The 58,575-nt window shown below is 34.6% G+C and overlaps 4 protein-coding genes across 4 annotated transcripts; 3 read left to right on the top strand and 1 right to left on the bottom strand.

Moving 5' to 3' along the window:
• The first annotated feature begins 284 nt into the window (after positions 1–284).
• LOC142625688 (autophagy-related protein 3-like) lies at positions 285–20,085 on the top strand. Its single transcript, XM_075799375.1, has 10 exons — positions 285–539; positions 631–701; positions 2,071–2,184; positions 2,259–2,425; positions 3,866–3,951; positions 6,131–6,182; positions 7,384–7,449; positions 8,394–8,521; positions 12,652–12,754; positions 19,800–20,085. Exons 1-9 carry the CDS (start codon positions 379–381, stop codon positions 12,746–12,748), a joined length of 942 nt encoding a protein of 313 aa, XP_075655490.1. The 5' UTR covers positions 285–378; the 3' UTR covers positions 12,749–12,754; positions 19,800–20,085.
• A 2,858-nt stretch (positions 20,086–22,943) lies between these two features.
• LOC142640580 (PLAT domain-containing protein 3-like) lies at positions 22,944–24,081 on the top strand. Its single transcript, XM_075814745.1, has 2 exons — positions 22,944–23,029; positions 23,541–24,081. Exons 1-2 carry the CDS (start codon positions 22,961–22,963, stop codon positions 24,039–24,041), a joined length of 570 nt encoding a protein of 189 aa, XP_075670860.1. The 5' UTR covers positions 22,944–22,960; the 3' UTR covers positions 24,042–24,081.
• A 2,963-nt stretch (positions 24,082–27,044) lies between these two features.
• LOC142605890 (uncharacterized) lies at positions 27,045–34,255 on the top strand. The gene is made up of 9 exons (XM_075777318.1): positions 27,045–27,174; positions 27,259–27,320; positions 27,394–27,457; positions 29,580–29,619; positions 31,313–31,551; positions 31,652–31,715; positions 32,730–32,821; positions 32,923–33,159; positions 33,904–34,255. The coding sequence occupies exons 1-9, from the start codon at positions 27,124–27,126 to the stop codon at positions 34,054–34,056; spliced, it is 1,002 nt and encodes a 333-aa protein (XP_075633433.1). The 5' UTR covers positions 27,045–27,123; the 3' UTR covers positions 34,057–34,255.
• An 8,494-nt stretch (positions 34,256–42,749) lies between these two features.
• On the bottom strand, positions 42,750–48,101 carry LOC142622335 (uncharacterized). Its single transcript, XM_075795786.1, has 4 exons — positions 47,529–48,101; positions 45,801–46,017; positions 45,129–45,222; positions 42,750–43,365 (listed from the first exon to the last, which is right to left on the bottom strand). The coding sequence occupies exons 1-4, from the start codon at positions 47,990–47,992 to the stop codon at positions 43,091–43,093; spliced, it is 1,050 nt and encodes a 349-aa protein (XP_075651901.1). The 5' UTR covers positions 47,993–48,101; the 3' UTR covers positions 42,750–43,090.
• Between the last annotated feature and the right edge of the window lie 10,474 nt (positions 48,102–58,575).

Consider the following 58,575-nt stretch of genomic DNA (forward strand, 5'->3'; position numbering starts at 1 on the left):
AAGACACAAATTACTAAAACTCTAGATAATATATATATATTTTTTTGGTTGCCCACCGTGTATCTTCAAACGAGAAATCTGTTCGCGATGGGTGACATAACGTAAATCAGAGATTTTGTTTCAAAGTACTATTATCGGGACTTGAACTAAGAAGCTCCTAGTCAAACTCCAGACAGTCACTTTGAGGCGAGGTGCTCAACCACTTGGCCAGAGTCAAACCCGGGACTTGATAGTTGATACGACTTACCAGAGTTAAAACTCTATTTATCTCCAATTTCTCAAATGATATTTTTATATGTATATATATATCCGGATCAAATGATTTATTAGTGTCACAGTATCTGATTTTTGGCTGGCTAAGAAGAGTGAGTGGGAGAGATGGTGCTATCTCAGAAACTTCACGAAGCCTTCAAAGGAACCGTAGAGAGAATCACAGCTCCCCGCACCGTCTCTGCCCTGAAGGAAAAAGGCGTTCTCAGCATCACCGAATTCATCGTCGCCGGCGATAATCTCGTCTCCAAATGCCCCACCTGGTCCTGGTCAGTCCCTATTTCTATTTTCAATCAAATCAAATCAAATCAAATCAATGCCAGCACTCTTCATCTGCTTTTTCTTATTTTTGGTTGGCAGGGAATCAGGCGAGCAAAGCAAGATGAAGTCATATTTACCTCCGGAAAAGCAGTTCCTCATCACCAGAAATGGTAAAAACTAACAACAACAACAACAACAACAAAAAAAACCTCCAATTAAGTAAAGTTAAAGCTGTGAGTGCTGTTAATTCTAATTCTGGGATTATCTTTGAAGTTGTGCAATATCAACTTTTTATTTTTTTATTTTTTATAATTATAGTATTAAGTAAGTTATTTGACTAAAAATAGACAAGTTTTTCAATGATTCATCACATGCCCTATTAAATTTTAAACAAGTCACGTGACTATTAAATAGTTCGCGTTCTAAACCAGTTTGGAGGAAAATTTTCTCCGTTATTGCAATTTGAATGTGCTTATAATTTTGTTATTTTTTCTCAACAATTTATGTGCATTAGGTAAAGCACTCTTCACTCACCATGATAGGTTCTTGTCAGTGAAATTTTTTTTATAGGAATTGTCACTACAGCTGTCACTAAAATCTCGGAACAATACGAAAACAAGTGAAGTTTAAAATAAATTAATGTCGGTTGCTCCTTTTTTGTATTAGTGGAAGGGGGGATTCCAAAAAACAGGGACCGATTTACACTCTTAGCTTAGGTCTCGTAATCATCAATTGGTTATACTTTGTGATTACTAGAGGATTGGAATACATTTATTTTCTCTGTTCTATGAAACAATGAGCATTGAGCTATTCATGAACTGTGGGATTTAGAAGCATTAATTTACTATCTTACATATAGCAGCAAGTGCTAATGTACGCATAAAGTAAATTATCTAAGTTATTATTCTTGTAGTGTTGAATTATTATTCAGATGACGTTACAAACAGCTGACAATTTGGTAGAGCAATGAGTGTTGGCACCCACTTGAAACACGAAGGACTCACAGAGTTTCCATGCCTTATTATACTGTTTAGACCCATAGCCCCTTCGAATATGCTTGCGGAGCACCTATATTTAAGATTATTGGCATTGCAATTGTAACTTACTTGAGGATGACGTATCGAAAATAAGTTATTGGTGTATCTGGACCTTTTTCTTTAGTTTGGGGCGAATTGCAATGATTGTGACTTGTGGCACAATTAGATTTAGTAAAAAAAAAGAAGACCTTGTTTGTTATCTGAAATGCCCTTATTGATCTCATTAAGGAACACAGCGAGATGCAGTATTATTACAGAGAAATACAGAGGAGTGTTCTGTACACTTTGATTAATATTGTGTACATTAGATATTGTTGGCAGAACCTGAATATTTTACGTATTTCACAAGTGGAGAATGAGCAACTTTTCTACATTTCATATGCAAACATTCCTTGTCAAATTACTTCATTTGTTCAGATGCCCTTTTTTCTCTCTTCCTTCCCCACCCTCCTTCCAAATATTAGTGTCAAAATTTATTAAGAATTAAAAACTTCATTTTCAGTTCCTTGTCTACGAAGGGTTGCGTCTTTAGAAGAAGAATATGAAGTTGGAGGTGAAGTGCTAATTGATAATGAAGATAATGACGGTTGGCTGGCAACACATGGTAACCCAAAAGGTGTGTTTCTAATTGGAGCATGAAATTTTCTGACTTACGTGTACACTTTTGATCTTTGCCTTGTATTTTCTTAGAAAATAATTGTGATGAGGATGATAACTTGCCTTCCATGGAGACCCTTGAAATCAGCAATAAGAATCCTATTCAGTCAATTCCTTCATACTTTGGGGGTGAGGAGGAAGAAGATATTCCAGACATGGCCGAATACGATGAGCCTGACAACCTTATTGAAATGGATCCTGTATGTTGTTACTATTCTAACTATTTTCAAAGGCCTGTTAGAATTGCTTGAAATTTTACAGCTTTTTATTGTAGAAGTTTATTTCTCTTGGATAAATTAGAATCTATTTATGTAGAATTTTTTTAAATCTTTTTGGATAAATCAACACACACACACACACACACACACACACACATATATATATGTTATATATATGTATGTATGTATATTACCACATGAATATCTCACGAAATCAACACTGCAACTTGGTATGTCTACTCACTAATGTTTATTGGTTTTCTATACATCGTGCTATAGCTCAAGGGTCTCAATGCTGCTTTCTGGTAATATCTCATATTTGGGGATGTAAATTGTTGTTGGCATGAGGACCTAAGCAGTACAGAAGAGCAATTCATATTGTCGGGTGGATAGTGTAACTTAACAATGAAGAAGAATCTTAAGTTTTTCCTCTTTTTGATGGAGGAAAATACTAATAAATACTGTATGTACAACTTGTGAGATCAAGACAGTGACTCAATTTCATTACGTCTACTAACTAATGTTTTTTGGTTTTCTATACATTGGACTATAGGTCAAGGGTCTAACTGTTTCTTTTTGGTAATATATCCATAGTTAGAAATGTAAATCGTTGTCAGCATCAGGGTATGCGCTGACAGATAAGAATAATTAACTGTGAAGAGAAATCTGAACTTTGTTTTTCTGTAATGAGTTAGAATATACATAATAAGCACAGATAGAAATCCTATATATCAGTTTGTTATAAAAAATCCCATCTATCAAGTTTGAAACAACTTTATGGAGAGAAATTGATTATGTTAGATTTTGTGATATGGACATGTTTATGAAGGACGGCCTTTTAAATATAATTCAGAAATTAGTATTTCTACGATAAATGTAGTGGTCTGAATGGCTACAGATTCTGAGGTTTGTTGACCAAAATACTATTTTAAGGATTGTCAAGAATTTGGAATTGAAATATACAAGACAGTCAAGCTTATTAATAAGTCATAGAATTGCCTTCTGCATCAAGTTTGTGTTTGTTTTTGTTTCATGTTATGTGCTGTGTTGAACACATTTTTTGTTGCTTGGAAACTTCACTTTTCCCAGACATTGAAGAAGAACCTTTTGGCAACATGTATTTTTGTCTGATCATGGACTTAGACAATGCATCTGTAATTTATGTGTACATCATGTCCTAGTAACAACGTAGGTGGATGAGGGGATAACTTGCTTCTGAAATAGGGGAAAAATGTGTGATTTCTTTATGCTGATGGCCGTAAATGATGTATAACGCATGAATACTAATGATGATTTCATGTGGTAATTGCACTAGGTTGATGGCTGTAAATAATGTTACTGTTATTGCCATTGAATTGAACATCCATTAGGAGTGTTCTAGTTGTTGTGGTTTTATCATTTATGTCTATATACTCAATGCAGGCAACACTTCGGTCTACATATCTTGTGGCTCAAGAACCTGATGATGATAATATTCTTCGAACCCGAACATATGACATCAGCATCACGTAAGATTAAAATTTTAAAGTAAAGTTACTCCTTATCACATTTTGGACTTTGAAGTAGAATGTTTTCTAGGAAATCAGTTATATAACCTTAAAGAATCAGTATGGTGGATTTTTTATTTTTTTAAAGTTTAGTTTTTAATTAATTAATTTTTATACTGAGGCCAAAATAGTTTCTGTAGGTTTCAAAGATTTACTTCTAATTACTTCGCAAATTTCTGATTTCTTATGGGAACTTCTTTAAAGTCAGGACACATGCTTTTCTTGAATGATTCAAGAATCCTTGCTGGAACAGGCAGTAGTAGTTTTGTATCATTTAATTCAATCATGCTGAGGCTTGAAGCTAACTTCTTAGAGCATTCTTATCAAACATCTCAAAAAATATAGCATTTAGCATCTTAAAACCTAATTTTATAACATATAACACATCACTTTACAATACCACCTATATCAAAACTTCTATTTTTTTTACCATTTCATTTAAATAATGTTTCTTTATTATTTTTCAATAATTTTTTATTTTTCCTCTCTCTCCTCTGTCTCTGTCTCTCTCTCCTCTGTTTCTCACAGCACCGGCGGCACCACACTACCAACCACCCACCAAAAACCCACCCCCCACCAAAAACCCACCACCCATACCATAACCACCACCAAAAAATCACAGCAGAAAGACACATCCACATTCACATCCACATCCACCCACAACCACCACATCCACTCACCACCACCAACCACATCAGAAAAAAAGAAAGAAAGAAAAGAAACCTCCACCATCGCCGCCACCAGCAAACCCACTAGCAGACCCATCACGCCGAACCAAAACCCATAGGCACGGACACCACTTCCCTCCTTGTCATCATCTTCTTCCACAGCGCGACTTGATGTCCTCCTTTGGACCTGTAAATCAAATCAAGACCCACTCCAACCAAATCAAGACCCAAAATCCCAAAACCAAATCAAGACCCAAAATCAATCCCACAACCACCACGTCCTCCTTCGCATGATCGGAGCCCAATCGGACCCAAGAAGAACCACGTAGAACAAAAAAAAAAAAAAAAAAAAAAAAAAAAAAAAAAAAAAAAAAAAAAAAAGAGAGAAAAAGAAGAAACCTCCATCGCCGCCACCGGACCACAACCATCGGACCCATGATCCATGACCACAATCACCGGACCACAACCATTGGCATCCCACAATCGCCGGAGCAAAATCATCGGCGGAGCCCACTCATCGGCGAAGCACAAAGAGAGAAGAGAGAAGAGAGAAGAAAGAAGTGGGGGAGAAAGAGAAAGACAGCAGAGAGAGAGCGTTGAGTGAATAAAAAAAAAGAAATCGGCTTGGCTTGATGCTCTGGCCTGGGTTTCGTCGGAGAGGGAGGCAGAGACGTCGAGCAGAGGGAGAGAGAGAGCGAGCAGAGAAATGGTGAAAAGAAACGGAATGAGAAAGAAGAAGAAAAGAAAGTGGGCCCAGTGAATAAAAAAATAATATAAAGTTTTACAATTGGTGAACAATGCGGTGTCATATATAAGATTGCACTGTTCACCAATTGCAAAAATTATACAATTTAGTAGGTTTGCTGGAGCAAGCTTTTGGGTTAAAAATGCTAAAAAAAAAAGATTTTTAGCATTTGAAAGGTTTGATAAGAATGCTCTTAGGAAATGTCTTTAAAGATTTCTTTTCCTTTCCAGATAATTCTGTTTGTGGGCTTCACTGGGTCCATTAAGCTGCTGGAAACATCCCAGCAATGGTTTTGGAACCAGGCCCTTTTGTTGCATGACCAGCCCACTCTAAAGGCCTACTGCCTGGGTATATTATAGAGCTATAGGTCGATACACTTTGCATTAAGTCATATTTGGACCACAGCCCTTTTTTATATTTTAGCGCTTGTTTGGACTTTAATTTTCTTAATCCAGCTTACTAATTCAGCTGCCAAAATGGATACTTTATGATTTTAAAAGCTTTTGTTTCCTGTTGTTATTGTTGACACATGACTCTGGTCTGATTACTAAGAGGTATTACTTGGATGTATCTGTTACTTGCATTTGGACACCAAGTTATCACAATTAATGTGGAGATTTTTGGTGGATTTTTTTTTCACTGAATTATCTTTGTATTTTAACTAAAATCCTTTGTGCTTTTTATATCATCATGATTTGGACCTGACGTTTTGTCTCTTTTTTCCCAGGTATGATAAATATTATCAAACACCTCGAGTATGGCTTACTGGATATGATGAGGTTTGTTACTCTAATTTTTCTTATCCTTGTAGCTTATGCATGTTGGATAACTGAAGTAGCAAAGATTTGGTCCATTGATATTCATTTTGCATTGTGACTGGATACCAATCACCTCTCCCAGACCCTGCAAAAGTTGGAGCCTTATATACTAGGTATGACCTTTATCATGACTACTTGTGCTGAGATTTAACCATGGTATTGGAAGAGCATTAAGCCATTAACATGGCTTTCACAAATGACGAAGGCATGTTATGTGGCATGAAAGATGGTTTCTCTTGATCTTTTGGCCTAATTTACTTAAGCAATGATTGAAATGCACTCAGGCCTTCTAAGCTGCTGGAATTTAATAAAAGGAATGAGAAAATCAAACTGAAGTACAAAATTGAAATGAAATACAGTACTTTGCCATTTATTCATTACTAATCTTTGAATCTTCATTAAATATTTTTTCATATGGAATGCACTGTGCACAAGTTGAACATGCATGTCTTTTTATATATGGTTTAAATTCTGGTCAAGTGTCTGCCAATATGATACTGAAGTATAGTGGTGTTAGTCATAAATTTCTTTTACTTTAACATTATGCCAAGATGATATGATATATTAACATGTAATTGAACAATTTCCCAAATAATATTTGACTTTGACCAAAATACCAAATTTTTTGCACAATTTTCTTTTGTATATGAATTTTATTTAAAACAACTGGCATCTTTTTCATCACCTTCTGAAATCTCTCAGCATTCGGTCACATATGTTCCACTTTCGGATGATTTTCCAAAATATCTTGCCCTGCACCTGAGATGCACCCCCTTTTTTTTTTCCTTTTGAAACAAAAGAAATTTTATTACTATTTGTGTTCAAGTTTTTTTCCTGCATGGTTTCCGAACTTTTCTTGACCTTTTTTTTCCTGACTTCGAAGTTTTGTTATACTTGAAGTCTAAATCCCCTTTAGTGGTGTATTTTGTTCTTATCAAAATTGCAAATGAAAAATGACATTTCTTTTTTGGCACATACCACCAGAAGTTTATCATGATGGTAGTGATGAATGTACAGGAAAGTGTAAATGTGCTGATCATTTGAATCATATGCATCAGTATATTGAAAGCCGTGATAATGAACAAAAAAAAAAAAAAATCAACCATTTTTCCACATGATTATTTAACTTCATCATTGAGCACTTTCTGGTGTCTTGTGGCAGTCAAGGATGCTTTTGCAGCCAGAACTTGTACTTGAAGATGTTAGTCAAGACCATGCACACAAAACGGTGAGTTAAGTCAGTGGAATTGTTTATTTCCTTATAAATGTTTTGGAGTCCTTTTATGATGTCTACCAAATGATGTATATTGGAAGCCTATGTCTAAGTTTGACAAGAATTCCTAGAGCTGATAATGCATCCATTGTATGGTTGGAGAGAAAAATCCTCTTTAGAAGCTGAACACTAAAGTTATGGGTTCATGTTACCCTAGGGCTTTTGGTTTTGTAGGTGTACATTTAAAATTAAATATAACTTTAATGTCTTGAAGCATGTGAATAATCTGAAGAATAGATTTACTGGTCTGTATAGAATTATTATCTTTAACAAATATTTAGGAATGAAATGCCCAACTACATATTACATGGACCAAAGCATATATATTTGATATCAAGTCATTGTTGTAGACCTTTACTAGATATAAATTTAGTCACTCGAAACTTGGACCATATTGAGATGGCCTTCTTGCACAAGTAGGTAGCCCTTGAGTAATTATCAATTCATCAAGCCTGTCACCAACACAATATGTTTTTGGTGGCTCCCTAGCTTAAATTCAAAGTCTATTGATTTTTTTTTTTAATATTTAGAAATGAGGATATTAATGAGATTTCACTTGAGTTGTCAACTTAATGGGATCTTGCTTTATTGGGGTCTCTTACTGGCTGTATAGATGACTAAAGCTGTGAACATTACCAATCACAGCTGTGAAATGCAGTATTGATTTGGAACCTAAGATTTATATCGTATGCGCTCTCTTGGCTCTGTCAATAACTTCAGCTTTATGAGAAAAGTTGTGCTTTGCCTAATTTTTGTGCATTTATTTACCTTGCATGATCGCTTTCCTAAGTTTCTCGTCTGCTGAAGTATCCGTCTTTGTACACACATTTTGTTTGTGACTGTATTAAGTTTCAAATTTTTTGGCAATGTATTCTAATTCTAATTCAATAATGTAAAAGGTAACCATTGAAGACCATCACCACTTGCCTGGAAAGCATGCATCTGTTCATCCATGTCGACATGGAGCTGTGATGAAGAAGATTATTGATGTTCTAATGTCACATGGGGTTGAACCAGAAGTTGACAAGTAAATTTTCCTCCTTGTATCTGTTATTTTCATATTGAGAATTGATTTGTCCATACTTCTTTTTTTTTGATAAGTAAATACTTCTTAAAATTAGCATTGTGTCCGACTGGGCTGTCTTGTTGATTACCATCAAAACAGTCATGTAGACAAGTTGATTAATATTAATTGCCTTGTTGTTGACCTAATTGGTGACCTAATTGGTGACCTTATGGATGGACCTTGCTACTAGTTGAGCTAAGGCCTAGTCAATTAATTTCTAGGATTTCTTTATTTATATAAATTTGTAATTGGTTAAACATTATTTCCTTTTCCTACTATTAGGGCATTTAATTTCTTTTCTTACAGGTTAGTAGAATTAATATTATGGGCTAGAATTGTTTCCTTTTCTTTCCTTATTAAGATAAAAAATTTGGAACTCTATTTAAAGAATCTAAAGTGTGGTTTTACTTACAATTTACTTGATTAAAAATATTTTTAGTTGGAATTTTTTTCAATGGTATGGTGCTAAGTTCAGCTAACCTTAGGTGTTGATTCCTATTTTTGTTCTTTTCCTTATTTGGTGCTGATTCCACGCAAGCTTAGATGCTCATTCCTAGTTTTTAAATTTTCTATTCTTGTTGATTCTAAATCCCCTTGAGAATTTGTGCTGCATCATTTTTGGTATCAAAACAAAATTTGATTGTGGTATTCAAGTATTGTTGTGGGTCACAACAAAATTACAGCCACAACCCTATTTCTATCGGCCAAAATAATCATCGTCACCATCCTCAGACAAAACCCAAATCACCTAAGGTTATATACTTGATTGAAACCTATAAGCTGTACCTAAAAAAGAAGAGCAGAAAATATCCCAATGTTTTTGATAGTTACAATGGGAGAGGGGGGATTTGAACATGGACATTTTTGTTGGAAACACCAGGAGATGCTAATTGAGCTACAAGGTTCTTGGCAGAATACCCAAATTACCCAAACTGTTGATAGCCAGAAAAAAAGAAAAGAAATGAAAAACATTTGTTGTCACATTTCCCTCCCTACCCATTGGAAAGTCACCACCGACAAGCCCATTACCCCACCCATAGCAAATCACAAGCTGCAACTACAAAGACTGATTACCCAACACCACCACCAAAGCACACCCTACCAGCCCACATGATCAAATCAACAGGTGGATCTATCAGTCTCATGCTTGATCTTCATCTTAGAGTGGCATCACATAGGCTCGTTAGCTTTGCTGTGTGACTGTGCCACTTGCCTTGATTTCCAAATCATTGTCACAGATGATTCCAATCGCCATTCGCTAGCCTCCAAACACTAGTGAATCAACTTCAAGCTCTTTCGGTTACCACATGTCACTGCATTCTCATTTTTCTCCACTCATGTCACATTGCCATAGGATGTTCATGGAAATCAAGAAGCGATGTTGTCATGTGTTGTGCCGACTGAGGATTGATCATGAATGAACTCCGCTGTTGAGTGTAGAGAGTTTTTTAGATTTAGTAGCAAGGGTTTGGTTGAAATCAGGTGAAGCAAAAGACAAAGAAAAAAAAGTAAGCATTTGATAGATTGTGTTAGCCTGGGCACATGATGCTTCATCAACCCGATCCATTAAAGAAAAAAATTCTGGAAGCCCATCGGGATTGATTAGGCCACATGAGAACTGACCAATAAAAGGAGTTTCAGCCCATCAAGTTCCACATCCCAGTGTCCTGTACTCATGATTTAGTAGTCCCATATGGGCCTAGAGCTTGAAAAAGTCAGGTCAACATAGATTCTCATTAGAATTCTTTGTTGATATTATTCTAATGTACAATGGTGATATTGGAGGCACCTACATTGATGGTCATCAAGACCCAGGGAAATTCACCACTTTTCTATGTAGGATGTGCGATTCTTTGGTTTGGAATAATATGGAATAGGTGCATTCTTGACATTTTGTATTCCAATATCCCAAATAGCAAGAGATAAACTACCATTTGTCCAAAAAGTTCACACTGTTAGAAAATGGTAATTTAATTATTTAACTATTATTCTAACACTCTTCATGTGTGGGCCTAGACTCCCTCTCAATAAGTGGGTCTAGCACATAATTTTTTTTAATATTTTTAAATGGGTGGTAGAGTGGAGACAAGGTTTGAGCTCATGACTACTTGCTCTGATTCCATGATAAAGTACTGCTCATCCCAAAAGTTTAACGCTTTAGGAAAGGGAAAATTTGATCCTTTAACCATTCTTCTAACACTAAGGAACCAGATCATATGAGGTGGAATTTTACAGTAATGGAAGGTTTGATGCTAGGTCTTATTAGAGCCTTTGAGAGGTTCTGTGATGGTTATTTCTCCTGAAAAAGCATTTGAAGTGTTTTGGCTCCAAAAAGAGTTGCTTTCTTCATGTGGACAAGAGCATAGGGGGAAGGTATTAACTTGTGATAGTTTCATGAAGAGAGGAATTCCTATGGTAGAAAGGGTATTGCATGTGTAGGTGTAACAGTGGATCTAATACTGTTTGTTGTTGCATTAAAACACAACTTATGAATTATGAACCCTTTTTTTTTTTTTTTTTTTTTTTTTTTTTTTTTCTGTGTTTGGGGTTCTTTTGGTAATCCTAAAAGTGTGTTTGAGCAACTAAGTGGATGGAGGAATTGGTTTGTCAAACACTCCCCCATTGTTTGGAATTTGACTCTCTTATGTCTAATGTGGACAGTTTGGAGAGGGAGAAATCAGTGTAGTTTTGAAGATGTGGAGCTCTCATTTGTTCATTTAAAATCTTCTTTTATAATAACATTGTTCAAATGGTCTTGTGTATCAGGTCATAGAGAAATCCATTCTATTATTGATTCTATTCATTCTCTTTCCTTTTGATTCTAATTCTCAATTAGGACCATTCCTTGTTTAAGCATGGGATAGTTCATTTTCATCAATAAAATTTCATTACTTAACACCCCCCCCCCCCCCCCAAAAAAAAAGAGAAAATTTCAAAACAGTAACAGTACAGAGGCATTATGGGATAGACGGAGTATGTTACTAGTTTTGTTTTGTTTGTTTGTTTGTTTTTTTTTTTAACTATCAAAAGAAAATGATATTACCAAACCTTCAATGCCATTTGGTATAATTAATTCAATAATAATGGTTGTTTAAGGGGGGTTATTCTTTTTATGGGCAGTGGGCAGTTGCATAGGGTCGGATTCTTACTATCGGTAACCTTGTTAAGAGGGGACTCCCCCATGTTAATTGGTACTGCATGGGTCGCTGTGATGGGGAAATTGTGGATCATCTTTTGCTTCACTGTGAGTTTGCTCATATGTTGTGGAGTGAAGTTCTCCTAATATTTAGGATTGAATGGGTGATGCTGGAAAATGTAACATCCCTTTGTATGGGTGGAGGAACTGGTTGGGGAAGCATTCCTCTGATGTTTGAAATTTGCTACCAGCGTGTCTGAAGTGGTTAGTTTGGCAGGAACGTAACAGCTGCACTTTTGAGGATGTTGTGAAACCTATTGATCATTTGAAGTACTTGCTAATGCCGGACTTTGTTTGATTGGTCTTGGGCTTGGAGTTCTACAGGGTGTACTTCCATTTCTGATTTCTTACACTCTGTTAGAATTTTTATTTGATTTGCTTGTAATTTCTTTAAGTACTATGTGTTCATCATTGTGAACATAGAGTACTTTTCTTTATCAATAAAATTTCTATTACTTATGTATAAAAAAAAAAGAAAAAAGAATGGTTTCCAAGAGCCTTGTAGCTCAATGGACACCTTCTAGTATTTTCAATGGAGATATTAAGGGTTAAAATACCCCCCCCCCCTAACTATCGAATTATCAAAAAGAATGGTTAAATGGGATGTTCAGTATGCTTGCAATGGTTTTCTGTTGATCATTCTTGCTAGCGTATTTAATTTTTTGTAGAGAAAATAAAATGTGACATTAGGTAGTTTTCTAGCAGAAAAGCTATTCTGAAACATTTAGAGTTGTTATGTCTCGGCTTCTAGACCCCCTCTTGTTTGCAAATTAATCGATGTCGATGGTTAGCTTGTCATCTATGTATGTTTTGGTTTTCAATCTTCCCATTTTTTCTTTAAACCTATGGATAATATGTTTTTATTTTTTATTTTTTATATCTCTTATGTTTTTAGGTACCTCTTCTTATTCCTGAAGTTTGTGGCATCTGTAATTCCGACAATCGAATATGATTACACCCTAGACTTTGATCTTGGTAGATCAAGCAATTGATGAGAGGTAAATCCTATCTTTATCTTAATTTTCCCCCTTTCTCTACGTTCTTAAATATAGCTGATTGTGATACAATTGAATTTAAGAAGTAATGTTAAGTCTCTATTATGATTAGTGATTATGGAATATAATTTTGATTAGACATAACTGTTTTTAGTATTCCCTCATTAATGTATGGTTGTACTTTCAGGGAAAAGTTATAACTAAGTGCTGGCTAAAGAAAAATTACCATTATATATATATATATATATATATATATATATATATTCATTACTATTCTTGTATTCCCACCCTGTGAACATAACATGCATAATTTTGAGAATCCACTGCGTAATCAGACCTTCTAGCTCAATTTCCAAATTTTGAACATAATAATTGACATTGTTACAATTTGTGCTACAAAGCTTTGCTGCAGTTCTTTAGGAGAGCTTTATGTATACATCCTTTGTACGTAAAGTTTTTTCTATTTTCAGTTAAAGTTTTTTCTTATCAAAAAGGGAGAGAGAGAGAGAGAGAAGAGGGGGGGGGGGAGGAGCTTAGCTAAACTTCTTATAGCTTGTTTTAGAAATTTATATAATATTGCTCTGATTTCAAGGTTGCTCATGTTTGGATCTTCTACCCAAAATGTTATAGCACTTTAAAATTATTGTGTTTAGAATCACGTACAAGTATTGGTCTTTATCCATGGTGTTATTTTGTAATTCTTTTGGTCCGTTGGGTTTCTTTATACTTTGTGGGCATATTATGTGTGTTGGTGGCTCTTTTGATTCAGTCTTAGGTCCATGTCCACGTCCGTCCATCAAGGTATTGACTAGTCTATCTAGTTTTTTTGGCATTCAAGTTTGCTTGTTCGTCTAGCTTATGTTGCCTATGTAAGATTGTATTGACATATTTTGAAGCTAATAAAGAAAGCATTTGAAAGTCCTCATGATGTAGGACAATTTAGGCTTCACCACCTAGAACAACCGTGTAAACATTAGGTTTCACCACTTATGGGTTGCTAGGATTCACCACGAAGCAAGAAAACGATTTCATGCATGAAATTCTATTAATCAATAATAGTCTCAATACAAATAAACCATCTAGAGCTTTTATAGAGCTTCTAGGAAATAAAGATAAAGTTAATATCTGTGAAAGCTAATCTTAGTTGAACTCAAATTACTAATCCTTTAAAGTAGTCTAAACTAATCCAAATACATAACGATAAAGATAAAAGATAATCCTCTCATTTGGTGTTTGTGCTAACTCCCTTGAGGTGGGAGAGACTCGACCTTGTCAAGTAAAGCTGTCAATGATCAGGCAACATCAAATGAACCTCCATTATCTATCCACTGGTTGATTGGGTCAGCACAATATTTCTTTCGATGCCCGTAGGTACGTTTGATTAGAGGTCAAGATGGGGTAGAAGTGAGTGCATCTAAGTAATCCATGTGCTCTAGGAGATTGGGATCAAGTTGCTGTAGGATGTAGCTCCTCTCTAGTAATCCATGTGCAATCGGGCTCTAGTCATCCTCGCCAACAAACCAAGAAGTGTTAGACAACTCCATCCGTGGTGAAAATAGTTTGCTCATCTAAAATTATATCACTAATATCTTTATGTACTTGTTGGAAAATAGGTGGTGTAAGGTTGGGCTAGGGTTGGCCAATGGAGTAGGGAAATGATCCTCAAAAGGATCATTTGGGAAAATTGTTGGACCTTTAAAAGTAATTAAAACCTCTATTAAAGGTGGAACTAATGCCATAGTCAGATGGATATCTATGTCATATGCATTAGATCCAATTTGCTTAAATACCTTGAATGGACCTAAACTACGGGCCTGCAGTTTCTAAACGGTTCCTAAAGGATATCGTTTAGGCCTGATTTGAATCATGATGTAATCCCCTAAATTGAAATTCAAACGCTGTTGACGTGAATCAAACCGAGTTTTATATATAATATTACTAGCATGAATTTGATTGTTGATGTCTATATGGAACTCATGCATGTGACTGGCAAACTCTAATGTAGACTCAAAAACCCAAGCGTGCGGTGACTTAGGGAGAACTTGCCTTACTTCACACAATCAGTGATTGGTGCCATGATTGTATTGAATCCACACATGAAGCAACGATAAAAGTTTGTGAGCCCATGGAAACCTTGAATTTCATGGATGTTTTTGGGCTTGTGCCCTTCCACTATTATGGCTTTAAGCTTCTATGGGTCCATAAACACTTCTTCAAATGAGACCACAAACCTAAGAATATGACTATTAGTAAAGAAAGAACACTTCCTAAGGTTTGCATTTATTTTCAAGCTTTATCTCCTTAGAGTGGAACACTTCACCTCAACTGGCTAAGCATCACAAACAAAACACTGTTCTTTATAATCTACCTGTACCACATCGCCCTTGGGAAGATAAAAGCATGGATTTCATACTAGGTCTTCCTCACACCCTTAGAAAGTATGATTCCATTCTTGTCTTGATAGATAGATTCTTTAAAATGTCTCATTTCATCCCATGCTCCAAAACTTTTGATGCGTCTAAGGTTGCAAGCTTTTCTTCAATGAGATTGTCAAGTTATATGGGTTCCTAAAACCATTGTGTCAAATAGAGATGTTAGGTTCATGAGCTACTTTTGGAAAACTCTTTGGTGTATGTTAAGGACATAATTGGAATTCTCTACCACATGCCATTCCTAAACTAATGGTTAGAATGAAGTTGTCAATAGAAGTCTAGGCAATCTCCTTAGATGCCTCATAGGCAAGAATGTTAAGAGTTTGGATTCTATCCTCCCAGTGGCCAATTTGCATATAATAATTCATTCAATAGGTCCACATGCATGAGTCCCTTTGAGATTGTGCATGGTTATAAGCCTAGGAGACCTTTAGAACTTCTCCCTATGTCATCACATGCTAGGGTTTTAAAGTTTGCAGTAGAGTCTACTAGCCACATGCCTGAGTTGCATAAAGAGATCAACAACAAAAATTCTTGCTAGTATTATTAAATATAAAATTCAAGTTGATTCACATTGACGTCATTTAGACTTTGACGTAAGGGATTATGTCATGATTCGAGTTAGGCCTAAACGGTATCTCCAGGAACTGTTAAGAAACTGTAGGCTCGCAATGTTGGTCCATTCAAGGTATTAAAGCGAATTGGACCTAATTAATATGTCATAGATATTTCATCTGATATATGGCATTAATTCCACCTTTAATTCCTTTTAAAGGTTCAACAGTTATCCCGAATGGTCCTCTTACGAATCCTCTCTCTGCTCCATTGGCCAACTCCATCCCTGACCCTACACCATCTATTTTCATACAATCACATAAAGATATTATTGATGTTATTTTGGACTGGCAAACTATTTCACCAATAATGGAGCAGTTCAACGCTTCTTGATTTGTTGGTGAGGACAACTAGAGTTTGATTGCACATGGATTACTAGAGAGGAGTTGTAGCAACTTGATCCCAATCTCCTAGAGCACCTGGATTACTTGAATGCACTCATTGTTACCCCATCTCGACCTCTGATCACACGTACCTATGAGCGTTGCAGGAAACAATGTGTTGACCTAGTCAACCAGTGGATAGATGATGGAGGTTCATTTGATGTATTGTGAGCTTTACTCGATAGAGTCAAGTCTCTCGCACCTTGGGGGAGTTGCTGTGGACACCACATAAGGTTCAATTGGGGTAATGCTCTGATTTGTTGTGAACAGTAGCTGTGGGATCGAATTTTGCTATGATACTGCCTCACCATTGTCTTTTCCATTATTTGCGATGTATCTTCTCTTGGAGTGATGCCTAGGAACTCTAGGTGGGATGGCTAGGTCCCATCTTCCTTTCTTTCATCCATTCCCATTTTTCTCCCATCTTCCCTTTCTTCAGCTATTCCCATTTTCCACTTCTTCCTTTTGACTTCCTTACTGCCATATGTAGTTTCCAGATATTTTAACCAATAGATAGCCAAAGCCCTGACCCTTCAAAATAAAAATAAAAAGTCATTATACATCTAAACCATGAAATGACTTCACTCTTTGGATTTGATCAAGGAAGAGAGAGGGAAGCATCACCGAGTAAGATGAAAAAAGGCATTAGTGAAAAACTAAAAGATGCTTTATATTTTGGTGACTCGACTATCCTCTCTTGCCAACATTTACAATTAAACTAATGTCTTGAAACACATTTCATTTATAATAGAAATTATGTCCTTAAGATATTATTTCATTTAAAATAGAAATCATGTATTCAAGAAAGAGATTAAATTATATAAGAATTTGGTTTAAACCATTTGGTTTACACCCCACAATAAGAACATGTCACATCATTATATTACTAAAACATAAACACATGGGATCACCGGATGACATCTCAATAGACACCATATTTCAAGTTTAAAGTAAAACACTGATGTGGTGTAATTAGGTGTGGTGGGATGTATTGAATTTAAGTAAAATGCTGATATGATAAGCTCTTATTGGATGTTATAAAACACGAGTTTTACGTCCCATTCTTACCAATCTGGACTTTCAAGAAATGGTTTTTATTGTGAAATCATGTCTTTTGCAAATGTGGCAATGTTGCCAACTTGCCATATCTGTTACAACTAACTCTACCAAAAATAATGTCTTTTGGTGACAATTTCAAAAGTACCATATTTGGTGAAAAAGTTTTAAATCTACTGTACTTTTAGGAAAAGTTTTTTAAAATTCAAGTTTTTGCTAAAAGACTCCAACACCTTTTTGCTTATTTTTCTCAAATGAAGAAAACCCAAGAAAATGTCTCCCTCTCTCCACTGCACTCTTTTCTTCTGACAACCATATTTTTGTAAGGCAATATTCATGCAAATTGTGATTATTTTAGGGTTATTAGGTACATTGTGCTTGAGTAAGTTAACATAGTGTAGACACTCATTTTCGCACCCATAATTTAACCTTAGAAGATGACAACATGGTTATTTATGTTCTCAAAAAATCATGGTTGCATTTTAGTTATTAACTCATTCATCATATATCATGAAAATGATCTTGAGGTTCCAACGATCACAATGATGTGTTCAGTTTCCAAATCGGACAATCAAATTGAAAGATATAATAAGATCAAGTTTCAATGGTCTGTCTGCATTCATTTTGGTGAAACCTATCACATATGATTAATTTGAATTAATTTTGATTGGTTGTTAAGCAAAATTAATTAAATGAATTTTTGTGATTGCTGAAATATTTTTATTGAAGTGTGATTTGAGGCATTGGAATAAAAGAAATAAGCTGATAATATTAAATTTGGATTGATAATTAGATTTTGGGATAATTATCTTAAAAATAATTATTTTAAAACCCTAATTATCACTTTGGGATGATGTTTATCATGAAAATAACTCTAAAATTTGTCCAAATACAGTTTTAGACTTGGAAAACACTTCAAAATCGTGTTAATCCAGTAGCAGTTTTCAGATTCACGTTGCAAGACACTTTTGGCATAGTAAACATCAAAATTCGAACTAGGCTATTTCTGACAAAATTGTAGGGCATCGAATTTTCCTGCAGTTGTCAAAATTTCAGCTCAATCCGAATTTTGAATATAAAGATATGGTCAAAATACTGAAACGTATTCAGATCTGAAAATTCAGCTCAATTCTTATCCAAATCTTCTTCTTTTTTTGGGATTTTCCCCTACATATTTTTTGCTTATTTTTAAAGCTGATTTGACTTATTTTTTGAGCAATTAACACCTCTATAAATAGAGGGAAATACCCAAAATTTAGCACTCTCTTCCCCCAATGTAAAAGAATTTCTTGAAGTTTTTTTAGAACTTTTGATCTTCACTAGACCAGAAACTTCTGAAGATCATTCCCTTTAAGAGAATGATCTCTAGAAGTTTTTGGTCTGGTGAAGATCAAAAGTTTTGAAGGATTTTAAGAGGTTCTTTTACGATAGGGGAAAAAGGTGTTGAATTTTGGGTATTTTTTCTATTTATGGAGGTGTTGTTAGAGATTTGGATAATAATTGAGCTGGATTTTCAAATCTGAACACTTTTAAGTATTTTGACCATATGTCTCTACTCAAAATTTATATTGAGCTGAAATTTTGATAGAAAAAGGAAAATTCAATTCCCTACAACTTTGCCCGTACCTACAACTTTGCCAGAAATAGCCTAGTCCAAATTTTGATGTTTACTATGCCAAAATTGTCCTGAAACGTGAATATGAAAATTGATATTGGATTAACACGATTTTGAAGTGTTTTCCAAGTCTAAAACTGTATTTGGACGAATTTTAAAGTTATTTTCATGATAAACTTTATCCCAAAGTGATAATTAGGAGTTTTAAAATAATTAATTTTTAAAGATAATTATTCCAAAAATCTAATTGTTAGTCCAAATTTAATATTATCAACTTATTTCTTTTATTCCTATGCAACAAATCACACTTTAATAAAAATATTCCACCAATCACAAAAATCCAAATGAATGCATGCAGACCATTTAAATTTGATCTTACGATATCTTTTGATCCGACCGTCTGATTTGGAAACCAAATGTATCGTTGTGATCATTGGAACCTCAAGATCATTTTCATGCCATATGATGAATGAATTAATGACTAAATGCAACCATGATTTTTGGGTACATAAAATGGTCATTTTCGATTGAGGGATGAAGTGAAATGATAGTGGAAGTTCCAAGGTTTTGATTGAAATAATTGGAAACTCAAGATTGAATTTGTTACCAATCTTAAATTCTAGGAGGAATTAAATTTTGATAATAATGATGACCATATCATGGTATTGATAGTGATAATGATATATATATATATATATATATATATATATATTTTTTGTAATATGATAATGCAACAACAATCTTAAAAGGCTGGGAAAGAAACAGAAAGGCCGAAGTGATATATAGTTATTCCATGTCAATGTATGTTGATTCACGTGTGGAAGACCCCACACTTTCTTTTTTTCATATATTCAGTGCCACATGATTTTGTTGTTTGTAAATTAGTTAATTGTGTTCTTGATGTCTGATATCTTTTTGATTCAATGTTTTTAATGTGGGAATGATAGGTCTTTTGCCAGATGGAAGCCACAAGTTTAATGTGTAATGCAAGTAGAAATCAGTCAACTGTATCTGTTTATTAGTAATTTATGCTAGACTGACCACAGTTGTGGAATCTGTTCTGTAATTATTGTTGTACAGTTTTCTGTATATTAAAGGGAGACAATCGCTTACCGAAGCTGTCTATAGGGCATGCCCTACTCAATAAGCCAGGGTTGAAGTTGAGTTGCTCATTATTGGCATAACAAAGCTGTTTTATTTAATAAATAGAACGCAAAAGAGTGCAAACGTGAATATATAGTTTTTTTTTTCTTTTTGACTTACTTGGGAAAAAGGGGGTGTGGGTGACTCTGTACAGACTACAGAGCCACAACAAAAACACCCCAACCCTTTTTTAAGGGAAGCAGGAAAATATAGTGGCACCATAAATTTTCTTTTCCCCCCCTTATATTTAGCATATTCTGGCCCTTTCCATCTCCTCTTCCGTCGTTATACTCTCCTCTCTTGTTCTCTCCTCTCCCTTCATTCAAAACATAAAGGAATATCACATGAGCAGTAATTCACCTAAGCCACAAAGAAGTATGCAAGGATCATTTGCACACCCCTAGAGTTATAGAAAAGTCCAATATATTTTGGATGCTTTGCAAGTTGCAACATAGCAGGAGAAGCCTCTTTAACATATTTTCGTACATGAAACTTCGACGACAGGGACTTAAAAGAATGGCTTGGTGGCTGATACGGTGTATTATATTACTAACCAGAGCATGATTCTATTCAAGTTCAAGAAACATAAGATAATTCTTAATTTCGAGGAAGATGCTAACATTAAATTGGTTCCTGCTTCGTGTATATTTTGTAATCTATTTGTCCTTGCATCCATTGTTAGCTAGCTGCTCAGCACAGAGCCAATAGATTACAAAGAAAAAGTACAAATAAGGGGAACTTTTCCACTACTAGATACTTAATCGATTTTAAGTAGGATTTTTACAATTTCAATTTTGAGGAAAAAAATTGTAAAATAATTGTAACAAGTATTTTTGGAAAAATTCTCTAAGTGATATATGTATTTGAAAAAGAATATATCAGTTTTATATAATCAAGAATTATTATGTTACATTACATGTTTGAAAGTCATTATGGTTACTTTCATCATTAGCTTTATGTTATGTATATAATTTCTTATTTTTATAACTCTTTTTTATGAATTTATTTGTTCATTTGTGAGATTCATCTTCTTCTTCTTCTTTCTTTTCTTTTCTTTTGTTTTTTTAATCTATAGTTTTTGTAAGGATTGGGTTTGGAACCTAGGCCCACCTAGAACAGTGTAAGCTAGTCGAATAAGCCTTAAACAATAAATTTGTTAGAGAGTGGATTTTACAAGCAAGCTACTAAACTAAGTAAGTGCAGGCCTTAAGTAGATTGGGTTTAAGACAATGAGATTTAACATACAAATGGTCCAAAATATCACTCATTGGTTTAGTCCGTGGATGTGGTGTTCTTATATTTGATCAAGTATCTCTGGTTACAAGATGTTCTTCTCCCTGTTTTTTTTCTCTTTTTTCATTGCATGCCCCCTTTTTTGTGAAAGCCATTTCCTTATATAGTCCATTCTCAATACATCTCAGCCTTCCACTTGTTCAATTTATAGGAAATCCCTTGAATGCTTGTCCCATCAAGGCCCTTTTAGAGGTAATAAGAAGGGTTGTGAGTTGGGATGATACTGTTCAGGTGTTATTTTTTCATAAATGTGGCCGGATTAGTTGGTGCAGTGCATTTAATTTGGTGGCGACAGTCTCCTTCCAAATATTTCCTCCTTTCGTTGTTGGTACGGCTCTGTTACTTCCCCTGAAGCTTATCTTTCCAAAATGGTTGACTTCCTAAAGTACTCCCGAGGTGGCCTTGCTCCTCGGGAACTTCAGTTGCTTCGTTAGTTTCCTCTTTTCTCCTCGGCCTTCTGGCTTAGGTTTGCATGGACCCTTTAACCATCCTCGGGTACTTACTCGTCCTCGTGCATGGTCCATAACCAATAAACATGCTCGGTTTACCTGCCCTCACAGTTTTTATACACAAATTGATAATTTCTAGTAGGCATTAATATAAAAATATATATTTAAAAATAAAAGAAACACTATCACAATATAAAATAAAAAGAATAAAATATATTATAAAGCAAAGAGCAATAGCATTTAATTTATCAAATATACTATTGGGATTTCACTTAACAATGGAATCACTAAATATCTACAACCTAACTACTGAAGCAAAGATGAATTTAACACATAACTCAATGAATTTATTTTAACCAAATCAAGATTAATTTCATATAGGGATTCTAATATCATAATTCAAACATAAAATCTAACAAAAAGAGAAAAGAATTTATTATTAATTAAAAAAAAAGAGTCTTAATTCACTTTTGGTAAGGCGATGCATGGCACAATGAAGGGAACTGAAATCTATTTCCAAATTTAATTTGGTGGAGAGAGAGAGAGAGAGAGAGAGAGAGAGAGAGAGAGAGAGAGAGAGAGAAGGGTGTAATCATGTGAGAGATTGGGTGATTGCTTTTGACAATCTACTGTGTAAAATAGTTATTTGACACGCTCATAATTTTTTTTAAAAACAACTTAAGAGTGTTAATTTGATTGAATTTCTATTGGTTCATAATTGTTTGGGTCTTCTTAAGAGTGGAGGAAAGAGTGCACATCTCTCTCTCTCTCTCTCTCTCTCTCTCTCACACACACACACAAATAAATTAGTTGCCACAATTTTGGGGTCTTTCTTTAGCAGGGTGCCTTACCTTGTGGCCTAGGCCTAGAGCTGACCCTATCTAAGTTCACTATCGACACTATTTTTGTTATACACCAACCATAACATGTCATGTCAATAATTGTGGAAAAAAGAAAAGAAAAATATAGCATTAAAGTTTGGCCAAAATAATTAATTAAATTCAATTTAGCTATAGATTTAAATTTAATTAGAAAACCTAATATACTGCAACTAAATAAAGTTACTATCCCTAAATTTTAACCAAAGTAAAGGGCCAGCTTTGTTACACACTGTGGTTTCAACGTATGTATCCCCTCTATATAGGTGCTTCCCTTCTGACACCCTATAAACATCGTCTTTTGCCAAAGATACAACGCAGAAGAAGGGGAATTAAGAAACAAAAATGGCGAACGGCCTGTGCTCCATCCTCCTCGTTGCTCTCTTCCTCTTTGCTACCACAGGAGACTCCACTGTAAGCACTAATCATCACCCATCACTTTCATCTTTTTTAAATTCTCTCTTCCTTAATTAGAGTTAGATGTCTCATGTCTTCACCATCGCCACCATCATCATAATATCTGATGGGCTTTGATTGTTTCATATCCAACGATGGTTGCACTTTTTCACATCATGTTTACACTTTTTTGTATCATGGGTAAAATGCAGCTATGTGATTCTTTCACATCATATTCACACCCTTTTGTATCATATGTAAAATGTGGTTATTTGATGTAAAAGCATAGACATTATGTGAAACATTTGTGTGAAACAATAATAAGCCATATCTAATATGTGATTTTCAGATAAGTGAAAAGTAGACTTGGTGAGAATATCAAATTTGAACATCTATTACAAAACAATTGATAGACATTAATTATTTATACCATTTCCCACATACACATGCATGCATGAAGAATTCATCTATTCCATATTTGATGAGATCAATATTCTGTCTAAATAATTCCATTCATGCATATATGTAGAAGGAGGAATGTGTGTACACCCTGTTCGTGAAGACAGGGTCAGTGATCAAAGCTGGTACAGACTCCAAGATCAGCCTCACCCTTGGCGACCCTTCAGGCAGGTCTGTGTCGGTTCCAAATCTAGAATCATGGGGGCTAATGGGTCCTAAACACGACTACTTCGAGCGTGGCAATGTGGATGCATTCAGTGGCCGAGGACCTTGCATTGGTGCATCGGCCTGCAGACTAAACCTGACCTCGGATGGTTCTGGCTCGCACTCCGGTTGGTTCTGTGACTACGTTGAAGTCACGTCCTCAGGGCCTCACAAAGCATGTTCACAGAGCATCTTCTACGTTGATCGTTGGCTTGCCAATGATGCTCCTCCGTATAAGCTTAGCGTTGTTCTTGATGGGTGTGACACGTGGAACAATGCTGCAGAAAGTGACTCAAATCAGCGCAGAAATAGTGGGCGCTTAGCTGTTGGGAGTCCCAAAACATTTGCTTATTCCGCTTCAGAATAGAACAATGTGGAGTTGTAAAAGCCGAGATTTTGGTGTTATTTTTTGGGATCACTATGAAGTTTTGTGTGAGATGACCTTGTGAGTGTGACTCGGATGCCTTCTAATACAAATTACTATTTTAGAAGCTATCCTTCTTCTTCTTTCTTTTGTTGGGGGGTTATAATAAAATTCTAATTAGAAATTCCATAATTTCAAATTTTCAATCAAATGAATTTGTATTCTCCAAAAAAAAAAAAAAAAAATAATGAATTTGTAAAATAGTAATATTGTTCATATAATGGATTAAGTTAACTTAAGAAAATAGTAGTATTGTTATTTACCAAAGGAGATGAAAACAATCAAAGCATACAACTTGGCCGTTTAGTTATGTGAATATGAATCACCACCCGTAACCATAACCATATATTTAGCTTTTATTTTTTAGATAACCATATATTTACGTTGCTCCTAGAATCTTGTGGGGGGTAAAAAGACTTTGATGGTTACATGGGCCGTTGGGCCATGCTAAGGAAGGCCGACCTGCTCTTGGGTTTAGGACTTGTTAGTATTATGGGTCGGCCTATACGCCGAGGATCCGAGGATCTAGCCGAGGGTGAATTTCTCTGCGGATGGACACCAGAGAACTCGGGATTTCATGGTAAAGGTTAGGGAATGACACGGTCAAGGCCAATGGTTAAAGGGGGTGAACCCTTGAATGCCCTAGAAGCACCAATGTTGGAAAAATGTCAAAGATAAAGGCTGCTACCTCCACATTAAAGATCCTGCACCTACCACCCTGGCCGCATTAATGGGGAAGTGACACCTGAACAGTGGAGGGGAAACTTAAGTTCTTATTCAAAGGCACTGAGAAAAGAAATATCTAGGTTAAGGGGGGGGATAGGACAACACGTGTACAAAGTATTAAAAAGAGGAGTATTTAAGGGGCAACCTAAAACAGAAAAGGGGGACGGACTTCTTTGTAATCAAAAGAAAGGGGAAAAGAGAAGATAATAATAACTCTTGGCTTACGTCCGAGGAGTTTGATTTATAATATTCTCCATTATTTTTCGAGTGTTTGCGATCTTTGGCTTGTCATTTAATCCTCACATACTTCTAACCTGGGTTTCAAGCCCACACTCTACAAATTCATATTGTTTAAGGCTCATTGGGCCTGAACCCGTAACTGTTATTGGGTCCAGGTGCGATTGTGCACTTACAAATCTGATATATTTAAAATTTACTTAAATATATTTGATGTTGATGGGAATATATTTGATATTGATGGGAATATGCTTGATGATTTTCCTTATTCTACAAAATTTGTAATGACGAAAAATTTCTCCCTAATAAGGCAAATTCAAGAAATTGACGTCAAAAATCTTATAACTTAATGACATAGTTTTCTCTCCTTTATTAAAGGAATCAATATTCGAATCTCCACCTCCAATTGTTGAAACATCAAATTTTCGGAAAAAACTCAAGAGATAGGATGATCCTTTTTTAGGTGGGATAAAACTTCCAAAGCACAACTCCAAATCTATGGAAGTAATGGTCATAACCCTTTACATCAAGTCATGATGCATGCCATACAATCTCGTCCCAATTGCAAGATATACATGCCATAAGGGCCCAATCTTGGAGGGTTGCTAGAATCTCGAAGTAGACCGAAAGTGTTATACATACAATCAATCGTGACACCCAAGAGATATGAAAAAACATAAGAAGAAAATAAATCATTTTTATCAAAAGAGGTTGTGAGCCCTAGGCATAAGCGTCAGAAAAGTTTTGACTGGCATCATATCAATGCCTCCCCTGAGCTATTTGATCGATCTTCCATATGCGAGTTATCTCTTGATCCATTCTAATATAAGCTAGGTTTAAGTTATATTTGATTTGATTTTAATAATAGTTACACAATTTAATAATTACATTAAATTAATATTTTTTTAGTCTCACCATTTGATTAATGAGTAATTATTATATAAGTTTAATTTCATATCTATCGAATATCAGTCGCAATCCAAATCATGCCTTAAGTGTATTTTAAAATAATAAAACAACTATATAGTTTCAACAATATATAAATGTGATAATTCTCAATCTATGTTCACTTGATCCATTTGATGAGCAATACGGATAATGTTTTTTAAATTATATATGAATTGAATGGTGAAGAAAATCTGATTAATACAAAATGTAGTATGCATACTAAGAGTAATGAGAATGAGTAATTAAATGATAGAAATTTTAAATATTAATACAAAAGCTTATTGAATAGTGTAACAAGCATTCGGAATTTGGAGTACATGTTAAAAATTATGAGAACTTATAACTTAAGAGTGAAAATTTTAAATATTAATCCAATAATAAGTCATTAAACTCACTAAAAAAAAATTAAGTGGTGGAATGCTTACAATAGTTCCACGAATAACTATCTATTTTAATGTTTAATTTCAATGATATTAGTGAAGAAAAAAAATATTCTATATAAAAAATAATTACTGAATATGTGTATGGTATTTGACACACTAATACATAAGATATAAAATTTAAAATGATAAGGTTATTCATGTGATCCATTGCTCATAAGGGTAGTGTGAGTGATCATACTGGTAGACATAAGATTTATTAGTGATAAATAAGTAAAAGAAAGTTCATAAACATATAAAAAAATTTGAGAAAAAAATTTCACACCTGATTGATGTGAGGGATTATTGGTGATACTTGACAAGTACAAAATTAAATAATGAGCGTAAATAAAAGCCAGTAAAAGTTTCAACTCAACTTATGTAAATTTTTGTGTGTCTATAGCATTGTTCAATAAGTAATGTGCAGGTCCACATGATATAAATTTCGGACTTTTACTTCTAAAAAAACAAAAACCAAAAACTAACAAAAGACGATAAAGATATATAGTATTAGTATATACCCGAAACGGTGCACCGAGGACATGTAATGATGATTTATATATATAAATTTCGAAAGTTAACCTAAAAAGTATCATAAGCATAGTGGTAGAGGCTTGCAATTGCGGCTCCGAGGTCTCGGGTTCGAAACTTGACATTTTTTTTTTGTTGCAATTTGGGTGTTGGATCTGATCTGAATGGAAGGAGGAGGAGACAAGTCCTCTTCTGCTTCTTCTTCTTCAAGGAAGGTAAATCATATTTTGTTTCTTTAATTTAGAATATAGATTTGGGATCTGATATTTTTGAGGAAAAATCTCTGTTTTCTTTTGCAGCTTAAGTTTGTGCCAAAAGCCCCACCTCGCCGGAAAACCAAACCCTCTCCCACTCCCAAAACGTACGTAAATTATTTATTGAATTGAAAACCCATTTTCACAAATTTTTGATTTGAATTTGAATTTGAATGGCAGTGAAGTGGTTGATGAAGATGGAAAAGCTGAAGCAGAGGCACAGTATCTACTTCGCCGCTTCAACGTATGTACTAATTACTGTTACTCTTTCTTTCCATTTTCTTCATACATATTTTGGGAATTTCTTCATTTTTTTTATTTGCTTCACTGTGTGTGACTGACTCACTCACTGTGTCTCTGTATGTTTGTTTGTTACCATTTCTTTATTCTTTGGGATGAGATGGGATGGGAATGGGAGTTGTTTGTTTAAATTAATGGAATGGAATGTGGTTTTGGAAATGGAATGCGTGTTCTAAACCTTCCGTTTGGTTGCGGACAATAACAATAAATGGGTGTTTAGGCCTTTTGGGGTCTTAAGTTTAGGTCGTGTTTGGTTGCGTTTCTTTAACTCATCACTGGGTTGGTTTTTTTATTTTTTTATTTATTGTTAATGTATTATGCTATGCTATGATATGAAGAAACAACACAAAATTTTATCCTAAATATATAATAAAGTAAAGTTCTAAAAAAAGGGGTTTTGTTGTTTTGTTTTTTATCTTACGATTTATTCTTAAAAAGAACAGCTTAAAATTAACATATTTTAAACCAAAAATTAGTAAATAAATAAATAAAAATCACATTTGTTTCTAATGCTTTTATGAAGTTCAAATATGCATTTTTTCTCCTGTCCAAAAAATAGGAGAAAATGAGTTTCTTGAAAATAAATAAATATATATATATATATATATTGTGGATCAATTTTCATATGAAATTTTCAATATTTAGATCCAGTGAAATTAAAAATCTCTACTCAAATGAGGTGTCTAGTCCATCTGCTAGTGACTTGGTTGTCTAATGAAATGGTTGGGAGTCACTTGGGCATTAGTGAACTTTACCTAGCACGGTTAAGGATTCAAAAATTGCGAGTCTGAAGTTTTCTAGATGCCCAAAGTAATCCCCTACCCACAAAACCCAGGGTTCTACTGAGATTTTCACTTTTGTACAATGTAATCAACCCAAGCTACCTAGTTGCCTAATTAACACTATAAATGTAACCCATAGTTTACAAGATTGCAAGAAAAGCACTTTAGGTTAGTTGCAAGATTGAAAAATATGGAGCCTTGTTAGTTTAGACTTGCAAGAAAGACTAAGAAGTGGAGACTAAATCAGTTACAACTTGTTAGTTGGTTATGTTTCACTTGCTAATGACTTTTATAAATACTAGCAAGCTGGTTTATATCATTCATTGAAGAACAAAGACCTTTATTTTCTCACTTTCTCTCTCAAGTTTTCTCCTCCCTTTTATCTTCTTCTTGGAGGGGGTGACTACATCAAATTAGTTAATTTCCTATTCATTTTCACATCCATTCCCATTCATCTACCTTAGAGCCTAGCAGGTTCATTACATAAAACTTAGAAATTTCACTAAGCATGACACCATTAAGGATGCATTAATTTAATTTTTCCATGCTTAGTGTAATGTGGGTGAGGAGAGGGCTAATTTTATTTTTGGGCAAATGAAAGAGAGAACTTTGCCTGAGTGCAAGTATTCAGCTTAGTTTTTTTTTTTTTTTTGCTTTCTTTTTGTGAAAATTCTTACCTAAAAATGTTTTTCTTTTCTTTTTTGCTTCTTTGTAATATTTACTTTTGAAGAGGGCAATATAACTTAAAGCATGAGTTCTACCATTCTAATTCTTTTTCCCTCACTCTTCTTGTTAATGTAATGATTGGGGACCTTATGTGGTTCAAAATGAGAAAATTCTCAAGAAACATGTTTCTCAGATAGTTGAAGAACTTTGTTTCCAAAAAAATTTCATGTTATTTAAGACTTAACTGACAGTCATTTGACTATTTGCAAGGAGCAGTTGGCTAAGCTCTCAATCTTGATCAATCCTCAATGGATGTGCTTGTCAATTGACAAAAGAAAGACTACTTTTTTTCATTTAAATAATAGGTCTTGAACCAAGAAGATTAGAAATAATTACAGCCATATTGCTTAGCATCATGATCTGTGAAGGACTTAGAGCTGACTCTTAATTGTATGATATTCTCTTTTTTTCCATTTTTATGATGTTAAATATGTTTAAAAACAATGTAACCTTGATTGGTTATGATTATTAGCTTCTTTCAAAAATACATTTTATTTGGTCATTTGGATGAGATATTTTCTCAGATCAACCTTGACTTGTTTACCTCTTCATTTACAGGAGAATCTTGCTAGACGGGGGCCTAGAGAAGAAAAGAAATGTATTTTCTCAGCATATTCTTCATTATTTTTATTGGCCTAATATACTGTCAGATATCTTAAGTTCTTAATGAGTTTAGTGATATTTAGTAGTGGTGTTGTTTTCCTATGGAGTTATGGTGAAAATCATCAGTATTAGAGAATTGTGCTGATAGAATGCCCTTTAGACCATTCTGACAAATGAATACTTCAAATTTTTTCTGTACTTCGAACAAATTTGAAGTATTAGAATCTTAGGCAGATGTCCTAATTGTTAGAACATTTGCAGGAGACTGGACATTAAGAATTGTAGCTCTTATATAAGATACAACAATGTTTGGGATCTCACATTGTAGATTTGTTGTTTCAATTGCACTTTCTAGTTCACAGATTCATTTTCCCAAATCTGCATTAGAATTCATCAAACATTCATTTTCATATCTACATTAGAAGCCATTATGGAAGTCGACAGGTATAGATAATGGAAATTGTTTCCCGTGTACTAGGGTTGCACCCCTTTCATGGTTTTTCTTAATGGATTTTTATTACTAATTAAAAAAAAATGATGGAAAAATTATAGTTGTAAAAAGGTCTCAAAATTCAGTTGTTGATATACAGATAGTGTGACTTAATTGTGGTGACTTGAATGTCTCAGTTTTAGGAGCATCTTTAAGATGCAAATGGATTGCTTGAAGTTGACATTTATAGGAATATTTTGAGCATGACGATATATATATATATAAGCATGATAATATTAATACAACTCAAAGATGTGAATGGCATTGTAGGAGGTGAAATCAATATATTTTGGAAACAAAGCTGACGTTTTTATTTGGAATTATGTTGTATTAGTTCAAAAATTAGTTTTACATATATCTTTGCATGCTAGTAGAGTATGTGGTACTTGAATTATGTTTTAAGGTCACCTTACATACTTTTCATGGATTGATGAATAATTTGCAAAGATATCAAGAATTTGAGAATTTTGAACATGGGAATTGATTTCTTTCTTTGCATGCTAGTAGAGTATGTGGTACTTAAATTATGTTTTGAGGTCACCTTACATACTTTTCATGGATTGATGAATAATTTGCAAAGATATCAAGAATTTGAGAATTTTGAACATGGGAATTTATTTCTTTCTTGTCTAAGAGGTAAAATATGAATTTACTTCCATTTCTTTTTGGTATAAGTTTTCTGACACCCATTGTTTAATGGAGGAGCTCATCCTTCTGATTTGAGAGCCAAAATTGACAAGTTGACTGTACTGAAAAAAATAAAATTCAAGTGGTATTTGAATTAAGTGAGAATGTTGTGCTATAATGTGGCTTTAAGATTGCTGGTATGAAATTTGATATGCATGTGGCACAAGGAGATCAATGGCTGCTCCTTTAAGAGGATGATTATGCAAATTCTGGTCCAGATAAGATTGAAATAAGAACAACAGAGTGGCTAAGGAGAAGTTTTACAAAATTAAATAAAAATACAGCTTTAAAGCAGAGCTGTTCAATTACTCTAAATTGTTAACAATTAGTCTGAACCCTTCCACATAATTGGAAGAAAACAACTTGCTTTTGATGGGCTGAACTAGCTGGGAAGAGTCTGTATTACCAATCAATATAATATACATGAGCAAGTGTGTATCATAACCAGCATCATCATCATTATTGTTAGTGTTTCTAGTTTTCATCTAATGTTTGGTGTGCAAACCTTCAGCTTCTGTTCAAGTTGCATTTGGTCCTGGAGTTATGCCTTCAACTTCCCTAAAGGTATATGGTGCTGCCAAGGAGGAGAATGTTGGTAACAGAAGTGCCTCAGTCCCAAAAAGTTCTGATAATGGGGAAGCTCTCTTATCTTTGCTTTCAGCTGCCAACGAAGATGGAAATGATGCATGTTCTGCAGATCCTATGGAGACATCAGCTCAGATTGTCAAGAAAGAATATAGAGAACGTTGGGTAAGAAATGGCTGCCATGAAGATCCGCCCTCCCTTCCCTCCCTTCTCTCTCTGTCTCTCTCTCTCATCCACTAGGTGTCTAATTTCCCTGATGCTGCAGGATTACCACCACACTAATTATCCAACTACTCTTCCATTGAGGAGGCCTTACTCTGGAGACCCAGGTATGCTTTTAGATTCATTTTAAAGAATTACTTCTAGTTACAGATGAACATCAATTATTTGTCCTTGTGAAGGAAAATCTATTTTCTCACATATGGTTGACCTTCTAAGATAGTTATTTGTGAACGGAACCTCTTAGCCTTTTCCAATATACAAAAACTATCAGTCTTTTATGTGCTAAATGTTTAATTAATGTTCATTTGCATCTATGAGTATGCAACTCTATCTTACTGGTGACCCTGCAGCCTGAGATGACTGATATAGATGCAAATTCTTACTATCATTTTTTTGTTTCTTAGCATATTGTTGATGGAACAAGAATGCTGCAAAGCTGTAATTCCCGCTGAGATCAGCTAGCTAAAGCCAAATAACTGTAGTAAAAAAAATCTGCGTCTCCTGCCACTTTCAGTTCATAATTGAGGGGAAGAATTAGCTCAGTTTAAAGCACTACGGAAAATAAATATATTCATCATGAGCTCAAAAATAGAAGGAAAAAAAAATTTATATTCATAAGTCCCTAGGTCTGTAGTCAAAATACAGAAAAACTAGTTCACAGACTAATCATTACTTGAGCTCCCAAAATATCACAATAAGGATTGATATTGATAATCTGTATACCTTATATACCAGAAATAAGAAAAATGGAAAAGGAAAATAACCTATATAGGCCAGAAATTTCAGCAAACTGAAACAATAGAGATGCCATTACTCACAGAACTTCACATGCTAGTTTCTCTTGGAAGTTTGAGCACAGGCTGCTTCAGATGTACATAGCCATTGTAACAAAGGATAATAAAAGGTGAATGGAATTCTTGTACCAAAGGATTCTGCTCATGTGATGAATGTCACTCATGTTCAGTGTTTATTTTAGCAATTGTAGTAAAGTTTTTCAGTAGCAACTAACAAGTGTAGCATTATGATTTCAGTGATTCCATAATAACTTTTACCAAATTCAGGAATCTTAAATTTTATTAAATTCTGTAATGTTAAATGCCATTTGCTAATTTTGCTTGTAGAACTTCTTGACATGGCTGAATTTGGGGAGGCTGCTGCAAATTATGAGTATGATGAGAATATTATAAATCCTGCTTCAGACCTTGGACTGAAGGTTGGTAATCAGATTAAAAAAACCGTTAAGATAATGCTGAAAATTTAGTAGAGCTACATATATAAACAAGCTATTTACAACAAACTGGTGGTTTGTGATAGGTGGAAAGTGAGGAAGAAAAGTTGTTTTTCTTTCAGCTTCCTGCTAGTCTGCCATTTCTCAAAAGATCAGCTAGTAGAAAGGGGAAAGAGAAAGTTGAATCCCATACATACCTGGAAAGCGGAGGCATTTCAAAGAAGAGCTGCAGTTTGGAAGAGTTGCCTGGTGGATATATGGGCAAAATGTTGGTTTACAAGAGTGGAGCAATCAAGTTAAAGCTAGGAGATTCCCTGTATGATGTGAGTGAAAACATAAGCTTGCTTTAAACTAAGATACAAGCACACATAAAGTGCACATGCCCACACAGGCACTTTCTTGTTTCACTTACCTGTGGTAGGAAGGACCAAGCCAGGTTTTCTTTTCCATAAGAACTCAGTAATTTCTTGTTCTGTTTCCAGTCAAAACTTCTTACATGTTTTCATGCTGCTTTTAGACCTCGATTAATTATCAATTTGTGTTTTAGAGAAAAACATGTAATCTTATTTGCTTTTACAATTGATTAGTATAATTTGATGTATAAAAATTCTCTTCATACCTGCGAAGTCACTTCTCTTTCCAATATTTATTCTTTTTACAAAAATTATACCAGACGATTAAATCAATGAATTAGAATTTCGTGGTGACTCATTTTTCATTTGTAAGATAGGTTAATATTGGGGATTCATTCCAGAACCTTCCTTTGTGGAGGTCATTAGTGTAACTCAAGTTTTTAGTTTTTGTTATGTGTGGCATTTTAAGAAATAGGAATAGGTATTTGAAATCAATAAATTTTTTTTTTTTTTGAATTTTTGATTGTTGGTCCATATCTTATCAAGAACATGAAAAGCTTCCACTCTCTCCCTCGTTTAAATTCTTTTGATCTGTACCATGATAACTTACATATATTCCACCCTTCCAAATTATTAGCTTTAGCAGTAATATGTAAGAACATAATTTGAATTTTTTTTTTCTTTTTTTGGGGTGTGTTTTTGGTCAATATGCAGGTTTCACCTGGTTCGGATTGCATATTTACTCAAGATGTTGCAGCAATCAACCTTGCAGAAAAAGAATGTTGCGTTCTTGGAAAGCTTGGCAAACGGGCTGTTGTAACCGCTGACATTGATTCCCTGTTGGATAGCATGATTGACTTGGGCTAAATGCAAAGACGTTGCCTGCAAATGAAATATAAACAATTTGACGCATGGTGGAAGAACCATCAACATGATAGAGGTACCATTGGCGCGTATGTAAATGGGGTAAATGAGTAGATATGTAACTAAAGTTGTTGACAATTCTGACAAGGTAACTTGTAAACAACTGCTTTTGATTACCTATTAGGATGTCAAATTCTGGACCCACAATTTCCCTTAACAGGGGGGGGGGGGGGGGGAGGGGGATAAGAAAAGAAAGAAAAGATTTATTGCTTGTTTTCTATAGCAAAGTTTATTTGAAACTTTTTTTTGGGTAACATAGCCAAAAGCATTAGAAGCTAAATTCTGTCTCATGTCACGGAAGAGTAAAAAGGTTTTATTTTACAAAATATTACATTTCTGGGTAAATGTTTAATCCATAATTTCATTTTGAAGCTTCTTTGCTACAATTTATGTTCAACATGAGATGTCATTGCTTTGGCTAACCCGTCCATATAGAATTTGAAGAAGAATGGAAAAAGTGAGTAGGTTTGGGCCATTAATATGGATCATTTTGGGTTTTGGGGGGGGGGGGGGGAGTTTTTTAGGCCTCTTGGTCTATCTTAGACTATCTCTTGGATTGGTCCTTTTGGGATGTAAGCACAAATGTGGTTTAATACTTTTCTCAGATCTTAACACAAGGAAAAAAAATTAGACCTGAACAACTTGTTTAATATAATTATAGTCCGCTAAACTGCAATATTTGCCACATGTTTTTCCAAATGTTCTCTCTCTCAATAATGCATCTGGAAGGATTATAAAATGTGCATGATTAAAGATTTCATGCATTTGTACGCCGACAGTATCCCTTCATGTCCACCCACCAAAGTAATACTTATTAGTGTACTTTTTTCTTCTTTGACCAGAAAAAGGGAATTTCATCACTAAAAAGCATCGACTACAATAGGATTTCTATTTGCTCATACACACATCACACACGTGCTCCAGGGGGTGGAACTACATAGAGGCTACCCCCTCAACCTTTCCAAGAATTCAGAATTTACCCTTAAATTTAACTAAACTTCTCAAAAAATATATGGATTCCCCCCCTCTAAATTTTTATTTTCCTCATATAACCTTCTTAAATTGTTTAAATTTTTAGATTTATTATTACTTTGATCTCCTGAAATTCTAGTTTTGTCCCTAACGACTAGGGTTAGAAAAATTAGACACGACTCGTGAATCCGACACAACATGACATGAAATTAGCAGGTTATGAGTTGAGGCTTAACGGGTTTGTGTCATATTCAGGTTAACACGGCTGACCCATTTAATAAACGGGTTGGGTTAGTGTTGAACACATAAAACCCGTTTGACCTATCTGATCCGTTTATTAGTTGTTGTGGTTTATTTTCTTTGACATATTGTGATTGGTTATTTTTGATATTGAGATATGCATTAGTTTTGAATGATTATTTGTGATATAGTTACTCATTAATTCTAAATAGGGGTGTCAATGTTCAACCCAACCCGAGAACACGACACGAACCCGACACGAGTTTTTGCGGGTTAGAGTTGTGCCTTAATGGGTTTGAGTCATAAACGGGTTGACCCGAAAGTGATACGATAAAAAACGTGTCATAAGCGGGTCAACCCGCATTAGACATGTTTGATACGCTAATTTATTTGTGTCAACCCAAAATGACCCACTTAACATAACCAGTTTAACTTGTATAACAAATAAAAATTCATTTTATTTTAGATTTGTCAAATACCTTTTATATCCAATACATACTTTAAATTTAAAAAGAAAAGTTAGTAATTAAAAAAATTTACAAGGAATATAATTGGAAATTGAAACTTTACAAGCCCTAGATCTCTAAACCCTACAAACCCTAAATCTCTAAGCCTTCTTCTAAATATCTTCTTTTTTTTTTTTTTTTTTTAAATTTCAATCATATTACTCACTCTACTATCTTATAGTCTCATGAACAATTCTCAAACTCAAAGTCTCAAACTAGTTATTGCTCTCTCTCTCTCTGGATGATAATCGTAGTCATAGTTAGGATTAGTATACTGTTTGCTCCAATTCTTTCAATATTGATACTTAGCATTTGGCGAGTTCCAAGGATATTATATTTTTGTTGCACTATGTTATTTTTGTTAAACTATGTTATTTTTGTTAAACTATGTTATTTTGAATTTGGGTTGAAGTGTATGCACTTTTTTTTTAGTGTAAAGAACTTATTTTTAGATGAATGTTATATTTTTGTTAAACTATATTATTTTGAATGTAAGTTGAAGACTTGAAGTGTATGCACTACTTTTGGGATGTAAAAAAAAAATTATTTCTAGATGGATGTTATATTAAATATTATGCAGGTTGAAATGAGTTATGTTACAATCGTGTCAACCCAACATGACTCGTTTATTAAGTGTGTCAAATGGGTTGGGTCAGGTCAACCCGTCTTATTAACAGGTTGGGTTAGGGTTGAAAGATCATGACACGATTATTAAATGGGTCGAGTTAGGGTTGAGTCATTTAGTCGAATACTCCTACTTTGACACGACATGAACTTGACACGCTAACCTGAATTGACACCCCTAATTCTAAATTTTATATTAAAAATATTTATTTGTTTGTTTTTTCATAATTTTTTTTTTTCATTTTGATAAAATTTGATACATAGGTTGACACGATTGACCCGTTTAATAAATAGGTCATGTTAGAGTTGAGGAATCTTGACCCGTTTAATAATCATGTCGGGTTAATGTTGACCTATATAGTCAAATACTCATGAATTGATACGACATGAACCCTATATGAGAACATGAATTGCTACTCCTACTAACGACCAACGTCAATAGCTCCAATATAATCCTTGAATTAAGATGAATACAAATTATCATCACAATGCCATCAATGCAGAGGAGCTATTATCACCCAACTTCCTAACCTTTTGCGGCTCTGGGTTCTGAAACTTCTAACACATGGTCATAGTCAAATTGTCTAGTAGTAGACTGGTTCTCCGGAATGTTGAAGTTTTTTGATGTATCGTTCTATTCCCAACTACATGTTACACAGTAATTATTAAAATAAAAAAATAAAAAATGGCCACCACCCACCGCCTCCTTAACAGTCATTTTCCTAGTAGGCTTTAAGTCATATTTATGAACCAACATCTAGCATAAGTTAAGTAATATATAAATTTATTTCCATCCTGAAACTTTCATGTACCAACCTATTCCCAGCCCCAACCCCTTTGAATGTTTTTTTTTTTCTTTTTTTGAAAGTTATATATGTTTGGCTAAAAATAAAAAATACACATTTTATTTTTTTACCAACATTTTATTTATTTCTGGATTCTTTCCTACATTTATTCATTTTCAATCAAAGCTCTCTCTCTCTCTCTCTCTCTCTCTCTCTCACAGCATCTCTTGTCAACAAGTAATCATGAAGTCACTCTTTTTCTCTCACTCTTAAACTTATTTACATGAGTCACATTTAAGATAAATAAGTATAAAATTTTTTGGACAAAGTTTGGCTATAACTTCACTCAATATTTTTTTATTGAAGGTGAATTTTTACAAATCCATCTTTAAATTACATTTTCCTCTTATATCTCTATGCTTGCAAAATTTCTAAAAGATTAATTATCTATATTATGTCATCAATTAAATATTTAAATTTCAAGTTTTTTTTAGTCTAAAATTATGGTGGATCAAATAGTAAATAGCATTTGATTGACATAAAATTTGACAGCGTATTTAAAATATAAAGAACATGTAATTCAATTGTTAGATTTTTAAAATACTTAGTTGTGGTGTCCAAACCCAGGGGTGCTTCTTTCAGGGACAAAGAATTTGGGCTCCCAATTTATTTGTTGGTGGGTTTCCTTGTGCTCCTACTGGTTGTTGCCTCAAACGCTGCCTTGACAGCCCAACCCCCTCACATTCATGGTCATAAGCCCAGTTCTAACCTACCCTCTAATTTCCCTTCTCACTCGAAGTATAGCTCTCTCTTTCAACTCTCTCTCTCTCTCTTGTTGTGTGTTTTCCAACCTACTCTCCATTTGTCCCCTCTTCTCTTTTATAATCTCCCCTTAGTGGGAGTCCAAATTATTATTTTTGCATCAGTTCCCACACAATTCCACTTCTGCCTAGAATCCCAAGGAAAATGATTCCTTTTGAGGATTCTCTTGAAATTTGTTCCTGACACCAAATAACATTCAGCAGCGAACTTCCCAAAGGCACTAATTGTGCTCAGGGACTGACCTGAATTTGGCTGTCCCTTCATTGGTCTCCCCGGCCTATTAGTTGGTATTGGACCTAACCCGACCTAGACATAGTAGTTTTTCCCGAGCACCAACCTTACACCCTTGCACATTTGTCATCGAGCAGGGCTTATTTCTACAGTGTTGGGTCAATTTCAGTTACTTGGGACAGCCTTGATTACCCAAGCTAGCCTTGGTTACCTAGGCCATTCTTGGTCACCTAGGCCCAAGTCCCTATAGTAGTCATGCTAATTTTTTTAGTAGAAGTTGTAGCCATACTTTGTCCTTCTTTTTTTTTTTTAATGTTATGCTTATTAATTTAAATAGTTGCTAACTTGTGCGATGCACGGGAATAGCTTCTGGATGAGTTTCAAGAAGAAAAAAAAAAGCAATGTTGTTTTATTTATTAGTTTTTTGTGAGAATGAATAAAAGACATAATGTTGTGTCTTTAGTTTAGTTCGTGTTGTACATATAGGTATATACAAGATAGGTTGTAATATAAATACCAAAACACGCCTATTGAAATGTCATAACTATTCAAATTGGATATACAAAAAAGGTGTCTATTGACTGAAAATGTGTCTATTAGATGAAAATGTGTCTATTGACCAAAAATGTGCATATTGAATGAAAATGTATTTGCTGAATGGTCTTAATCCTTGGGGTATAAATAATGGTTCATATTCATTTGGTAATTTTTTCTCAAATTCTTCTCTTTCATCTATCTTAGAAACACAAGAAACACGTGAGTATTCTCCAAAATTACTGTTTTTAAGTAGTGAAAATGTCTAGGAATCAAGCCACACCAACCGTAGCAAAACTAATTCTAAATGATTTCTTCATTTAGTAACTTTTTCTCAACTTCTTCTCTTTCATCTTTCTTAGAAACACAAGAAACTTGTGGGTCTTCTCTAAAATTGTTATTTATAAGTCGGTTTTTTTTTTGTTGGTGTTAAATAGTGAAAAGGTTCGAGAATCAAGCCACACTAACGGTAGCAACAATAATACTGAACGATTTCTTTACACTCCTTACGAATGCTATTCTTCTAAGATTTCTCATTCTCTTTCTTACACCTTACGGATGCTTTTCTTCTCAATGACAACTTTTTATTTTAATATATACATCTTATGTGAAACAGTGAGTAGATACTAAAAGTCAAAAGGCAAAATGAAAAGACACAACTATTAGGTGTTTTTAAATCTATACGCGGTATAAATATGTGTAGCCACATGACGCAATGAGAAGTAGTTAACAAAAAGTCAAACGTTTTATATTATACTAGTCGCTAATTTGTGCGATGCACGAGAATAGTTACTAGATAAGTTTCAAGAAAAAAAAAAAAAAAGCAATGTTGTTTTATTTATTATTTTTTTGTGGGAATGAATAAGAGATATAATGTTGCGTCTCTAATTTAGTTTGTGTTGTATATTTAAATATATACAAGATAGGTTATATATACCAAAAGTACCTATTGAATGAAAAGGTGTCTATTGACCGAAAATGTGCATGTTAAATGAAAATGTATCTATTAAATGAAAATGTGTCTATTGACCTAAAATGTGCATGTTAAATGAAAAGGTGCCTGTTGAATGATCATAATCCTTTGGGTATAAATAGTTGTTCATATTCATTTAATAAACTCTTTTTAACTTCTTATCTTTTGTCTTTCTTATAAACACAAAAAACTTGTGGGTATTCTCTAAAATTGCTATCTGTGAGTCAAGTTTTTTTTTTTTTTTGTTAACTAGTGAAAAGGTTCAGGAATCATGCCACACCAACGGTAGTAACAATAATGCTAAATGATTTCTTTATTTGGTAACTTTTTCTCAACTTCTTCTCTTTCATCTTTCTTAAAAACACCATAGCTTATGAGTTCTCTAAAACACCATACCTTTTCTCCATTGCTTCTCCTTTCTTCTCTAAAACTCTGTTTTCTCTTGTGAGTTCTCTAGTTTTTCTTTATCTCTTTGCAGTCCATTTCTAATTAGTCTTTTTTCTTTACTATTTTCTTAGGGCTACTTCTTTAGAGTTAATCTATATTCTTATTTTCTTGCTGATGCTTAAAGGTTTATTACACGTAGAAGCCATGGAATTGGTTAATGAAACCATCAGTGCTCACCGAGAGGAATTGCTAGCATTCTTTTCAAGGTATGATGCGGTTAGATTTGATAAGTGCATTCCATGTATACAAAAAATCTCTTCTAAATAGTTTGATTCTGACCTGGGATTTTTGGATGTTAAAGGCTTAGTGGCAAGCCTTAAGGAATCTACAAGACCAAACAACTTCTAGAAGAGTTTGAAACCAAAAAAAAGAAAAAAGGAAAACAAAAGTTATTTAGAACGTTACTTTTATTCCACCAAACGAAAAAGGTATAATATTTCGGTATTTTTAAATGTAGACGTGACCCTAATTTGTATAGCCATGTAGTGCAATAAGATGAGGTCAACAAAAAGTTAAACGTTTCACTTTTATATTATTACTAATCGCAAACCTGTGCGATGCACAAGAATAACTACTGGATGAGTTTTAGGAAGAAAAAAAAAACTATTATTTTTTAGTGGAAGTACTAAGCAAAAATGCATGAAATTGAAAAAAAAATTAAAAGAAATAGCACAAAGTTTTGTTAGTTAGGCAGAAGAAAGTAATGTTATTTTCTTTATTAGTTTTTTGTGAGATGGAATAAGAGACAGAATGTTGAGTCTCTAATTTAATTTGTATTGTATATATAGGTATATATAATATATATATTATAATATATATGCTAAAAGGTGCTTCTTGAAATGTCATTACTCTTCATATTAGATATACTAAAAGGTGCCTATTGAATGAAAATGTGCTTATTGGCAAAAATTGTATTTTTTGAATGAAAAGATACCTATGTAGATAAGTATGGAATGGCATTTGTAAATCAAGCACCTTCCAAAAAGCTTCATTTTTCACTTCTGCAAAAGTATACCCCTACCCACAAGATTATTTCAAGAGAGTCAATACTGAAAAGAAACATGTTTTGTTAATACCTTTGAATTGTTTTAAAGTTACCGCTAATTTTATATAGAAATAAATAGATATAAATTTTTGTTTATGCATTCATGTGTTTATTAGGAAAAACCTAAATAAAATAAGAAAGACCACCATAACCTAAGTGCTAGTCATATTTGTCCTATAGTTCAAAAGAATTAGTCAAGTTACAATTAACGCTCATTGTAATCACTTATATAGTCCAAATCTACCTAACAAACATCTTATGCTTACACTCGGGAAGCACACTCATATCATCTTATCCAATCCATCCATACAATTTGTGCTATCACAAACTCCCCCATTTAGATCTTTGATGTCCTCATCAAGGCCTACATTGCATTGTAGTATTCCTAAGCCACATGACATTCATAGGTTGACTCTTTACCATTTGTCATGACCTAATGATACACTAACCACTATGTTGTACCCCAAAAGGATTAGTCAAATTACACTTAGAGCTCAGCTCAACGTAATCGCTTACATAAACCAAATCTACTTAGAATTCACTTGGCTCTCACCCTTGGCAAGGACTATGTTAAACCATTGACACCATTTGTAACAACTTGAGTTAGTGCAATTAGTGGCAGCTCTAGGATTATTTTTTAGGGGGTTCAATAAGAAACATAAATTATACAAAATTTTAAACAAGAGATAAATTAAATATATTAACATCACAAAAAAAAAAAAAAAACTTTAATACATAAATTTTTATAATTGCCTTCTATGATATTTCGTATTTTGAAATTATTGCTTAATATCTTCATTATCAATCTTACTAGGTACATTTGTTTCAATGTACATAGTCATCAAGCAATCATTCATGCACTAATTTCTCATTTGGTTGATTTATTTACAATTTCTTAAGATCTAAATGAGCTTTTTCTAAGGTTTAATTAAGATTAGCAAATTCTACTTTTGTTGTTAGGCTAATTAAAATTTTTTCCTAGATTTTAGATCAAATTAATTTGTTATTGAGATTTTTCTTTGTGTTTAAAAAGGTCAAGATATTGTTAAGATGATTATATTTAAGTTTATTTCAATTGGGCTTAAGGTTAGGGTGTTCAAATTTTTATTTTAAGTGTCAAAACAGGAAAAATAAAATAAAAATATTATAATAATTTTTATTTTTTGGTTCAATTCAGGGGGTTCATTTGAACCCCCTGGGCTCCAAGTGGAGCCAACCCTGAGTGCAATCACATAATGATATGGTATTATGTGTAATCCTTGTATATAACACCCCCCAATACATTTCACTAATATCCCAAAAAGACTAATCAAGTTACACATAGGACTGCTCAAAATTGCCTATATGGTTTAAATTTACCTAATAAACACCTTATACAAGCACTACACACTCTACAATCTCATCCAACCCAATCCATACAATTCAAGATGTATCACAAGAATGACTTCAGGACACTGTTAATGTTGAACAAATTTCTATTAAGGCATATTAACAAACCAAAAAATACCCATAAATCAATTTGGTTTAAGGCAAATCTAGTCAATGACCCCTTGATTGACAATAGTCATATCCAAGCATAAAAAGTGAGGAACCATCAATTGAGCCTAAAATTTACATGTAAGATACTAAAGACAGCAAACATAACCTGACAACTGAGAGGTCCCCATGTCCTTTGTTCATAATTAGCATTACCAGAGCCAAAGGAACTCTACTAATGCTAGCACACACCCAGTGGGAAACTTCTACCTGTACAAGTCACCCACTGGGGAAAACTAACTGTCAAGTCGTCAAATTATGGTCAAGCCTTGTGGGCTCGAGTCACAGCCACAATCAACAGGACCACAACAGAAAGCAGGAATGAAGTCTTCAGCTTTTCCTGGAAGGGATCGGTGGCTCCTGCTGATGTCTTCTCATTTTCAGTGGACGGAAATAATTCATTCACAAGCTTTGTGATTTTCTCAAACACTTCCATGACCTTAGCCTTGGTGGTGTCAAAAATCCAACTTAGTACACTGGTTGCTTCATTGGATCCTTCAGAACTCTCATCCGGACTCCGGGGTTCATTATTTTCAACTGCATAAATCATGAAAAATCATGTCCAAAATAAGTAATGTATAATTTTGCTTAGCGTGTCATTGTTCACTAGTTTATAGACCCACCAATAAACAATTAGCACTTCAATACAATTTAAAGTCTCAATGGAACAGCAATCATTCTTCTAGCATAGAATGCTGTAAAAAGGACTAGTACGGATAACAGATCTATATTCTGCAATGATACAAAGAGCATGCTCCAGGTGTAAGAAGACTTTTCATGCCAAAATATGGATTATGTGAACTAAAAACAAAACAGAACCAAAAAAAGGGGGGAGGGCGGGGGATTCCTAACAAGTCATTTACAAGTTCATAAAATCATTGCCACTTTGTAAAGCTGCAGGACACAGGAAGGAAACAGGTATGCGCAGCTTCTATGCAGGGAGACTCAAAAAGCCTGGTGAACAACTCAAAGGAGAACCATGTAGTATATTAGAGACGGAGTTGCATGTCAAGGATGGCTCACTTTGGCCAGATAATGACACATCAAGAAACTAAGCTCTTATGTTGTTTTGGTCTGAGCACAGAATACTCAACCTTTTCTGCTTGGAGAAAAATGAAGGCACAACTTGTCAGAGGTTTTACAACTAACATCACCACACAAGATCATATAAAGATTAATAAGGACGTTTGAAGCTGGACTTTTGAGTGCTGAATAAGCCAATCCTTATAAAGCCATAAAATCAACTGTTTCAATTGCTTCTCAGCCATGATTTATCCAAACATCTCTACTAATGTTATAAACAACATAATGACAATCCTGACCCAATTCAGCAGCTATCTTCCATGTTGAGCTATGTTTATTTATAAGACTATTCAATGATCAATTATGTATTTCCTTCAACATAATTCCTATGCATGTCTTGGGTGCAAGCTTTAATTAAATATTCTCTCAACCTCTATAATCATGAATTACCACACCCATTCCACATAAACTTGCATTAACTCTAGCTCCATCAAAACAACATCCATCATTGTGAAGGAGGATGCTATCTAATAAAATGCATAAATGTTATGTCCATTTCTACATTTCAAATGGCAGACGTTAGACCAAGACTGACCAACATACATCCTAGTAGCCTTTTCCAAGGTACCACAAGGGTTGGGAGAATTTCTATTGTATAAACAATCATTTTGAAAACATAATTGCCTCAGCAATGCCTTAGTATGGAAAATATTTATTATTATCTTTCACATACTTACACCATAGAACCATATCCACAATATTCACTGTATTTAAATGTAAGATGATTTTAATCCTCACCCCTTTCGGCAAAAAAGGAACACTAATAATCTATTTGAGCGCCTGAATTGTAAGGAATTAACAGAAAACTCATTGTTTGGTCAGGTTCTAAATTGTCAATTAAAGAATGCTTAGAGCATGGAAAACTTCACACCATATTACAACCCTACTAATACAAATTTCTTTAAAAAGAAAATCTGGCTAGTCATTCAAGATTTAATTTATTGATGGGCTTCAGAAGAATAATAAGCATGTTTCCACTTTCCAGTCCCTTTTATCAGATGATGTACTCCTATATAGCAAAGTATTACTTTTAACAGACATGACACATACAGTTAAAAGGAAAAACAGGACACTCAAGCCAGAAATACAAAGTGAACGTTATGATCAAATGAAAATACAAATATTTTGCAACATTTATAATTAATGACTTTCCTTCATAAATTAAAATGTAATAATCAGATAAGCTTAATTAACTATAGTCACCAAAAATCCACAACCTGCAAAGTATGACTCCTTAAGCTCCCGCACCACCTCATTATTCAGAACAGCATCCCAAACTGCTTTATCTGATGACAATGATATGACCATTCTCTACACAAAAGGTAGTGCTATTAGAAAGAGTAATAATCCTGAGAGAGAAAAGAAAAATCCCTGTGACCTTAATGAAGGCAAGTATACAACAAAAGAAGATAACAATTATAGTTGTTCTATACACTAGAACAAGATCACAAGCACTACCAGTTCCATGGTTAAGTCTCCAATTCCCAAGCATGCTAGCATGCGCATAGCTTTATCTGAACCCACATCTATCACTTTCAAAAACACATGTTCAATAGACATAAATGGTAGATGATATTGTGCAATGGCTAAAACACAGATCATGAAATTCTCATAAAAATTTTCAAAAGCATTTTAAGCACCTAAAAGATATTCTTGCCACTGTTTTATATCACCATGCTCACTTCCTCATAGTTCTATGAATATTCAGAGATGCCAAATCTTATACGATACTAAAAAAAAAAAATTAAAACCTCATTTTTCAACAACAATTAATATTCCTATGCATAGTAGCAATCTACAATATTTCCCAAAAATAACTACAAAAATTAATCCTCACAGATTATTTGGAAACCTAGATTTATCATACAGGGGTCAATAATAAAAGGCACCTGAACAGATGGCTCAGTCTGCAACATATGAAAAGCATCATAAACTCTGTCGGATCCATGAGGTTGCAACATTCTTGAATTACATAGACGAAAAGAGGGCTCCACCCAGTCTAACTCTGAGCCAGTGGGACTCATAACTTGATCTGCAACATCCTCCTCCAAATCAGAAGCAAATTTGTCCCTCACGAGATTGGAGTATGAGGCAGGCTCAAAAACCCTACATATTATAAAAATTCCAAAAATTGAGGATGCAGCAATTATACAACGTAATAGTCTCCAGAAAAAAATCATATTTCAGTCTAGTTTTAGCATCTGTAACTTATCAAGTTACTAGTAACCCAGTTATTTAGACAAGTCATGGAATATCTCGGTAGACAGATAGAACCATACACCACACTTCTTTTTGGTGGTTCTTTCAACACCCAATGAAGTGCACTAGAGGAAAATGTCAAACCTTAGTAGCATGAACTTTCCACAATAGATCATATCATTAAACTCCCATACTTGATCGCATTTCAAAGGCATCACAGAGAAGTTTGTGGGACTAACACTTTTTTTAATTGCAAACTGACCACTATGATGAAACTCCCATGCTAGGTCACATCATGAAAATCCCATACTATTCTCATACCACCACCATTAAATTTCATCCAAACACAATGTTAAAAGTCCACTGTTTTACAATTCTTCCTTTTTCTTTCTTTCTGCTAGAAGGGGACCTTAGGGTTAGTTTGGGCATAAGGTACATGGTCATTCATTTTGAATCTAAAAATAGGCCATAATACAAGCTTTTCTTCCTTCCTATGTCAGGAAGGTCAAGTTCGGCAGCCAATAGACCTTTTGGGACTTCAATCATAAATTGAGTATAAAAAGCAGTTGCATACAGGGAAATAAAAGAATGGAGTCTATTCTCATAAATTATATCTTTTATCACTCTAATAGATCTTTTAAATAGAACATTTCTTGTTGGTCTTAGACAATGAATTTTTATTGAGATTTAGGAATCTTGCAATTCTTATGATTAACTCATTAACAATAGACCACATAGACACTGCATTTCAGTCTGCTTTCTCTTCTATGTTAGCACTTTTATAGGTTAAACAATAATGAAGCACAAACACAGCTTCTAATGAGAACAACAAGGACAACAATTGCCAAACATTTTTGGTCTCTTCCACAAAATACAAAACTAATATGACACACTGAGTCATTTTGGATTGCTGGAGACGCAAGCAAATCAACTCTAGCAAACGTCTTCCTATAAATTATAAATTTATTTCTAATTACCCTTACTTGCAGGCCAAATATATCTACCTCTATATATATATCAACATCACCATTTATATTGCCATAGGCATCCCCATCACTATCAACGTTGCCATAGAGTTATTACATAATACTTTAAAAATAAGTTATAGTTGAAAATTTTCACATTTGGGGGTAAATTAATGAACTTGTCATATTCTACCACCAACATCAATCTCATCACCAGAAACCCCACCACCTAAATTACGATGATAATGATAATACAGGAATTAATAGATGATTTGATAACAAAAAAGAAAAGAAAAAAGAAACAATCTTTCTAGAGATATAATTTCATCTAGCTACACCCTCCAACACAACAATAACAAAATCAACCGGATTAATATTTAAAACAAAAAGGAAAACCCAATGAAGAACAAAAGAGAAAACTAGATTTATAGTAACGAAAAAAAAAAATCTTACTGCTGAATAGCAGAGACAGCATTTTGGACTTCATCCTTGGAAGGAACAGGGCCAAGAATATAATCATCAAAATACCCATTTCCATTTCCATTTCCATGTCCATGTCCATGTGGTCTGACTCTCTCACCTTTACTGCCATCAACAGACACCCACTCAAACTCATCACACTGAGACTGAGACTGAGACTGAGACTGAGAAAAAGGTGACCGAGTAGTGGGTACCCCAGAAGTTGCAGAAGTGGGAATATTATTATGTGGAGGAGAAGTGGAGGAGAGAGAAAGGTAATTGGGAGAAATGGGCTTGTGGGAGTGGGTGTGGGTGTTAGTGTTAGGCCTGGAAGAAGAAGAAGAAATGGGTTCGGCAGGAACACCAGTTCTTGCAGCAGAAACCGCTCTTCCAACATTCCTTAACATGCTTCCTCCACTTCCAGTTCCACCTCCCATGCCTTTGCCTCCAAACATCATCTAATTAAGCTAAGATATAGATTCTATTCTCCGTGACGTGAAGAGTGCCGAATGAAAGAATCTAGGAGAGAGTTTATTCACCAAGTGTCTGACTTTATCGGGGAGATAATAAAGCGATAGGGGTCATAGGTGGTCCATTACCATCACAAGTCTTTTCACCTTGCAAGGAAGTTTTTTTTTTTTGTCTTGCTGACCACAGTCCCCGTGTTTTTCTATATTTGTTAAATTTACCCGTGCACGTTAACCAAAAAAAAAAAAAAATTTTACCCGTGCACAGTGTAGTGCATCGTTTTTGTTTTTGTTTTTGTTTTTTTTCCCCTCATTTTGACATGGATAAGTCTCACAGCTTTAATAATAATCACCGATTTTTTTTTTTTGATAGGAGTAGGATATCAAATTAACAATCACCTATCTGAAACCGTTTGGTTAAGAGATCGAAAAGTAGAAATACAAAGTGGAGAGAGGATATAAAAATAAGAGTTAGATTTTTTTTTTTTTTTTTTCATGTGTTTAGCTGGGGTGAAAAAGTAAAATGAATAGAAAATTCTTTTACCTGTTGAAATTTGAGAATAAAAATAAAATGATACAAAATAGGGTTGATATAAATTTACTCATTATTCTATTACATAAATTTTAAAATGTTTTATAAAAGAAAAAAAAATATTATTGTTGGAATAAATAGATTATAAAACTCAAATGCTGGATTATAAAAACAATAAAATAGAATCAATGCACATAAGGTTTTAAGGCTTCTTCTTGGATTTAACTATGCTGATTCAGAACAAGTTAGTGTTTAGAGTCTTTCACTATCAGAGCATGGTATGTTTGGACTCTCCGAAATAAATCCTGCCTAAATGAAAGGCTGATCCTCCTAGACAAAATATTTGATTCAGCTAGAACTTATCTTCAACTCTTTCGTCAAAGTCAAGTTTCTTTTTTTCTTTCAAATGCAAAATACAACTCTCATACGCAAGTCAATAGAAGTTAACTTGTGATGTCAATTAGGGGTGCACATAGTGTAATTTTGGGTCATATTTATCACTGCACTGCAAAATGCAGTTGTTGAGATACAAATTTTCGGGTCCTAATCTCATTAGCCCACTCACTAAAAAATACCCATATAAGCCCATAAACTATTTTGAACCCAATAAATATTCCCTAAATGCTTCCCACAAATATTTCTCATATAAGCCCCAGAAATTACCTTGAGCCCTCTCACAAATATTACCCATTATATTCCACATATTATCCAACTTGAGTTTTCACATACTTATCATACCATTACCAAAATTGGGCGACAAAATTATACTATTTCCATAAAAAAACCCAAACTCATTTACCTTGTGGGCAAAACCCAAAAAGTCTAACAAAACCCTCTAAAAGCCTGTTACAACACGGCACCTCTAAAAGACTGTTGCTACACGACACCTCTAAAAGGCCGTTATGACACGGCACCTCAAAAAGGCCGTAACAACACAGCACTCTTACTAAAGTCTGTTGCTACACAGCAACATTTTTACAAAATCTTAAAAATCCCAAATACTATTTTGGCACCTATTTACAAAGCCCAAATACTATTTTGACACCTATTCCTAAAAGCCCAAGTCTATTTTGGCATATATTCATAAAAGCCCAAATCTATTTTGGCAACTACTTACTAAAGCCCAACATTATTTTGGCATCTTTTACAAAAACCCAAGTCTATTGGGCAAACAATTATTCTATTAAAGCCTAAATATTATTTGGCAAAAGCAATTACATTATGCTCAAAGCCCAAAATTTTTTCTTGGCAAAAACATATTTTCATGTACTAAAGTCTCTAACTCATGGGAAGTATAAATTACTCATCCCTCAAAAATACTTCTTTTACAAAATTTATGGGAACTATGCTTGTTTTCTTTCCATAATCATCTAACTACAAAAGCCCATGAATATCACCCATGGCAAACCTATTCATTTTGTAGGGATGGACAAGCCCAAAGAAGCTCGACTACAAGGCCCAGCTAAGCCAGCCCAACTCACATGCAAATCTCAGCAGCCGAAGCTCACGTGAGCTGTCAAGACAGATTTCAGCACAACCTGATAGCTGGGGCCCATTACCCTCAGTTCTAGCTTTTCAAATCAGATCAGAAGAGGACACGTGTCTAGCAAGGGTTAAACCCTTCCTTGCCAAGCTGAATTTCATCAATTCTCATGTGACACAAAGCTGAGATGACATGACGTAAAGCTAGGAAGCTTCAGCTAGGCATCTTTCCTTTCTTCTCCAACCCATTCGGTTAAGGACTAAGGGCAGCCATAACCAGACCATGAAAGCTTCAGGAATAACCTAAAAACAGTCCATTATCATGCCGAAAATGTGCACTTTTTGGTTCATGGACCAAACACATGAACCCAAATGGGGAAACTTAGGGAAATGTAGTTTGGAGGGCACTAAAGGGATCTTTAGCAGAGTTCCCAGCAAAGGGCTCCAAGATTGACACCTGACTTGGGGTGATACAATCTGCCCTAGGGAGCTCTGATTCTAGCAGCAGCAAAACCAAGATCATTAGCTCAATACATGCTCTAATCCCATTAGTTGAGGATAATCAACATTTAATGCTAAGTCAGAATTCCAGCTGCTATTACCCAAAACAGCAAAGAATATTCTAAAGATGAACTCATCACTTTTGGCCAAATTCTAGGAATGATTCTCCAAGGATTTTCTGAAGATTAAAGCTGATATAGCAGAGATTATTTGCTAAGCACCCCCTAAAACTCTACTATAAATAGAAGCTCTCCACTAACACTCCAACACACACCAATAGAGAAGAACTCTCTCATAAACTTCTCTATTCTCCTCTCTCTAATTTTCTTAAAGTTCCTAGTGAGGTTTTGAGCCTCTGAGTTCTTAGTTTCAAACTTAGAAACTAAGCTCTTCAGCCCCTAGCTCACAAAGACCCCTCACACCTCTACTTATAAGCTTTTATCCATCCCCAACAGAAAGCCCCCAACAGCTTCACTAAACACTCTCTCTCACTACTCATATTAGCTTAAATGACCCTCACTACTCATTACATATACTATATCCATGAACATACCCTAGCATCGTAATGATCTTGCTGTGCTGGTTGGAATCTCTCTCTCTCCCTTCATCTCACACTAAGTTTCCTCATTATTTGTTATAATGGAGCCTATGATATTTGTTTTTTCATTTACTATTAAAGGTTATGATGTAATTGTTACTATAGAGTTTTTCCCTCATGTTATTATATTAGAGGACTCTTCTCTAGAACCAATGGATGATGATTTTGAAGATGCAGATACTTTCCTTAATCTGTGAAACAATTAATGGCTGGAAGTTCATTTTACTCTGTTTCATTTTATCGCTGGAATACTTTACCGCTGGAATATTTTATTGCTGGGCTATTTCTTTATTGCAGTATGCTTTTTAATCATGTTGACATGTCTACTATAGGAAGTGTTTTTGGGCCATCCCATAATCCTTGTCAGTCTCAACCTAGGCCCAAGGCATAAAATAAGGCGAATTCTTCAAATCTTCATTGATAGCCTTTGGGCCGTGCTTTAAGCCCATCATTGAGTTTCGGTTTAAGCCCCTAACCCGACACAAATTTCATTTGTCGGAAGGAAGACTTTTCCACTCCCGACAGCAATTTGCCCAAAACTCTCACCACACCTCACCTTAATTGATTGTTCACCTCATCGACAGGTACGATCTTAGACCGTGTAGCGTGGTGTGGTTTGGTAGGTGCTAGGTTGAAACTTTTTAAACTTTTTGGGTTAATTTTTATTTATTTATAATAACGGTGTCCAAATCTCTTCGAGTATCTAACTAGCCCGAATGTCCTTTTTTTTCTTTTCTTTTTTTTCCTTTCCTTTATTTTAGGCTGGTTTAGAATAGTCCAATCTATTTTTAGTTGTAAAATGATTCATTTTTTTATTTTTAAAAATCAACTACCTAATGGGTTGGTTTGGGGAAAGAATTTAGAATTTAGAATTTAGAGAGGCAAACAATGAAATTTGGGAACTGGCTCTTTCATGGGCATACACTTGACTTATTATCGGGGGCGGAAAAGTCTTCCTTCCGACAAATGAGATTTGTGTTGGGTTGGGGGCCTAAACTGAAACTCGACGATGGGCTTAAAGCACGACCTAAAGGCTATTGGTGAAGATTTGAAGAATTCGCCTTATTTTATGCCTTGGGCCTAGGTTGAGACTGACAAGGATTATGGGATGGCCCAAAAACACTTCCTACAGCAGACACGTCAGCATGATTAAAAAAGCATATTGCAATAAAAAAAAAAAGCCCAATAGTAAAATATTCCAGCGGTAAACTATTCCAGTGATAAAATATTTCAGCGGTAAAATGTGACAGAATAGAATAAACCTCCAACCGTTAACTATTTCACAGATTAAGGAAAGTATCTACGTCTTCAAACTCAGCATCCATTGGTTCTAGAGAAGAGTCCTTTAATACAATAACATGAGAGAAAAACTCTATAGTAACAGTTACATCATAATCTTCAATAGTAAATGAATAAAGGCCAAAATGCAAAACTCACCCTTTAAGTTTCATCACTTTTCATTTTAGTCCTCTAAGTTTAGGTTTTGTCATTTCAATCCTTTAAGTTTCATTCATTCTCAATCAAGTCCTCAGTTAACAATCTGTTAGTTGCTGCCGTTATCCCACCCAAGCAATACCCTTTTTGCCCTTTATTTAATTTTTAATTAATTATTTATTTATTAAAAAAGGTTGATTTAATTTTTTTTTAAAAAAACCCAGAAATTAATGGACGTCGTCCCTCCCATTTGAAAGAACACAAAATTGCAATCTCACCCACCTGATACCCTAGCCTAGCTCGATACTAAGAGGGAGAAGAAAGACCGAGAGGGAGAAGGAGAGAGAAAGAGAGATTGAAGGGGAGAAGAGGGAATTGGAGCCGCCGAATCTGTACATTCCAAACGAAGCGGAGCCGCCCAAAGTCTTCCCTCTCGGTCTTAGGCACATAGGCCTCCAAGGGCATTAAGTAATCTCCCACTTAAGTTGCTAAATGAGTTGACATGATAGGGTGGCAAGACTGCAAGAAACCTTAACATTGTTTCTATGCACTCTAGCATGTAAGGGATAGCAAATTTGAAAGAAAAGCTCTGGAGGAGGAAATCCCCATCAAAAGTTTCTAGGGAATCTATTGCTTTCCACCACCACAATTCTATAATGATCCCATAGCTTTTTTACCAACTTAGGATTTGGTTGGATAGAAAAAAGAAAACTATGGAAAGAAAATTGGTAGTATTAGGATAGGCTAGGGTATAGGTGGGTGGGGTTGCAATTTTGTGCTCTTTTAGATGGGAGGGAGGGGACGACGTTGATTCTTTCTGGTTTTTTATTTTAATTTAACGTTTTTTAAATTAATAAATAAATAATAAATATAAAATTAAAAATTAAATAAAGGGCAAAAATGGTATTTTATGGGTAGGATAACTGCAGCAATTAACAAATTGTTAACAGAGGACTTAACTGAGGATGAATGAAACTTAAAGGATTGAAATGACAAAACCTGAACTTAGAGGACTGAAATGAAAAATGATAAAACTTAGAGGGTGAGTTTTGCATTTTAGCCATGAATAAACAAAAATCATGAGTTCCATTATAACAAATAATGAAGAAACTTAGTGTGAGATGAAGGGACAGAGAGAGATTCCAGCTAGCGCAACAAGATTATTATGATGCGAAGGTATGCTTATGGATATAGTATATGTAGTGAGTGGTGAGCGTCATTTCATGTAGTATGAGTAGTGAGAGAGAGTGTTTATTAAAGCTGCAAGGGCCTGGGGATGGATAAAAGCTTATAAGTGGAGGTGTGAAGGGTATTTGTGAGACAGGGACTCGAGAGCTTAGTTTCTAAGTTTGAAACTAAGAACTCAGAGGCTCAAAACCTCACTAAGAGCTTTAAGAAAATTAGAGAGATGAGAATAGAGAAGTTTATGAGAGAGTTCTTCTCTATTGATGTGTGTTGGAGTGTTGGTGGAGAGCTTCTATTTATAATTGAGTTTTAGGGGGTGATTAGCAAATAATCTCTGCTAAATTAGTCTCAATCTTCAGAAAATCCTTGGAAAATTGTTCCTAGGATTTGGTCAAGAGTGGTAAGTTCAGCTTTAGAATATTCTTGTTATTTTGGGTAATAGCAGCTGGAGTTCTGACTTGGTATTAAATGCTGATTGTCCTCAGCCAATGGGATTAAAGCATGTATTAGGCTAATGATTTTGGTTATCTGTTGCTAGAATCAGAGCTCCCCAGGGTAGATTGTGTCACCCCAAGCCAGGTGTCAATCTTGGAGCCCTCTGTTGGGAACTCTACTAGAGATCCCTTTGGTGTTCTCCAAACCACATTTCCCTAAGTTTCCCTATTTGGGTTCATGTGCTTGGTCCATGAACCAGAAAGTACATGTTTTTGGCATGATAATGAGATGTTTCAAGTTGTTCTAGAAGCTTTCATGGTCTGGTTATGGCTGCCCTTAGTCCTTTACTGAATGGGTTGGAGATGAAAGGAAAGATGCCTAGCTGAAGCTTCCCAACTTTATGTCATGTCATCTCAGCTTTGTGTCATATGAGAAATGATGAAAATTATCTTGGCAAGGAAGGGTTTAACCCCTGCTGGACACGTGTCCTATTTTGATCTAATTTGACAAGCTGGAATTGATGGTAATGGGCCCCAACTGTCAAGTTGTGTTGAAATTTGACTTGACAACCCACGTGAGCTTCAGCTGCTGAGATTTGCATGTGAGCTGGGTTGCTCAGCTGGGCCTTGTAGTTGAGCTTCTTTGGACTTGTCTATCCCTACAAAATGAATAGTTTTGCCATAGGTAATATTCATGGGCTTTTGTAGTTAGTTGATTATGGAAAGAAAACAAGAATAGTTCCCATAAATTTTGTAAAGAAGTATTTTTGAAGGATGAGTAATTTATACTTCCCATGAGTTAGGGACTTTAGTATATGAAAATATGTTTTTGCCAATGAATAATTTTAGACTTTGAGCATAATGTTATTATTTTTGCCAAAATAGTATTTGGGCTTTGTAAATATGTGCCAAAATAAGATTGGGCTTTTGTAAGTAGGTACCAAAATAATGTTTGGACTTTTGTAAATATGTGCCAAAATAATATTGGGTTTTATAAATAGGTGCCAAAGTAATATTGGGCTTTATAAATAGGTGCCAAAATAGATTTGGGCTTTTATGAATATATGCCAAAATAGATTTGGGCTTTTAGAAATAGGTGTCAAAATAGTATTTGGGCTTTTTGAGATTTTGGAAAAATATTGTCGTGTAGTAACGGACTTTAGTAAGAGTGTCATGTCGTAATGAGCTTTTAGAGGTGCCATGTTGTAACGGGCTTTTAGAGATGCCATGTCGGGCTTTTAGAGGTGCCGTGTCGTAACGGGCTTTTAGAGGTGTCGTATCATAACAGGCTTTTAGAGGTGTCATGTTGTAACGAGCTTTTAAAGGTGTTGTATCGTAACAGGCTTTTTAGAGGTGAGGTGTCGTAAAGGGCTTTTTAGAGGTGAGGTGTCGTAAAGGGCTTCTTAGAGGGTTTGGACTTTTGGGTTTTGCCCACAAGGTAAATGAGTTGGGGCCTTTTTGTGGAGATAGTATAATTTTGGTGGCCCAATTTTGGTAGTAGTGTGATAAGTATTTTTGTGAAAACCCAAGTTGGATAATATGTGGGCTATAATGGGTAATATTTGTGAAATGGCCCAAGATAATTTATGGGGCTATATGGGAAATATTTGTGGGAGTTCAATATGGGTAATAATATGGGAAAATATTTGAGTAATATATGGGAAGTATATAGGAAATATTTATGTGGGCTCAAAATAGTCTATGGGCTTGTATGGGTATTTTTTAGGGAGTGGGCTAATGAGATCAGGGCCCAAAAATTTGTACCTCAACACTTATACATAAAAATATGTGTAGGTAATGGCATATAAGAAATTTTTTTATTTATTTTTTGAATTAGTGAAATGCAGTATTTCATACTACATATATTAAATATAAAATAAAAGGGTAAATTGCAAAGTACACCCCTAACGTTTTAGGGTGATTGGATTTTACACCCTAACGTTTCGAAACTTTGATTTTACACCCCAACGTTTGGTTCCGTTAGCAAATCACCCCCCTATGGTTAGTTTTTGCTGTTAATTGCCATGTCATCTTATTGACGTGGTTTTTTTTTTTGTTGCCAAATAAGACCTAAAACGACACAGTTTCAATGGCAATGAAGTGATGACCTGGCACATGCAAAACGGTGCCATTTGCCCAAAGAGAAAACCAAAAAAAAAACTACAACTTCACCGTTTCCCCTACCAAACAGAAAATCTCAAAATCCTAAATCCTAAACCCACGAACCCAACCCTTGCCTTCCTAACCTTGGGAATAGTCTGTCTCTACTACTCGTTGATCTAGTGTCTATGATATCGGGGAAAGAAGAATTTGAAGCAAAGATTGAAGGGTTGAAATCTGGACTCAAATGGGCCAGTACTGAAGAAGAGGATTCCATGGTGATAAACAAGATTGTCACTGTACTGGAACATGCCATAGTATTGAATGAACCGGTGAAAAAAAACTGGGCTGGTTTGGAACAAAGAGAACTAGATGAAAGCAATCATGAGAAAAGCTCAAAGAAAAGAAGCAAAATTGATGATGAATGTGATCAATTCCTCAAGAATGCTCTGCCTCTTCCCCTTAATAAATTCTTCAAATTAGCTGTAGATTTGGAATCTTTTATGAGTCATCCACAACTTCCAAAAGCACAAAACTTAATATATATATATATATACATATATGGATCTGTCAACATTTGAATGTGATCTCAAGAAATCAGAGAAGAAGCTGAAGGGTCTACTGAAGTATATTGATATATTGAGGGGGTTTTTTCATTAAAACTAGAGGATACAGATGTGAAGATAATTTTGCGTGTAATGGAGCATGTGATAACTGAATCATGGAAGTTTGAGTAGAAAGTTTGTGAGTGCTTATTGCAAATTGCAGATTGCAGAGCCAATGTGGTGGTCTGGGTTCATAAGGGTTAGGAAGGCAAGGTTTGGGTTTGTGGGTTTAGGATTTAGGATTTTGAGATTTTTTGTTTGGGGGAAACGGTGAAGTTGCAAATTTTTTGGCAAAAATGCAAAACTGACCCTCTAACTTTCCCTCTTTTTCATTTCAGTCTTCTAACTTTCAGTTTTGTCAATTCAGTCCTCTAACTTTTAATTTTTGTCAATGCAGGATTCCGTTAAACCCAGTTATGGGCTATCGTTAACTTTTAGCTTTTTTTATTTTTAATTTTGAAATTAAAAAAAAATCTGTAAAAAAAAAAACATTTAAGAAGGAGGTACCACTTAACTAGCACAACCATCTACTGCACGTGTTCTATTCCCATTTCCCAACACCACTCCCAACTTCTGGAAGCACAACTGGAGAAAGGAATGAAAGTTTGGATGTTGCAAAAACAGAAGAGGATGAGACGGAGGAGGAGGCCCTAAAACAAGTAACACAGCAGAACTTAGTTTGGGAAGCCTTGGTGCATTTGGTATTGGCTTAACCCCTACTGCAACTGCTCCAAAATCAAATCCATTTGGTGGTCCATTTGGTAATGTAGCATCAAGTCTGATGAGCTCAGCATCAAGTTTGACGAGCCTTTCCCCTTAAATGTTTTTTTTTTTATTTTTTTATTTTATAGAATTTTCTTTTAATTCCAAAATTTAAAAAAAAAAAAAAAAACTGAAAGTTAACGGCAGGCCATAACTGGGTTTAACAGAATCCTACATTGACAAAAATTGAAAGTTAGAAGACTGAATTGACAAAACTGAAAGTAAGAGGACTGAAATGAAAAAGAGTGAAAGTTAGAGGGTCAATTTTGCATTTTTGCCCAAATTTTTTGTTTTGTTTTCTCTTTGGACAAGTGACACCGTTTTGCATATGCCAAGTCATCGCTTTATTGCCATTGAAATTGTGTCGTTTTGGGGCTTATTTGGCAAAAAAAAAAAACACGTTAGCAAGATGACATGGCAGTTAACAGCAAAAACTAACTAGGAGAGTGATTTGCTAACAGAACCAAACGTTGGGGTGTAAAATCAAAGTTCCAAAACATTGGGGTATAAAATCCAATCACCCCCAAACGTTAGGGGTGTACTTTACAATTTACCCAAAATAAAATTTATACATCAATACGCATAGTGTGGTGCTGGTTTTTTGCGTTTTTATAAAGACAAAACCATAAATTGCACTACACCTACACCTACAGTTGTGATTTTTGTACCTCCACTGCAATACATGGTGTAGTGTCCACATTTGGCAGTCGATTTTGATTGGTTAAGGTGCGGTTGTGTAGATCCAATGGTTTTTTGTACACCCCTAATTGTCATACTCATGTTTATAAATTCTCTTACTAGCTTGTAACTTGCACGATGTACGCGTACTATTCACTTTTTAAATATTTCCTTCTATTAGCAAATTAAACTGTAGCATAAACTAAAGATAATGAGCTTCCTTCATCTATGTTGGAGATTGCTACTAGAACTAAAGTATTTCG

Source organism: Castanea sativa, chromosome 1 (assembly GCF_040712315.1).
Source record: "Castanea sativa cultivar Marrone di Chiusa Pesio chromosome 1, ASM4071231v1".
Classification (NCBI taxonomy): domain Eukaryota; kingdom Viridiplantae; phylum Streptophyta; class Magnoliopsida; order Fagales; family Fagaceae; genus Castanea; species Castanea sativa.

Coding starts and splice junctions, on each gene's coding strand:
- LOC142640580 (XM_075814745.1), top strand. CDS start 22,961: ATGGCGAACGGCCTGTGCTCCATCCTCCTCGTTGCTCTCTTCCTCTTT. Junction 23,030..23,540: donor CTACCACAGGAGACTCCACT/GTAAGCACTAAT, acceptor GCATATATGTAG/AAGGAGGAATGTGTGTACAC.
- LOC142625688 (XM_075799375.1), top strand. CDS start 379: ATGGTGCTATCTCAGAAACTTCACGAAGCCTTCAAAGGAACCGTAGAG. Junction 702..2,070: donor GTTCCTCATCACCAGAAATG/GTAAAAACTAAC, acceptor CTTCATTTTCAG/TTCCTTGTCTACGAAGGGTT. Junction 7,450..8,393: donor AAGACCATGCACACAAAACG/GTGAGTTAAGTC, acceptor ATAATGTAAAAG/GTAACCATTGAAGACCATCA.
- LOC142622335 (XM_075795786.1), bottom strand. CDS start 47,992: ATGATGTTTGGAGGCAAAGGCATGGGAGGTGGAACTGGAAGTGGAGGA. Junction 46,018..47,528: donor GCTGTCTCTGCTATTCAGCA/GTAAGATTTTTT, acceptor TATAATATGTAG/GGTTTTTGAGCCTGCCTCAT. Junction 45,223..45,800: donor AGACTGAGCCATCTGTTCAG/GTGCCTTTTATT, acceptor CCTTTTGTGTAG/AGAATGGTCATATCATTGTC.
- LOC142605890 (XM_075777318.1), top strand. CDS start 27,124: ATGGAAGGAGGAGGAGACAAGTCCTCTTCTGCTTCTTCTTCTTCAAGG. Junction 27,321..27,393: donor CCCTCTCCCACTCCCAAAAC/GTACGTAAATTA, acceptor TTTGAATGGCAG/TGAAGTGGTTGATGAAGATG. Junction 31,552..31,651: donor AAGAATATAGAGAACGTTGG/GTAAGAAATGGC, acceptor CTGATGCTGCAG/GATTACCACCACACTAATTA.